Raw genomic sequence first — 72,089 nt, 5'->3', positions numbered from 1 at the left:
TATCGGCAACTGACAGGAGCCATATAGTTGGCGCTTTATTGTATGAAATGCAAACGCCATGTAATTGCTTTACTTTATCACTAAGCGGTAGCGATAGTCGTAGAAGCAATAGTTGGTGAGATGACAACGATGCTATGATGGAGATCAAGGTGTCGCGCCGGTGACGATGGTGATCATGACGGTGTTTTGGAGATGGAGATCAAAGGCACAAGATGATGATGGCCATATCATATCACTTATATTGATTGCATGTGATGTTTATCTTTTATGCATCTTATTTTGCTTAGATCGACGGTAGCATTATAAGATGATCTCTCACTATATTTCAAGGTATAAGTGTTCTCCCTGAGTATGCACCGTTGCGAAAGTTCGTCGTGCCGAGACACCACGTGATGATCGGGTGTGATAAGCTCTACGTTCACATACAACGGGTGCAAGCCAGTTTTGCACACGTAGAATACTCGGGTTAAACTTGACGAGCCTAGCATATGCAGATATGACGTCGGAACACTGGAGACCGAAAGGTCGAGCGTGAATCATATAGTAGATATGATTAACATAGTGATGTTCACCATTGAAAACTACTCCATCTCACGTGATGATCGGACATGGTTTAGTTGATTTGGATCACGTGATCACTTAGATGATTAGAGGGATATCTATCTAAGTGGGAGTTCTTAAGTAATTTGATTAATTGAACTTTAATTTATCATGAACTTAGTACCTGATAGTATTTTGCATGTCTATATTGTTGTAAATAGATGGCCTGTGCTGTTGTTCCGTTGAATTTTAATGCGTTCCTTGAGAAAGCAAAGTTGAAAGATGATGGTAGCAATTACACGGACTAGGTCCGTAACTTGAGGATTATCCTGATTGCTGCACAGAAGAATTACGTCCTGGAAGCACCGCTAGGTGTACCACCCGCACCAGCAACTGCGGACATTGTGAATGCCTGGCAGTCACGTGTTGATGACTACTCAATAGTTCAGTGTGCCATGCTTTACGGCTTAGAACCGGGACTTCAACGACGTTTTGAACGTCATGGAGCATATGAGATGTTCCAGGAGTTGAAGTTAATATTTCAAGCAAATGTCCGGATTGAGAGATATGAGGTCTCCAATAAGTTCTACAGCTGCAAAATGGAGGAGAATGGTTCTGTCAGTGAGCATATACTCAGAATGTCTGGGTACTACAATCACTTGATTCAACTGGGAGTTAATCTTCCGGATGATAGTGTCATTGACAGAATTCTTCAATCATTGCCACCAAGCTACAAGAGCTTCGTGATGAACTATAACATGCAAGGGATGGATAAGACAATTCCCGAGCTCTTCGCAATGCTAAAGGCTGCGGAGGTAGAAATCAAGAAGGAGCATCAAGTGTTGATGGTCAACAAGACCACCAGTTTCAAGAAAAAGGGTAAAGGGAAGAAGAAGGGGAACTTCAAAAAGAACGGCAAACAAGTTGCTGATCAGGAGAAGAAACCCAAGTCTGGACCTAAGCCTGAGACTGAGTGCTTCTACTGCAAAGGGACTGGTCACTGGAAGCGGAACTGCCCCAAGTATTTAGCGGATAAGAAGGATGGCAAGGTGAACAAAGGTATATGTGATATACATGTTATTGATGTGTACCTTACTAATGCTCGCAGTAGTGCCTGTGTATTTGATACTGGTTCTGTTGCTAATATTTGCAACTCGAAACAGGGACTACGGATTAAGCGAAGATTGGCTAAGGACGAGGTGACGATGCGCGTGGGAAATGCTTCCAAAGTCGATGTGATCGCGGTCGGCACGCTACCTCTACATCTACCTTCGGGATTAGTTTTAGACCTGAATAATTGTTATTTGGTGTCAGCGTTGAGCATGAACATTATATCTGGATCTTGTTTGATGCGAGACAGTTATTCATTTAAATCGGAGAATAATGGTTGTTCTATTTATATGAGTAATATCTTTTATGGTCATGCACCCTTGAAGAGTGGTCTATTCTTTTGGAATCTCGATAGTAGTGATACACATATTCATAGTATTGAAGCCAAAAGATGCAAAGTTGATAATGATAGTGCAACTTATTTATGGCACTGCCGTCTAGGTCATATTGGTGTAAAGCGCATGAAGAAACTCCACTCTAATGGACTTTTGGAATCACTTGGTACTTGCGAACCATGCCTCATGGGCAAGATGACTAAAACTACGTTCTCCGGAACTATGGAGCGAGCAACAGACTTGTTGGAGATCATACATACTGATGTATGTGGTCTATTGAATGTTGAGGCTCGTGGCGGGTATCGTTATTTTGTCACCTTCACAGATGATTTGAGCAGATATGGGTATATCTACTTAATGAAACATAAGTCTGAAACATTTGAAAAGTTCAAAGAATTTCAGAGTGAAGTGCAAAATCATCATAACAAGAAAATAAAGTTTCTACGATCTGATCATGGAGGAGAATATTTGAGTTACGAGTTTGGTCTTCATTTGAAACAATGCGGAATAGTTTCGCAACTCATGCCACCCGGAACACCACAGCGTAATGGTGTGTCCGAACGTCGTAATCGTACTTTACTAGAAATGGTGCGATCTATGATGTCTCTTACTGATTTACCGCTATCGTTTTGGGGTTATGCTTTAGAGACGGCTGCATTCACGTTAAATAGGGCACCATCTAAATCCGTTGAGACGACGCCTTATGAACTGTGGTTTGGCAAGAAACCAAAGTTGTCGTTTCTTAAAGTTTGGGGCTGCGATGCTTATGTGAAAAAGCTTCAACCTGATAAGCTCGAACCTAAATCGGAGAAATGTGTCTTCATAGGATACCCAAAGGAGACTGTTGGGTACACCTTCTATCAAAGATCCGAAGGCAAGACATTCATTGCTAAGAATGGATCCTTTCTAGAGAAGGAGTTTCTCTCGAAAGAAGTGAGTGGGAGGAAAGTAGAACTTGATGAGGTAATTGTACCTACTCCCTTATTGGAAAATAGTTCGTCACAGAAATCTGTTCCTGTGATTCCTACACCAATTAGTGAGGAAGCTAATGATGATGATCATGTCACTTCAGATCAAGTTACTACCGAACCTCGTAACTCAACCAGAGTAAGATCCGCACCAGAGTGGTACGGCAATCCTGTTCTAGAGGTCATGTTACTTGACCATGACGAACCTACGAACTATGAGGAAGCGATGATGAGCCTAGATTCCGCAAAATGGCTTGAGGCCATGAAATCTGAGATGGGATCCATGTATGAGAACAAAGTGTGGACTTTGGTTGACTTGCCCGATAATCGGCAAGCCATCGAGAATAAATGGATCTTCAAGAAGAAGACTGACGCTGACGGTAATGTTACTGTCTACAAAGCTCGACTTGTTGCGAAAGGTTTTCGACAAGTTCAAGGAGTTGACTACGATGAGACTTTCTCACCCGTAGAGATGCTTAAGTCCGTCCGAATCATGTTAGCAATTGTTGCATTTTATGATTATGAAATTTGGCAAATGGATGTAAAGACTGCATTCCTGAATGGATTTCTGAAAGAAGAGTTGTATATGATGCAACCTGAAGGTTTTATTGATCCAAAAGATGCTAACAAAGTGTGCAAGCTCCAGCGATCCATCTATGGACTGGTGTAAGCATCTCGGAGATGGAATAAACGTTTTGATAGTATGATCAAAGCATATGGTTTTATACAAACTTTTGGAGAAGCCTGTATTTACAAGAAAGTGAGTGGGAGCTCTGTAGCATTTCTAATATTATATGTGGATGACATATTGTTGATTGGAAATGATATAGAATCTCTGAATAGCATAAAAGGATACTTGAATAAGAGTTTTTTAATGTTTACGGTCCGTGCCAAGGGGAACAACGTGACAAGTTTACTCAATGGCTCTTTGACATTGATATCCCACCTTCTAAGGGCTGGCTCATCCTTGGTGATTTCAATTACATCAGATCACCTGACAATCGTAGCAAACCTGGTGGTAACGTGCATGATATGTTTGTTTTTAACGATTTCATCCGACAACAGATGCTCACAGAAATTCCTATCAAAGGAAGAAGTTATACATGGTCAAACATGCAACAAAACCCACTACTTGAACAACTTGACTGGGTTTTCACTTCTCTAAATTGGACTGCCTCCTTCCCCAATACGATTGTTAACCCGCTGGGTAGACCGGTTTCAGATCATATCCCTTGCTCGGTGGTTATTCAGACCACCATTCCTAAAAGCAAAATCTTTAGGTTCGAAACCTACTGGATCGCGCACCCTGGGTTCATGGACATCGTTGAGCAGGCTTGGAACAAACCTATTCGCCATGGAAAAACCTCGAATGCTGCATCCAGACTATGCCAAAAACTTAAGTCTGTTCGCCATGCGCTCTCTCAGTGGAGTAAAAAGATTTCCCGCCTCAAAGTCGCCATTGACAACACCAACAAAGCAATCCTTGAAATGGACTCTATTGCGGACCGCCGCAGTCTCACACTGCCTGAAATGAATTTCTTGGCCATTCTCAAGAAACACCTTCTTCGACTATTGCAATACCAGAAGGAATATTGGAAAAAACGATGCACTATCAGATGGATTCAGTTTGGCGATGAAAACTCGAAGTTTTTTCAGGCGGTGGCAACGGAAAGCTACAGGAGAAACTGTATTTCAACCCTAAAAACACCGGATGGCACGACAGTTGATGATCATGTGGGCAAGGAGTCAATTCTTTTTGAGGCCTTCAAAGATCGCCTTGGGAAATCTAACCCTCAACCCATGCGTTTCAACCTTTCCAAGCTATTTAGATCACAGGTGGACTTTGACAGCCTCACCACTCCTTTCACACATGCAGAAATAGATGATGTTGTCAAGGAAATGCCGGCGGATCGCGCCCCTGGGCCTGACGGTTTCAATGGAGCCTTTTTAAAAGCGTGCTGGCCGATCATCAAAACGGATTTTTACTAGCTATGTGAAGAATTTCACTCGGGCAAACTGAATTTGGAAAGCCTCAACTATGGATTCATCACTCTCATACCCAAGAAAAATGCCCCAAAGACAGTTAATGATTATCGCCCCATCACGCTCCTTAACTGCTGCCTCAAGATGGTCACCAAAATTCTTGCAAATAGGCTCCAGAAAATCATCCTTCAAATTGTCCATCGTAACCAATACGGCTTCCTACGTGGTAGATCGATACATGATTGCCTGGCCCGGGCTTTCGAATACATACACCAATGTCAGGCCTCCAAACGGGAAATTATCTTATTGAAGTTGGATTTTGCCAAGGCATTCGACACTATAGAACACCCGGCTATGCTGCAAATTATGAAGGAAATGGGATTTAATAAGAAATGGCTCCAATGGATAGAATGCATCTTTGCTTCTGGGAAATCCTCAGTCCTTCTCAACGGGACCCCGGGCCACCAATTTCTTTGCAGGTGTGGAGTCCGACAAGGTGATCCTTTGTCGCCCTTGATTTTTGTGTTGGCTGCTGACCTCCTTCAAATGGCCATAAATGATGCTCTGGCTAACAATCTCTTGCAACACCCGATCCCACCATCATTTGACGACAACTATCCGGTAATTCAATACGCGGACGACACCATTATTGTCATGCCGGCCTGCCAAGAACAGATCATCCACATGAAGCAAATTCTGACAAATTATGCTGCCTCGATCGGACTCAAACTCAACTTTCATAAGTCAACCATGATTCCGATCAACACACCTCACAACAAGTGCAAAACCCTCGCTGACCTTTTTGGTTGTTCCATTGCTAGCATGCCATTCACCTATCTAGGCCTGCCACTTGGCACGACCAAACCGACGGTCCTTGATATGGCCCCCATGGTTTGCAAAGCTGAACGCAGAATCACTGCAGCTATGTCATTAATGTCATATGCCGGCAAATTGGCCCTTGTGAACTCCCTCATCACGGCACTTGCTATCTATCCCATGGGGACCCTCATTAAACTCATGCCTACATATCGTGGGGTTACAACTGTACAAGTCAACTCTGGTGATACGGCCCTATTCTGGAAAGACATGTGGAATAACTCCATCTACACCACGTCCTTCCCTCGAGCGTTCTCCTTTGCTGCCAATGAAGATATTTCAGTTCAACAGTTTCTGGCAACCACGGATCTGGCTGCAACCTTTCGCCTACCGCTATCCATGCAAGCCCACAACGAGCTACGACAAATTCAGCGGGAGGTCTCTCATTTCAATCTGGACGGCTCAAAAGATCAGTGGATTTGTACTTGGGGAGCCCAAACATTCAAGACCTCTGCCTATTACACCTTTGTCTTCCGGGATGTACAGGCCCATGAGGGGTTCAAATGGCTTTGGAAGGCCAAATCCATCCCAAAAATCAAAGTGTTTGGCTGGTTTCTGCTCTCTGTCAGACTCAATACCCGTAACATGCTGAACAGACGACACTACAATATTGGCAACAATCTAGACTGTCTTCTTTGCAACCAACACGTTGAGGAGACGGTGGAACATCTGTTGTTTCGTTGCACCTTTAGTCGAACATGCTGGCACCTCTTGGGGATCCATTGGCCGCCGCAGGGCAATAGGTTGGATATGATTTCACACCTAAAAATGAGGCATGGGCGCAAGATGATCATGGATATCTTCCTAGTGGCTGCCTGGAGCCTCTGGAAGGAACGAAACAACAACTACTTTCGACATGTGACCCCCACAGTCACCTCCTGGAGGACACGCTTCAAAAAGGATTTCTCTGATATTAGCCATAGAATACCACAGCATAAGAAACATTTAGTGGCCACAGTTCTTGCTGCTTTCCTCTAGCCACCCCCACCCCATTGTAACCCCCCATGCAAACCCCCCCTTCCCCCTCTCATGTAAATACCATGTAACACCACCCTTTTATATATATATGCAGTAGGAAACTCTCCTACTGTCTAAATTTTCAAAAAAAATATTGGGCATTAAGATCTATAGAGATAGATCAAGACGCTTAATTGGACTTTCACAAAGCACATACCTTGATAAAGTTTTGAAGAAGTTCAAAATGGATCAAGCAAAGAAAGTGTTCTTGCCTGTTTTACAAGGTGTGAAGTTGAGTCAGACTCAATGCCCGACCACTGCAGAAGATAGAGAGAAAATGAAAGATGTTCCCTATGCTTCAGCCACAGGCTCTATCATGTATGCAATGCTGTGTACCAGACCTGATGTGTGCCTTGCTATTAGTTTAGCAGGGAGGTACCAAAGTAATCCAGGAGTGGATCACTGGACAGCGGTCAAGAACATCCTAAAATACCTGAAAAGGACTAAGGATATGTTTCTCATTTATGGAGGTGACAAAGAGCTCGTCATAGATGGTTACGTCGATGCAAGCTTTGACACTGATCCGGATGACCCTAAGTCACAAACCGGATACGTATTTATATTGAACGGTGGAGCTATCAGTTGGTGCAGTTCTAAGCAAAGCGTCGTGGCGGGATCTACGTGTGAAGCGAAGTACATAGCTGCTTCAGAAGCAGCAAATGAAGGAGTCTGGATGAAGGAGTTCATATTCGATCTAGGTGTCATACCTAGTGCATCGGGTCCAATGAAAATCTTTTGTGACAATACTGGTGCAATTGCCTTGGCAAAAGAATCCAGATTTCACAAGAGAACCAAGCACATCAAGAGACGCTTCAATTCCATCCACGACCAAGTTAAGGAGGGAGACATAGAGATTTGAGATTTGCAAGATACATACGGATCTAAATGTTGCAGACCCATTGACTAAGCCTCTCTCATGAGAAAAACATGATCAGCACCAAGACTCCATGGGTGTTAGAATCATTACTGTGTAATCTAGATTATTGACTCTAGTGCAAGTGGGAGACTGAAGGAAATATGCCCTAGAGGCAATAAGAAAGTTGTTATTTATATTTCCTTATATCATGATAAATGTTTATTATTCATGCTAGAATTGTATTAACTAGAAACTTAGTACATGTGTGAATACATAGACAAACAGAGTGTCACTAGTATGCCTCTACTTGACTAGCTCGTTGAATCGAAGATGGTTAAGTTTCCTAGCCATAGACATGAGTTGTCATTTGATTGATGGGATCACATCATTAGAGAATGATGATGTGATTGACTTGACCCATTCCGTTAGCTTAGCATTCGATCGTTTAGTATATTGCTATTGCTTTCTTCATGACTTATACATGTTCCTATGACTATGAGATTATGCAACTCCCAAATACCGGAGGAACACTTTGTGTGCTACCAAACGTCACAACGTAACTGGGTGATTATAAAGGTGCTCTACAGGTGTCTCCGATGATACTTGTTGAGTTGGCATAGATCGAGATTAGGATTTGTCACTCGATTGTCGGAGAGGTATCTCTGGGCCCTCTCGGTAATGCACATGACTATAAGCCTTGCAAGCAATGTAGCTAATGAGTTAGTTGTGGGATGATGCATTACGGAACGAGTAAAGAGACTTGTCGGTAACGAGATTGAACTAGGTATTGAGATACCGACGATCGAATCTTGGGCAAGTAACATACCGATGACAAAGGGAACAACGTATGTTGTTGTGCGGTTTGACCGATAAAGATCTTCGTAGAATATGTGGGAGCCAATATGAGCATCCAGGTTCCGCTATTGGTTATTGACCGGAGATGAGTCTCGATCATGTCTACATAGTTATCGAACCCGTAGGGTCCGCACGCTTAACGTTCGGTGACGATCAGTATTATGAGTTTATGTGTTTTGATGTACCGAAGGTAGTTCGGAGTCCCGGATGTGATCACAGACATGACGAGGAGTCTCGAAATGGTCGAGACATAAAGATTGATATATTGGACGACTATATTCGGACACCGGAAGTGTTCCGGGTGATTTCGGAGAAAACCGGAGTGCTGGAGGGTTACCGGAACCCCCACGGGAGAACTAATGGGCCACATGGGCCTTAGTGGAGAGAGAGAGAGGATCGGCCAGGGCAGGCCGCGCGCCCCTCCCCCTCTGGTCCGAATTGGACTAGGGAAGGGGGCGGCGCCCCCCTTTCCTTCTCCCTCTCCTCCTTCCTTTCCTCCTCCTAGTAGGAGTAGGAAAGGGGAGTCCTACTCCTACTAGGAGGAGGACTCCTCCTCTCCTGGCGTGCCACAAGGGCCGGCCGGCCTCCCCCTTGCTCCTTTATATACGGGGGCAGGGGGCACCCTAGAACACACAGGTTGATTGTTCCAAGCTGTGTGCGGTGCCCCCCTCCACCTCGGTCATATCGTAGCGGTGGTTAGGCAAAGCCCTGCGTCGGTAGCATCATCATCACCGTCATCACGCCATCGTGCTGACGGAACTCTCCCGCGAAGCTCTGTTGGATCGTGAGTTCGTGGGCGCCTGCGTGGGCAGGCACCTGCGTGGCAACATGAAGCTTCCAGGCCAACTCAGCAGGCGCCTGCGTGGCGGCATGCTGATCTTCGTGAAGACCCTACCATCGCGCCACCTCAGCTGCCTGCCTACCTACATGGTGTCGCATGCATCGCTGGCCAGGGCGCGTGTCGAAGCGAGGAGGAGCGGCAACGGACAGGACAGGCCTCACCCTCGTCCCCGATAAAGCTAGGGGACACCTCAGCGGCGCATTAAATGCGACTTGTCCTATAATACGAGTGATAAGCTCGCAATACTGTATGCCTTTCCACCTCCTGTGTGCCACTGTGGCAGCCCCTTTCGACTATAAAAGGAGGCCCATGGCATACTGGAGAAGGATTCGACTCTTTCGAACCACACGCTCACCACAGCTAGTTCGAGAGCTCAACAACTCTCTGAAATACACCCACCAAAGAAGGACTAGGGTTTTACGCATCCTCGCGGCCCGAACCTGGGTAAACGATCCTTGTGCTGACTACTGATCCTGCTCTTCTTGTAACCCTGTGCCCCGGCAACCGTAGTAGGGATTCTTGTGATCCCATAGGTGTTGTTCCACACCGACAACTTTGGCACACCAGGTAGGGGTTGCAATTGTGAGAATCTGGTCTAGTAGTTAGCCTAGCAGCTCTTCGTCGCCATGGATCCCAAGAAGAAGAAGGCCACGGTGATCGGCTCGGTCGGAGCCGAACGGCCCGTGCCGGTGCGGATGAGCAGTGGACCGGTCGCGGACAGGACCACGGTCCGCGAGCACCAGCATCGCCCTGGCAGTCAGAGCCTGGTGAGCGGCATCGTTCGCACGCCAGACGACCGGCCACACATCGCCAGATCCAAAGACGGAGCTGGCCCCCCCGCAGGCGGCGCGGGGCCCTCCAGGGGTGTCGTTGTGCCACCTCCGGGCGGCGCAGCGACCTCCAAGACGCCCACACCGGCAACCACTGCGCGCTCTTCCCATGGTGTGCGCGCCGAGCAGCGTCACCGCGCTAGTGACCCTGGGCACCGCCGTGGGAAGAGCCCTGTGCGTCATCCGCGGGATGAAGGGGTTCAGCATGCCCGCCGAAGTGCTGGCGAAAATGGCACGCAGCCGCTGGGTCGTAATGGAGCTCCTTCTAACGCAGTTAGAAGTCAAAGCGCGCCGCGATCCACGCAGCTGTCGCCGCCGCCCACGCCAGCAGAAGCTTTGGCGCGCGCGCAGCTGCTCCTCGACTTCCCTCCTGCTGCAGAGAAGCTCGACGAGTGGAGGGCCACCATCCGGAGCCTCTTCGCCATCGCCAACAAAGACGATCCGTGACCGGCGGGGCCCTTGGGTCGGCACTCCACCGAGCCACCACGTGCTGGCGCCGGGAGGACCGGGGGAGCTGCGGCCACGGTGCACTCTCCTCCTCCTCGCCAGCCGCCGCAGGCGTCGGCCCGTCGTGATGACGCTTGTGATAACATCTCCATAGCGTCGTCTGACCCGCGGACCCTCCGCGACCAGCGCCAAGTTCTTCGAGAACGAGCTCACGAAGATGCTCGGACCACCATCGCGCGCCGGCGTGATACACGCCACCAGTCGGACAAGCGGGCGGGACCCGCTATGGACTGCCCAGCACCGGGGGGCTCCGACGGCCTACCTTAGAGGTGGGCTGCCTGGCCTTTACCCGTGAGCTGCGGCAGTTCCAGTGGCCGTCCCACCGCACGTTCAAGCCTGACGTCAGCGAGAAGTACACTGGCAAGACCCATCCGTCCGAGTTCCTCAGCATCTACACCATTGCGATGCAGGCTGCCGGAGCTCGCGACGACAAGGTGCTTGCCAATTATTTCCTGCTGGCACTGAAGCCCAATGTTATGTCTTGGTTGATGCACTTGCCGGCGGATTCCATTTCTTCTTGGTCGGATCTGTGCCATGAGTTCGTTGGCGCCTTCACAGGAGGCCACCAAGCTCATGGCCAGGCCAGTGATCTGCATATCATTCCCCATAATGAAGGGGAAACCCTGCGCAAGTACATCCAGAGATTCAGCCGGGTGCAGTACAACATCCCCGACGTTCATCCCGCCGCTGTGATCAGCGCGTTCCATCAGAACGTGCGCAACCGCAAGATGCGCAAAGAGCTGGCGATGACCAAGGTTAAGGATGTGGCCGAGCTCTACGTTCTGGTCGATAGATGCGCCCGGGCTGAAGAGGGAAGGAAGTACCCCGGCGAAGATGCCAGTGCGGAAACCGACTCTACCGACGAAGACGCCGCCACCCCGACGAAGAAGGGCCAGCGTCGCAACAGGAAACGCAAGGGCAAGGCCGTACTTGCCGTCGAGGGGCTGACGACACCGGCGCTGCCAAAAAGGTCAAGGCAGACGGCCCCGACAAGGAGATTGCCGGGTGCGCCGCTTGCCGGGCCTTAGCAGCTGCCGACAAACCAGGGGGCTCTGGCAAGCAGTACTGCAAGATTCACCGCACCAAGGGCCACGACCTCCAGAACTGCCGACAAGTCGAGCTGCTTGCTGAAAAGCAAATGGCCGAGTATGAAAGGCGGGACAAGGAGAAAGGTCAGGACGGTGCCGAGGGATCCGGCAAGAAGCGTGGCGGCCAAGGAAGCCGCCCCGGCAAGGACAACCAACAAGAGAGGCCTGCCCGGGGCCGTGACAAGAAACAAGAAGACAATGATCACGACGAGGACGACGAGTCTCCAGAAGGCTACGGAGGCCATGTGCGTCGATGGTGGTGCCTCGCTGCATACTTCTCACCGCCAGCTCAAGCAGTGGGCACGTGAGATTACGGCAGCGGAGCCGTCGTTCGACGCTCAGAAGCCGCTAAGGTGGTCCAGCACGCCCCTCATCTTTGACGCCGAGGACCACCCTGACTGCACGGGTGTTTGCCATTGTTGGTCTCACCAACGATACGCAACCTCAAGGTGAACAAGATGTTGGTTGACGGCGGGGCCGCCCTGAACTTGATCTCGCCTGTCGTGATCAAAAGGCTGCAAATTCCTGATGGAGACCTCGAGGAAACGGGCACGTTTCAAGGGGTCAATCCGGGGAGGAGCCAGCCGAAGGGGAAGGTCACACTGCCCGTGACATTTGGAGGAGAGTTGAACTACAGGACAGAGAGGATCACCTTCGACGTGGCCGAGATCCCCTGCCCTACAACGGGATCCTCGGCCGCCCGGCACTACCCAAGTTCATGGCAGCATCACACTACGCCTACAACATGCTAAAGATGCCCGTGCCGTTGACCATCATCTCCGTCCCCTCCGACAAGAAGGACGCGCTAATCTGCGCCGACCAACTCTACCGGGAAGCAGTTGCAGCAGCTGCCATCAAGGCACCTGCTCCTGCCGCTGAAGGCCCGGAAGGGAAGAGAAAGCCCGGCAAGACCTCTCGCACCCACTCCGGCAAGCACGCCTCTTCAGAGTGCTATGCTACCGTCGAGGACGTGCTAGAGAGCTCTACCGGCAAGAGCAAGAAATCCAAAGCCGAGCCACCGCAGACCAAGAAGGTGTCCGCCAGGGAGTATGGCACGGGAGGGGCCTTCACCATAGGCTCCACCCTTGATAGCAAATAGGAAGACGTGCTTGTCACCTTCCTGCGGGTGAATGTCGATGTGTTTGCGTGGCAAGCATCCGACATCCCTGGTGTTCCCAGGGAGGTGATTGAGCACCACCTAGCTGTCTGTCCTCATGCACGGCCCGTCAAGCAGAAGGTCAGAAAGCAGGCTCTGGAGAGGCAGGAGTTCATCACAAAGGAGATCAGGAAGTTGGAAGCGGCAGGTTTGGTGAGAGGAGTGCTCCACCCGACGTGGTTGGCCAATCCGGTAGTGGTGCGCAAGGCAAATGGGAAGTGGAGGCTGTGTATTGACTACACGGATATCAATAAGGCTTGTCCTAAGGACCCCTTCCCGTTGCCGCGCATCGACCAGATTGTCGACTCCACGGCCGGGTGTGATTTGTTGTCATTCCTCGACGCCTACTCGGGCTACCACCAAATCTTCATGACAAGAGAAGATGAAGAGAAGACAGCATTCATCACCCCATGTGGTACGTATTGCTTTTTACAGATGCCTTTCGGGTTGAAGAGTGCTGGCTCGACGTTTGCAAGAGCAGTCCAAATTGGTTTTGAACCCCAGCTCCATAGAAATATGGAGGCATACATGGATGACATAGTGGTCAAAACCAAAGACAGGGCAACTCTTGTGCAAGATCTGGAAGAGACATTTGCCAACCTGTGCAAGATCAACCTCAAGCTGAACCCTGAGAAGTGTGTCTTCGGCGTTCCGTCCAGCAAGCTTCTCGGGTTCTTTGTGTCGCAGTGCGGGATCGAGGCAAACCCAGACAAAATCAAGGCTATTGAGCATATTGAGGCGCCCAAGCAGATCAAGGATGTGCGTCGGCTCACCGGCTGCGTCGCCGCCATGAGCCGATTCATCTCCAAGTCCGCCGAGCGCGCCCTTCCTTTCTTCAAAATCTTGAAGAAGGAAGGCCCAATGGAGTGGACCCTAGAAGCCGAGGCAGCATTGCAGGATCTGAAGAAATACCTTTCCTCCACGCCAATACTGGTTGCGCCTAAAGCACAAGAGTCGTTGCTGCTGTATCTGGCGGTGACAAATCAAGTGGTCAGCGCCGCACTGGTGGCACAGAGGGAGGTCAACGAGGAGGCAGTGACGGCGGCAGAACCAGCGAATGGCGAACCAAAGATTCCCCCGGCAGGGCCTGGTGCTGGCAAGGCGAGGCCCCCGGCGGAGTCTGATGCCACCAAGGCAGTGCCTGCGCGGTCGAGTGAGGTGGTGTAGAAGAAGAAGATGATGCAGCACCTGGTTTACTTTGTCAGCTCCCTCTTGCAGGGAGCTAGATCGAGGTACTCCGGTGTGCAGAAATTGCTCTTCGGCCTCCTTATGGCCTCGAGGAAGCTGCATCATTACTTCCAAGCCCACGAGATCACTGTCGTCACCCGCCTCCCGTTGCAACGGATACTGCATAACCCAGATGCAACCGGAAGGATTGTGGAATGGGCCTTGGAGTTATCAAGTTTCGGTTTGAAGTTTGAAAGTACCTCGACAATCCAGAGCAGAGTCTTGGCGGAGTTCATTGTAGAATGGACCTCAACGCCTGACGAAGAAATCCAGGAGACCACTCTCCCCGGCAAGGAAGCAGACCGCGACTGGATCATGTACTTTGATGGGGCTTTCTCGCTGCAAGGCGCCGGTGCCGGTGTGCTGCTCGTCTCGCCCACCGGAGAGCACCTCAAGTACGTGATCCAGATGCACTTCCCCAGGGAGATGTCCACCAACAACACTGCTGAGTACGAGGGATTGCTCGCCGGTCTCAGGATCGCGGCTGACCTCGGGGTTAAGAAGCTCATCGTCAGGGGTGACTCGCAGCTTGTTGTTAGGCAGGTCAACAAGGATTACCAGAGCCCATTGATGGAGGCCTACATAGATGAGGTGAGGAAGCTGGAGGAACGCTTTGATGGTATCCAAGCGGAGCACGTCCCCCGAATGGAGAACGACATCTCCGAGTACCTGTCAAAGCGTGCTGCACTCAAGCTACCTGTGGAACCTGGTACCTTTTTGCTCCGGTTAACTCAACCATCCGTCGAGCCATCAACGGGGCAGAACAAGCGGAGGAAGTCAGGTCCCGGCAAGTACTTTCCTACCGAGCCCCCTGGGGCTGCCGGCAAGGGTGCTGCCGCGGACGCTGGGCCTGCCCAAGAGCAACTGGCTCCGGCAGGGCGTCAAGCCCTGGCCGTAGAGACAGTCGCTCCCATGGCGGAAGAGATGCCTTTGGTCCTTGCCATCGAGCCCCAGGCTCCGGCATGGGCGCAGCATACCGTCCAATTGCTCCAAACAGGGGAGCTTCCTGAGGAGCAGGAAGAAGCGGAGAAAGTAGCCCGTCGGTCCGCCCTGTACTAGTTCATCGATGACGTCCTGTACAGGAGAAGGCCGAACGGTGTGAAACTGAAGTGCATCCCCTGGGAGGAAGGGCTGGAGTTGTTGGCAGAGATACATGGAGGCATATGTGGCTCCCACATAGGGTCGAGGGCCCTTGCTGGAAAGGCGTTCCGGCAAGGTTTCTTCTGGCCCACCGCCCTCCAGGATGCGACGGCACTAGTAACCAAGTGTGAAGCGTGTCAGTTCCATTCAAAGAAGCTTCATCAACCAGCTCAAGCCCTTCAAACAATCCCTCTCCTGGCCATTCTTGGTCTGGGGGCTCGATATACTGGGCCCTTTCCCCGCGCTGTCGGGGGCTTTGAGTACTTGTACGTCGCAATCGACAAGTTCACAAAGTGGCCGGAAGTGGAAGCAGTGAGAAAGGTGACTGCTCAATCAGCCGTCAAGTTCTTCAAGGGACTGGTCTGCCGTTTTGGTGTGCCAAACAGAGTCATCACCGACAACGGCATGCAGTTCACAAGCCACACCTTCATGCAATACATTCAAGACCTCGGTAGCAAGGTCTGTTTTGCTTCCGTGGCACACCCACGGAGCAACGGCCAAGCGGAGAGGGCAAATGGTGAAGTGTTGTGAAGCCTAAGAACGAAGACCTTTGACAAGCTGCACAAGAGTGGAAGGCGCTGGATTGATAAGTTGCCGGCGGTTCTTTGGTCGATCAGGACGACACCAAATCGAGCCACCAGCCAGACACCTTTTGCCCTGGTATACGGGGCAGAAGCAGTTCTCCCCATGGAACTCATATACGGGTCACCTCGAGTGCTCGCTTATGATGAGCTTGAGCAAGAGCAGTTGCGCCAAGATGACGCGACGCTCCTTGAGGAAGATCGTCTTCGGGCGGCTGTGAGAGCAGCACGCTACCAGCAAGCCTTGCGCCGCTACCATAGCCGCAAGGTTCATGCCCGAAGCTTTGAGGAAGGCGACCTTGTTCTTCGGCGCGTTCAGTCGGCCAAGAATTCCAACAAGTGACGCCAAAGTGGGAAGGCCCTTATCGGGTAATGCGAGTCACCAGGCCCGGCACAGTCTGCCTGGAGACCGAAGATGTTGTCCCAGTGAGCAACTCCTGGAACATCGAGCATCTTCGCAAGTTTTACCCATAAGGCGCGGCTTGCCGGGCCTCCCGGCAAGCCACCTTTTGTACAAGCTTTGCCGGCAAGGCATGTAACCCTTCGTACTCTGAGCATAAATAAATGAAGCGCTAGCGCCCTAAGTTATAGCATGCATGCTAGGTCGAGTCTCTTCCTTGGTTAGGGTTGATAGTGCTTAGCGGCGACTAACCCCTAGCCTAGAGGTCGAGTGCGCGTCTATCTGTTTCTTTTCTGTCCTCCTTTGGTTCGCAGGGCACATGAGCACTTCTGCTGAGCTACTTGGAAGAAAGGAAACAGACCGACGTCCCGACCCCGGCAAACCAGAGTTGCCAGGGGCTACAAGCACAAGGATCCAACCGCGGCAAGACAATGTTGCCGAGGGCTGCAGATCCAGATAAGTCTTTCATCCTCTATCATGCATTTCGGAACGGAACTGGGATATGTGAAACCTCGTTTTATTTCTAGGCCACCGTGCTCCCCTTTTCTATACCCAAGGATTATCTCTTGGGCCCGGATTTGGTTGTAGTCACGGTGGCAAGGAAGTAGAACGAGGAGCCTAAGCCCGCTTCATCCCTGCCTCCGCCAAGGGCGCGAGAATGGTCGAGCGAAGTGGGGGACGGCAAGGCCTGTTGCCGGGTGAAAACGATTGTAACAAGGATTCGCTCCTTGTCGCGGGCTCTACCCACGAACGAAAAACCCGGCAAACATCCCTTTTTCATTAAAAACATCCCACACAGGTACAGTCCGTACGGAATGAAAAACATGAACAAGGGGGATTACAAGCTTTAAATTTAACAAGGCCCGAAGGCTTACAGATTAAAAAAGAGATGAGATGCCCGTGATCCCTTTCTTGTCCCTCTCCTCAGGAGGCAGGTCAAGGAGGCGAAAGGGCAAAAGGGGTGCCTAGGCGAGCTACGAGCAGCAGAAAGCACCAAGAGAACACCTCGGTTGCTGCCCACGGGTGGGCCGGTGATGACGGTGCCGGGAAAGGAGCTGGAAGACGAGGCGGCAGGACCGGCAATACGCGATGAAGGCGTCGGTGCCCGCGTACTCCGAGTTGACGGCCTTGCCGCCCGCCCTCTTCCTCTTCCGCAGCCTCCCGACGCCAGCCGCCCAAGGAGACGGCCCCGAGAAGTTCAAGGAGCTGGCCCCACCCCAGCAAAACTCTGTCGGAGGAGCGGCCAGGTGCGGATGCTGCTGCTGCCGCACCCGCCCAGGCGCGGGGCGTCCGGCGCCTAGTCGGACTCATCCCTGTCATCTGCCCCGCTGTCCTCCTCGTCACTTTCGCTCGAGGAAGAGCTTCCATCGTCGGAATCTCCGTCGGAGGAGCTCTCCACGCAGCACTTCAGGCGAGTCCCAAAGTCTCCGAAGACCTTGACGGAGAGCAGGCCGTCCTCCATTAATTTGAAGTAGAGGACGAGCCCCGCCGTCAGGCTGTGGATGCGAGCGAACATCTTCCATCCGCAATGGAGGTACATGACCCGAGGAGCCGGGAAGTCGACATCGACCCGCGTGCCCCCATTCCCACAGCCCCTCATGTGCAATCTGAGGGATTGGGGCGGGTCACACTCCATCTCCCGAGCAAACGGGGCGGGAAGACGAAGACGGCGATGCGGAGGCCGGCGCAGCCTGATGAAGAACTCGCAGGGCTGGTCCCCGACATGGCCTTCCATCGGAAAAGGCACTATGACCTCTGCCCGGCCTCGCCCACGGCCTCGCCCCCTCCCCCTTCCCCTCGCGGCCGGCTCCACCACCGCGGGCTCAGGAGGGGGAGGGACGCGCCGTCGAGCAGCGACCCTCGCCGCCACCGACGAAGGACCAAGATTCGCTTTCTCCATGGCGAGTGAAAGGACGAAGCGGAAGCAGGAGGAGATAGATGACAGAAGAGTGCGGGATGCCATCCCCCCTTCCCCCTCCTTATAAAGGGGTGGGGTCGGGGCTCGGCCGCCCGCTCGGCCAATCCAGCCACCAGAGGCGCAGGGAATCGGGACCGACCCGCTGCCCCAACCAGCAACGGCCCAGTTTCCCGCCTCCACCGCCTGCCACCCCAAGCGCATGGAGGAAAAGTGGCGAACGTGCAGAATCGAGGGGACGGGTGAGGCGACCTCTCCCCACCCCATGATCATGGGGTGTGGACGCCTTGAAGACCGTGACCCGGCCCCGCGCGGTAAAAGAGCCGCGCCTCCACGCCTTCCTCTTTTTATGGGGAAGGCGCGAGCCGCCTCTTTACTATGATGTGACGCATGCATGCGGGAACTGCCCCACGCATGCCGCCCATGTCACGCGCACCCCGCCACGCCGGGCCACGCCGTGCGCAGGTCGTGGGAAGCGAAGCGCGCGAAAAGTTTTACCGCGGTAAAAACCGCCCCGCCTGCCCACGCACCATTTTGGGCCTGGCCCAACAACGTGTCGCGCTTATGTGTGGCCCAGGCCCGGGGGCTCCTGTCGGTGTATAAAAGAAGGGGCACACCTTTGTACCCCTTTACCTGTGCACGGGCAGTCGGAGCCGCGCCCACGGTCGCACCAAGTAGAACAGGGGAGGTGAACCAAGGTAAAACAAAAGCCCAAGACAGCCAGAGCAACGCCAAGACCAAGGACGCAAAGAAGTAGAGGGGCGGAGCAGTTTCCCCCGGCAAGACCCTTGCCGGGGGCGGCCTCAGCGGCCCCGGCAAGACCCTTGGCGGGGCAGCACGCCCCACACACCAACAGAGTGAGCCACCCTTGAGCCCACGGTCCCCAACACCATCGTCCACGTGGGGCCAGGGCTCGGGAGGCACCTCTGTGGTGGCATGCAAATCTTTGTGAAGACATATTCAAGATCAGATGAGGATTAGAAGACAACGATCCTTGGCAAGATCCTTACCGAGGAGAGCCACAAGACCCCCGGCAAGATTCTTGCCGGGGACGACAGCACGACACGGCAAGACCCTTGCCGGGGCCCCCGGCAAGGCTCTCGCCGAAGACGCCAACAGGGCCACTGCCAGGCCCGCACCAGCCAAGTCTCCACCGCCGTTCGCATGCAGCTGCCGGCCCAAACCAGCTGGGCAGGCACCTGCGTGGCAACATGCAGCTTCCAGGCCAACTCAGCAGGCGCCTGCATGGTGGCATGCAGATCTTCGTGAAGACCCTACCACCGCGCCACCTCAGCTGCCTGCCTACCTACATGGTGTTGCACACATCGCTGGCCAGGGTGCGTGTCGAAGCGAGGAGGAGCGGCAACGGACAGGACAGGCCTCACCCTCGTCCCCGATAAAGCTAGGGGACACCTCAGCGGCGCATTAAATGCGACTTGTCCTGTAATACGAGTGATAAGCTCGCAATACTGTATGCCTTTCCACCTCCTGTGTGCCACTGTGGCAGCCCCTTTCGACTATAAAAGGAGGCCCATGGCATACTGGAGAAGGATTCGGCTCTTTCGAACCACACGCTCACCACAGCTAGTTCGAGAGCTCAAGAACTCTCTGAAATACACCCACCAAAGCAGGACTAGGGTTTTACGCATCCTCGCGGCCCGAACATGGGTAAACGATCCTTGTGCTGACTACTGATCCTGATCTTCTTGCAACCCTGCGCCCTGGCAACCGTAGTAGGGATTCTTGTGATCCCATAGGTGTCGTTCCACACCGACATGGACCATATGAGATGTTCCAGGAGTTGAAGTTAATATTTCAAGCAAATACCCGAGTTGAGAGATATGAAGTCTCCAACAAGTTCTATAGCTAAAAGATGGAGGAGAATAGCTCAAGCAGTGAGCATGTGCTCAGATTGTCTGGGTACTACAATCGCTTGAATCAAGTGGGAGTTAGTCTTCCAGATAAAATAGTGATTGACAGAACTCTCTAGTCACCATCACCAAGTTAGTAGAACTTCGTGATGAACAATAGTATGCAAGGGATGACGAAAATGATTCCCGAGTTTTTCATGATGATGAAATCGATGAAGGTAGAAATCAATAAAGAGCATCAAGTGTTGATGGTTAACAAGACCACTAGTTTCAAGGAAAAGGGCAAAGGGAAGAAGGGGAACTTCAAGAAGAACGGCAAGCAAGTTGCAGCTCAAGTGAAGAAGCCCAAGTCTGGACCTAAGCCTGAGACTAAGTGCTTTTACTTCAAAGGGACTGGTCACTGGAAGCGGAACTGCCCCAAGTATTTGGCGGATAAGAAGGATGGCAAAGTGAACAAAGGTATATTTGATATACATGTTATTGATGTGTACCTTACTAGTGTTTATAGCAACCCCTCAATATTTGATACTAGTTCAGTTGCTAAGATTAGTAACTCGAAACGGGAGTTGCAGAATGAACAGAAACTAGTTAAGGGCGAGGTGACGATGTGTGTTGGAAGTAGTTCCAAGATTGATATGATCATCATCGCACACTCCCTATACTTTCAGGATTAGTGTTGAACCTAAATAAGTGTTATTTAGTGTTTGCGTTGAGCATGAATATGATTTGATCATGTTTATTGCAATACGGTTATTCATTTAAGTTAGAGAATAATTGTTGTTCTGTCTACATGAATAAAACCTTCTATGGTCATACACCCAATGAAAATGGTTTGTTGGATCTCGATCGTGGTGATACACATTTTCATAATATCGAAGCCAAAAGATGCAAAGTTAATAATGATAGTGCAACTTATTTGTGGCACTGCCATTTAGGTCATATTGGTGTAAAGTGCATGAAGAAACTCCATGCTAATGGACTTTTGGAATCACTTGATGCTTGCGAACCATGCCTCATGGGCAAGATGACTAAGACTCCGTTCTCCGGAACAATGGAGCGAGCAACAGATTTGTTGGAAATCATACATGTTGATGTATGTGGTCCGATGAATATTGAGGCTCGCGGTGGGTATCATTATTTTCTGACCTTCACAGATGATTTGAGCAGATATGGGTATATCTACTTGATGAAACATAAATCTGAAATAGTTGAAAAGTTCAAAGAATTTCAGAGTGAAGTGGAGAATCATTGTAACAAGAAAATAAAGTTTTTCTGCGATTTGATCGCGGAGACGAATATTTGAGTTACAAGTTTGGCCTTCAATTAAAACAATGTGGAATAGTTTCACAAACTCATGCCACCTGGAACACCACAGCATAATGGTGTGTCCGAACGTCATAACCGTACTTTATTGGATATAGTACAATCTATGATGTCTCTTACCGATTTACCACTATCGTTTTGGGGTTATGCATTAGAGACAGCTGCATTCACGTTAAATAGGGCACCATCTAAATCCGTTGATACGACGCCTTACGAACTATGGTTTGGCAAGAAACCAAAGTTGTCGTTTCTTAAAGTTTGGGGTTGCGATGCTTATGTGAAAAGTTTCATCCTGATAAGCTCAAACCCAAATCGGTGAAATGTGTCTTCATAGGATACCCAAAGGAGACAGTTGGGTACACCTTCTATCACAGATCCAAAGGCAATACATTCATTGCTAAGAATGGATCCTTTCTAGAGAAGGAGTTTCTCTCGAAAGAAGTGAGTGGGAGGAAAGTAGAACTTGATGAGGTAATTGTACCTTCTCTCGAATTAAAAAGTAGCTCATCACTGAAATCAGTTCCAGCGATACCTACACGAATTAGTGAGGAAGTTAATGATGATGATCATGAAACTTCAGATCAAGTTTCTACCAAACCTCGTAGGTCAACCAGAGTGAGATCCGCACTAGAGTGATACGGTAATCTTGTTCTGGAGGTCATGTTACTTGACCATAACAAACCTACGAACTATGAGGAAGCGATGATGAGCCCAGATTCCGCAAAATGGCTTGAGGCCATTAAATCTGAGATGGGATCCATGTATGAGAACAAAGTACGGACTTTGATTGAATTGCCCAATGATCGGAGAGCCATTGAGATTAAATGGATCTTCAAGAGGAATACGGACGCTGATAGTAGTGTTACTATCTACAAAGCTAGAATTGTCGCAAAAGGTTTTCGACAAGTTCACGGTGTTGACTACGATGAGAGTTTCTCACTCGTATCTATGCTTAAGTCTGTCCGAATCATGTTAGCAATTGCCGCATTTTATGAAATCTGGCAAATGGATAAACAAAACTGCATTCCTTAATGGATTTATTAAAGAAGAGTTGTATATGATGCAACCAGAAGGTTTTGTCAATCCTAAAGGTGCTAACAAAATATGCAAGCTCCAGCAATCCATCTATGGATTGGTGCAATCATCTCGGAGTTGGAATATACGCTTTGATAAGTTGATCAAAGCATATAATTTTATACAGACTTGCGGTGAAGCCTGTATTTACAAGAAAGTGAGTGGGAGCACTACAGTATTTTTGATAACTAAATGTGAATGACATATTGTTGATCGGAAATAATGTAGAATTATTCTGCAAAGCATAAAGGAGTGTTTAAAAAGGAGTTTTTCAAAGAAAGACCTCGGTGAAGCTGCTTACATATTGAGCATCAAGATCTATAGAGATAGATCAAGACGCTTGATAAGTTTTTTCAATGAGTACATACCTTGACAAGATTTTGAAGTAGTTCAAAATGGAACAGTCAAAGAAAGAGTTCTTGCCTGTGTTACAAGGTGTGAATTAGTAAGACTCAAAGCCCGACCACGGCAGAAGATAGAAAGAGAATGAAAGTCATTCCCTATGCCTCAGCCATAGGTTTCTATAAAGTATGCCATGCTGTGTACCAGATCTATTGTATACCCTACACTGAGTTTAGCAAGGGAGTACAATAGTGATCTAGGAGTAGATCATTGGACAGCGGTCAAAATTATCCTTAGTGGAATAAGGATATGTTTCTCGATTATGAAGGTGACAAAAGGTTCGTCGTAAAGGGTTACGTCGATGCAAGTTTTGACTCTGATCCAGATAACTCAAAGTCTCAATCTGGATACATATTGAAAGACGGAGCAATTAGCTAGAGTAGCTCCGTGCAGAGCATTGTTGACATAGAAAATTGCAAAATACATACGGATCTGAATATTGCAGACTCGTTGACTAAACTTCTCTCACAAGCAAAACATGATCACACCTTAGTACTCTTTGGGGGTTAATCACATAGCGATGTGAACTAGATTATTGACTCTAGTAAACCCTTTGGGTGTTGGTCACATGACGATATGAACTATGGGTGTTAATCACATGGTGATGTGAACTATTGGTGTTAAATCACATGGCGATGTGAACTAGATTATTGACTCTAGTGCAAGTGGGAGACTGAAGGAAATATGCCCTAGAGGCAATAATAAAGTTATTATTTATTTCCTTATATCATGATAAATGTTTATTATTCATGCTATAGTTGTATTAACCGGAAACATGATACATGTGTGAATACATAGACAAACAGAGTGTCACTAGTATGCCTCTACTTGACTAGCTCGTTGATCAAAGATGGTTATGTTTCCTAGCCATAGACATGAGTTGTCATTTGATTAACGGGATCACATCATTAGGAGAATGATGTGATTGACTTGACCCATTCCGTTAGCTTAGCACTCGGTCGTTTAACTCCCGTTTACCGGAGGAACACTTTGTGTGCTACCAAACGTCACAACGTAACTGGGTGATTATAAAGGTGCTCTACACATGTCTCCAAAGGTACTTGTTGGGTTGGCGTATTTCGAGATTAGGATTTGTCACTCCGATTGTCGGAGAGGTATCTCGGGGCCCACTCGGTAATGCACATCACTATAAGCCTTGCAAGCATTGTAACTAATGAGTTAGTTGCGGGATGATGTATTACGGAACGAGTAAAGAGACTTGCCGGTAACGAGATTGAACTAGGTATTGAGATACCGACGATCGAATCTCGGGCAAGTAACATACCAATGACAAAGGGAACAACGTATGTTGTTATGCGGTCTGACCGATAAAGATCTTCGTAGAATATGTAGGAGCCAATATGGGCATCCAAGTTCCGCTATTGGTTATAGACCAGAGAGGTGTCTCGGTCATGTCTACACAGTTCTCAAACCCGTAGGGTCCGCACGCTTAACGTTCGTTGACGATATAGTATTTATGAGTTATGTATGTTGGTGACCGAATGTTGTTCGGAGTTTTGGATGAGATCACGGATATGACGAGGAACTCCGGAATGGTCCGGAAGTAAAGATTGATATGTGGATAGTAGTGTTTGATCTCTGGAAGGGTTCCGGAATCCATCGGAAGAGGTTCCGGATGTTTCCCGAAATGTTTGGGCACGAGAACAGTTTATCTGGGCCAAAGGGGAAAGCCCACGTGGTTTTTGGAAAGCGCAAACGGAAGTTTTGCGGAGTCCAGGGGCCAGACGCCAGGGTCCCTGGCGTCGTCGGGAACCGTGCCGTCTGGCCCTGGAGTCCGAGAAGGACTCTTGCCTTTCGGGTGAAACCGACTTTGTGGAGGCTTTTACTCCAAGTTTCGACCCCAAGGCTCAACATATAAATAGAGGGGTAGGGCTAGCACCCAAGACACATCAAGGAACACCAAGCCGTGTGCCGGCTACCCCGTCCCCTCTAGTTTATCCTCCGTCAAAGTTTTTGTAGTGCTTAGGCGAAGCCCTACGGAGATTGTTCTTCACCAACACCGACACCACGCCGTCGTGCTGCCGGAACTCATCTACTATTTCGCCCCTCTTGCTGGATCGAGAAGGCGAGGACGTCATTGAGCTGAACGTGTGCTGAACGCGGAGGTGCCGTACGTTCGGTACTTGATCGGGACGGATCGTGAAGGTGTACGACTACATCAACCGCGTTGATAAACGCTTCCGCTTATGGCCTATGAGGGTACGTAGACAACACTCTCCCCTCTCGTTGCTATGCATCACCATGATCCTGCGTGTGCGTAGGATTTTTTTTTGAAATTACTACGTTCCCCAACAGAAACACCGCCGCCACGAGGCGGAACCTTGGCGGAACCAATCTACGGCTCCGGCGGAGCTGTTCTGCCGGGGAAACATCCGTCCGGGAGGGGGAAATCATCACCATCGTCATCACCAACGATCCTCTCAACGGGAGGGGGTCAACCTTCATCAACATCTTCACCAGCACCATCTCCTCTCAAACCCTAGTTCATCTCTTGTATCCAATCTTTGTATCAAAACCTCAGATTGGTACCTGTGGGTTGCTAGTAGTGTTGATTACTCCTTGTAGTTGATGCTAGTTGGTTTACTTGGTGGAAGATCATACGTTCAGATCTATTATGCATATTAATACCCCTCTAATTATGAACATGAATATGCTTTGTGAGTAGTTACGTTTGTTCCTGAGGACATGGGAGAAGTCTTGCTATAAGTAGTCATGTGAATTTGGTGTTCGTTCGATATTTTGATGAGATATATGTTGTCTCTCCTCTAGTGGTGTTATGTGAACGTCGACTACATGACACTTCACCATTGTTTGGGCCTAGAGGAAGGCATTGGGAAGTAATAAGTAGATGATGGGTTGCTAGAGTGACAGAAGCTTAAACCCTAGTTTATGCGTTGCTTCGTAAGGGGCTGATTTGGATCCATATGTTTCGTGCTATGGTACCTTAATACTTATTCTGTAGTTGCGGATGCTTGCAATAGGAGTTAATCATAAGTGGGATGCTTGTCCAAGTAAGGACAGCGCCCAAGCACCGGTCCACCCACATATCAAATTATCAAAGTACCAAACGCGAATCATATGTGCGTGATGAAAACTAGCTTGACGATAATTCCCATGTGTCCTCGGGAGCGTTTTCCTTCATATAAGAAATTTTTCAGGCTTGTCCTTTGCTACAAAAAGGATTGGGCCACCTTGCTGCACTTTATTTACACTTGCTACTTGTTACCCGTTACAAATTATCTTATCACAAAACTATCTGTTACCGATAATTTCAGTGCTTGCAGAGAATACCTTACTGAAAACCGCTTGTCATTTTCTTCTGCTCCTCGTTGGGTTCGACACTCTTACTTATCGAAAGGACTATGATAGATCCCCTACACTTGTGGGTCAACAATGCCTACACCAATTAGTGAGGAAGATTAATGATGATGATCATGAAACTTCAGATCAAGTTACTACCGAACCTCATAGGTCAACCAGAGTACGGTCCGCACCAGAGTGGTACAGTAATCCTGTTCTGGAGGTCATGTCACTTGACCATGACGAACCTACGAACTATGAGGAAGCGATGATGAGCCCAGATTCTGCGAAATGGCTTGAGGCCATGAAATCTGAGATGGGATCCATGTATGAGAACAAAGTGTGGACTTTGGTTGACTTGCCCGATGATCGGCAAGCCATAGAAAATAAATGGATCTTCAAGAGGAAGACGGACGCTGATAGTAGTGTTACTATCTACGAAGCTAGACTTGTCGAAAAAGGTTTTTGACAAGTTCAAGGTGTTGAGTACAATGAGATTTTCTCACTTATATCGGTGCTTAAAAGTCTGTCCGAATCATGTTAGCAATTGCCACATTTTTATGAAATTTGGCAAATGGATGTCAAACCTGCATTCCTTAAATGGATTTCTTAAAGAAGAGTTGGATATGATGCAACCAGAAGGTTTTGTCGATCCTAAAGGTGCTAACAAAGTGTGCAAAGCTCCAGTGATCCATTTATCGACTGGTGCAAGCATCTCGGAGTTGGAATGTACGCTTTGATAGTGTGATCAAAGCATACAATTTTATACAGACTTGCGGTGAAGCCTGTATTTACAAGAAAGTGAGTGGGAGCACTACAGCCTTTCTGATAAGTATATGTGAATGACATATTGTTGATCGGAAATGATGTAGAATTTTCTGAAAAGCATAAAGGAGTGTTTGAAAGGGGTTTTTCAAAGAGAGACCTCGGTGAAGCTGCTTACATATTGAGCATCAAAGATCTATAGAGATAGGTCAAGACGCTTGATAAGTTTTTTCAATGAGTACATACCTTGACATGTTTTTGAAGTAAGTTCAAAATGGAACAGTCAAAGAAGGAGTTCTTGCCTGTGTTGCAAGGTGTGAAGTTGAGTAAGACTCAAAGACCGACCACGGCAGAAGATAGAGAGAGAATGAAAGTCATTCCCTATGCCTCAGCCATAGGTTCTATAAAGTATGTCATGCCATGGACTAGACCTATTGTATACCATGCCCTGAGTTTGGCAAGGGAGTACAATAGTGATCTAGGAGTAGATCACTGGACATTGGTCAAAATTATCCTTAGAGGACTAAGGAAATATTTCTCGGTTATGGAGGTGATAAAGAGTTCGTCGTAAAGAGTTACCTCGATGCAAGCTTTGACACCGATCTGGATGACTCTGAGTCTCGATCTGGATACATATTGAAAGTGGGAGCATTTAGCTAGAGTAGCTCCGTGCAGAGCATTCTAGACATAGAAATTTGCAAAATACATACGGATCTGAATGTGGCAGACCCATTGACTAAACCTCTCTCACAAGCAAAACATGATCACACCTTAGTACTCTTTGAGTGTTAATCACATGGCGATGTGAACTAGATTATTGACTCTAGTAAACCCTTTGGGTATTGGTTACATGGCGATGTGAACTATAGAGTGTTAAATCACATGACGATGTGAACTATTGGTGTTAAATCACACGGCGATGTGAACTAGATTATTGACTCTAGTGCAAGTGGGAGACTGAAGGAAATATGCCCTAGAGGCAATAATAAAGTTGTTATTTATATTTTCTTATATCATGATAAATGTTTATTATTCATGCTAGAATTGTATTAACCGGAAACTTAGTACATGTGTCAATACATAGACAAACAGAGTGTCACTAGTATGCCTCTACTTGACTAGCTCGTTGAATCAAAGATGGTTAAGTTTCCTAGCCATAGACATGAGTTGTCATTTGATTAACGGGATCACATCATTAGAGAATGATGTGATTGACTTGACCCATTCCGTTAGCTTAGTACTTGATCATTTAGTATGTTGCTATTGCTTTCTTCATGACTTATACATGTTCCTATGCCTATGAGATTATGCAACTCCCGAATACCGGAGGAACACTTTGTGTGCTACCAAACGTCACAACATAACTGGGTGATTATAAAGGTGCTCTACAGGTGTCTCCGATGGTGTTTGTTGAGTTGGCATAAATCGAGATTAGGATTTGTCACTCCGATTGTTGGAGAGGTATCTCTGGGCCCTCTCGGTAATGCACATCACTATAAGCCTTGCAAGCAATGTGACTAATGAGTTAGTTGCGGGATGATGCATTACAGAACGAGTAAAGAGACTTGCCGGTAACGAGATTGAACTAGGTATGGTGATACCTGTTGGGGAACGTAGTAATTTCAAAAAAATTCCTACGCACACTCAAGATCATGGTGATGCATAGCAACGAGAGGGGAGAGTGTTGTCCACGTACCCTCGTAGACCGAAAGTGGAAGCGTTATGACAACGCGGTTGATGTAGTTGTACGTCTTCACGATCGACCGATCCTAGTACCGAACGTACGGTACCTCCGCGATCTGCACACGTTCAGCTCGGCGACGTCCCGCGAACTCACGATCCAGTAGAGCTTCGAGGGAGAGCTTCTTCAGCACGACGGCGTGATGACGGTGATGATGAAACTACAGGCGCAGGGCTTCGCCTAAGCACTACGACGATATGACCGAGGTGGATTATGGTGGAGGGGGGCACCGCACACGGCTAAGAGATCAATGATCAACTTGTGTGTCTATGGGGTGGCCCCCTCCCCCATATATAAAGGAGTGGAGGGGGGGGGAGGGCCGGCCTCTCTATGGCGCGCCCTAGAGGAGTCCTACTCCCACTGGGAGTAGGATTCCCCCCTTCCCTAGTTGGACTAGGAGAGAAGGAAGGGGAGAGAGGGAGGAAGGAAAGGGGGGCGCACGGCCTGCCCTGGCCTCCTCTCTCTCTCTCTCTCTCCACTATGGCCCAATAAGGCCGATATACCTACCGGGGGGTTCCGGTAACCTCCCGGTACTCCGGTAAATTCCTGAATTCACCCGGAACTATTCCGATGTCCAAATATAGGCTTCCAATATATCGATCTTTATGTCTCGACCATTTCGAGACTCCTCGTCATGTCCGTGATCATATCCGGGACTCCGAACTACCTTCGGTACATCAAAACACATAAACTCATAATACCGATCGTCACCGAACGTTAAGCGTGCGGACCCTACGGGTTCGAGAACTATGTAGACATGACCGAGACTCATCTCTGGTCAATAACCAATAGCGGAACCTGGATGCTCATATTGGTTCCTACATATTCTACGAAGATCTTTATCAGTCAAACCGCATAACAACATACGTTGTTCCCTTTGTCAACGGTATGTTACTTGCCCGAGATTCGATCGTCGGTATCTCAATACCTAGTTCAATCTTGTTACCGGCAAGTCTCTTTACTCGTTCCGTAATACATCATCCCGCAACTAACTCATTAGTTGCATTGCTTGCAAGGCTTATAGTCATGTGTATTACCAAGAGGGCCCAGAGATACCTCTCTGACAATCAGAGTGACAAATCCTAATCTTTATCTATGCCAACTCAACAAGTACCATCGGAGACACCTGTAGAGCACCTTTATAATCACCCAGTTACGTTGTGACGTTTGGTAGCACACAAAGTGTTCCTCCGGTATTCGGGAGTTGCATAATCTCATAGTCATAGGAACATGTATAAGTCATGAAGAAAGCAATAGCAACATACTAAACGATCAAATGCTAAGCTAACGGAATGGGTCAAGCCAAACACATCATTCTCTAATGATGTGATCCCGTTAATCAAATGACAACTCATGTCTATGGTTAGGAAACTTAACCATCTTTGATTCAACAAGCTAGTCAAGTAGAGGCATACTAGTGACACTCTGTTTGTCTATGTATTCACACCTGTACTAAGTTTCCGATTAATACAATTCTAGCATGAATAATAAACATTTATCATGATATAAGGAAATATAAATAATAACTTTATTATTGCCTCTAGGGCATATTTCCTTCAATACCGATGATCGAATCTCGGGCAAGTAACGTACCGATGACAAAGGGAACAACGTATGTTGTTATGCGGTTTGACCGATAAAGATCTTCGTAGAATATATAGGAGCCAATATGAGCATCCAGATTCTGCTACTGGTTATTGACCGGAGACGTGTCTCGGTGATGTCTACATAGTTCTCTAACCCGTAGGGTCCGCACGCTTAACGTTCGGTGACGATTTGTATTATGAATTTATGTGATTTGAAGTGCCACAAATAAGTTGCACTATCATTATTAAACTTATATCTTTTGGCTTCAATACTATGAATATGTGTATCACTACTATCGAGATTTAACAAAAATAGACCACTCATCAAGGGTGCATGACCATAAAAGATATTACTCATATAAATAGAACAACCATTATTCTCCGATTTAAATGAATAATCGTCTCGCATCAAACAAGATCCAGATATAATGTTCATGCTTAACGCTGGCACCAACTAACTATTATTCAGGTCTAAAACTAATCCCGAAGGTAGATGTAGAGGTAGCATGCCGACGGCGATCGCATCGACTTTGGAACCATTTCCCACGCGCATCGTCACCTCGTCCTTAGCCAATCTTCGCTTAACTCGTAGCCCCTGTTTCGAGTTGCAAATATGAGCAACAGAACCAGTATCAAATACCCAGGCGCTACTACGAGCATTAGTAAGGTACACATCAATAACATGTATATAAAATATACCTTTCACTTTGCCATCCTTCTTACCCGCCAAATACTTGGGGCAGTTCCACTTCCAGTGACCAGTCCCTTTGCAGTAGAAGCACTCTGTCTTAGACTTAGGTCCAGACTTGGGCTTCTTCACTTGAGCAACAACTTGCTTGCTGTTCTTCTTGAAGTTTCCCTTCTTTCCTTTGCCCTTTTTCTTGAAACTAGTGGTCTTGTTGACCATCAACACTTGATGATCCTTCTTGATTTCTACCTCCGCAGCCTTTAGCATCGCGAAGAGCTCGGGAATTGTCTTATCCATCCCTTCCATAGTATAGTTCATCACGAAGCTTTTGTAGCTTGGTGGCAGTGATTGAAGAACTCTGTCAATGACACTATCAACCGGAAGATTAACCCCCAGTTGAGTCAAGTGATTGTGGTACCTAGACATCTTGAGTATATGTTCACTGACAGAACTATTCTCCTCCATTTTGCAGCTGTAGAACTTATTGGAGACTTCATATCTCTCAATCCGGGCATTTGCTTGAAATATTAACTTCAACTCCTGGAACATCTCATATGCTCCATGACGTTCAAAACGTCATTGAAGTCCCGGTTCTAAGCCATAAAGCATGGCACACTGAACTATCGAGTAGTCATCAGATTTGCTCTGCCAGGCGTTCATAACGTCCGGCGTTGCTCCTGCGGTGGGTCTTGAACCTAGTGGTGCTTCCAGAACGTAATTCTTCTGTGCAGCAATGAGGATAATCCTCAAGTTACGGACCCAGTCCGTGTAGTTGCTAACATCATCTTTCAACTTAGCTTTCTCTTGGAACGCATTAAAATTCAAAGGAACAGTAGCACGGGCCATTGATCTACAACAACATAGACATGCAAAATACTATCAGGTACTAAGTTCATGATAAATTAAAGCTCAATTAATCATATTACTTAAGAACTCCCACTTAGATAGACATCCCTCTAAGTGATCACGTGATCCATATCAACTAAACCATGTCCGATCATCATCTGAGATGGAGTAGCTTTCAATGGTGAACATCACTATGTTGATCATATCTACTATATGATTCACGCTCGACCTTTCGGTCTCAGTGTTCCGAGGCCATATCTGCATATGCTAGGCTCATCAAGTTTAACCCGAGTATTCTGTGTGTGCAAAACTGGCTTGCACCCGTTGTATGTGAACGTAGAGCTTATCACACCCGATCATCACGTGGTGTCTTGGCACGACGAACTGTAGCAACGGTGCATACTCAGGGAGAACACTTGTACCTTGAAATTTAGTGAGAGATCATCTTATAGTGCTACTATCGTACTAAGCAAAATAAGATGCATAAAGGATAAACATCACATGCAATCAATATAAGTGATATGATATGGCCATCATCATCTTGTGCCTTTGATCTCCATCTCCAAAGCACCATCATGATCGCCATCCTCATCGGCTTGACACCTTGATCTCCATCGAAGCATCGTTGTCGTCTCGCCAACTATGCTTCTACGACTATCGCTACCGCTTAGTGATAAAGTAAAGCAATTACATGGCGATTGCATTTCATACAATAAAGTGACAACCATAAGGCTCCTGCCAATTGCCGATAACTTTTACAAAACATGATCATCTCATACAACAATTTATATATCATCACATCTTGACCATATCACATCACAGCAAGCCCTGCAAAAACAAGTCAGACGTCCTCTACTTTGTTGTTGCAAGTTTTACGTGGCTGCTACAGGCTTAGCAAGAACCGTTCTTACCTACGCATCAAAACCACAACGATTTTTTGTCAAGTGTGCTGTTTTAACCTTCAACAAGGACCGGGCGTAATCAAACTCGATTCAACTAAAGTTGGAGAAACAGACACCCACTAGCCACCTGTGTGCGAAGCACGACGGTAGAACCAGTCTCATGAACGTGGTCATGTAATGTAGGTCTGGGCCGCTTCATCAAACAATACTGCTGAATCAAAGTATGACATGCTGGTAAGCACTATGACTATTATCGCCCACAACTCTTTGTGTTCTACTCGTGCATATAACATCTACGCATAGACCTGGCTCGGATGCCACTGTTGGGAACGCAGTATTTCAAAAAAATTCCTACGATTACGCAAGATCTATCTAGGAGAAGCATAGCAACGAGTGGGGAGAGTGTGTCCATGTACCCTCGTAGACCGAAAGCGGAAGCGTTTTACAACGCGGTTGATGTAGTCGTACGTCTTCACGATCCGACCGATCCTAGCACCGAACGTACGGCACCTCCGTGTTCAGCACACGTTCAGCTCGATGACGTCCCTCGTACTCTTGATCCAGTTGAGGCCGAGGGATAGTTTCGTCAGCACGACGGCGTGGCGACAGTGATGATGAAGTTACCGGTGCAGGGCTTCGCCTAAGCACTACGATGATATGACCGAGGTGTGTAACTGTGGAGGGGGGCACCGCACACGGCTAAAAGATCAACTTGTGTGTTCTAGGGTGCCCCCTCCCCACGTATATAAAGGAGGTAGGGGAGGCCGGCCGGCCCTCCTAGGGCGCGCCAGGACAGGGGAATCCTACTAGGACTCCATGTCCTAGTAGGTTTCCACCTAAGGAATAGGGGGGAGAAGGAAGGAAGAGGGGGAAGGGAAGGAAAGGGGGGCGCCACCCCCTTCCCCTAGTCCAATTCAGACCCAAGGGGTGGGGGCGCGGCCAGCCCCTCCTGGCCCTTCCTCTCTTCCCACTAAGGCCCATAGAGGCCCATTAGTTCCCTCGGGGGGTTTCGGTAACCCTGTGGCACTCCGATATTTATCCGGTAACCCCCGGAACTCATCCGGTGTCCGAATAACATCGTCCAATATATGAATCTTTATGTCCCAACCATTTTGAGACTCCTCGTCATGTCTGTGATCTCATCCGGGACTCCAAACAAACTTCGGTCATCAAATCACATAACTCATAATACAAATCATCATCGAACGTTAAGTGTGCGGACCCTACGGGTTCGAGAACTATGTAGACATGACCGAGACACATCTCCGGTCAATAACCAATAGCGGAATCTGGATGCTCATATTGGCTCCTATGTATTCTACGAAGATCTTTATCGGTCAAACCGCATAACAACATACGTTGTTCCCTTTGTCATCGGTATGTTACTTGCCCGAGATTCGATCGTCGGTATCCTCATACCTAGTTCAATCTCGTTACCGGCAAGTCTCTTTACTCGTTCCGTAATGCATCATCCTACAACTAACTCATTAGTCACACTGCTTGAAAGGCTTATAGTGATGATCATTACCGAGAGGGCCCAGAGATACCTCTCTGATACACGGAGTGACAAATCCTAATCTTGATCTTGTTGGAAATATGCCCTAGAGGCAATAATAAATGGTTATTATTATATTTCTTTGTTCATGGTAATTGTCTATTATTCATGCTATAATTGTATTGTCCGGAAATCGTAATACATGTGTGAATACATAGACCACAACGTGTCCCTAGTAAGCCTCTAGTTGACTAGCTCGTTGATCAACAGATAGTCATGGTTTCCTGACTATGGACATTGGATGTCATTGATAACGGGATCACATCATTAGGAGAATGATGTGATGGACAAGACCCAATCCTAAGCATAGCATACAAGATCGTGTAGTTTCGTTTGCTAGAGCTTTTCCAATGTCAAGTATCTTTTCCTTAGACCAAGAGATCGTGCAACTCCCGGATAACGTAGGAGTGCTTTGGGTGTGCCAAACGTCACAACGTAACTGGGTGACTATAAAGGTGCACTACGGGTATCTCCGAAAGTGTCTGTTGGGTTGGCACGGATCGAGACTGGGATTTGTCACTCCGTGTGACGGAGAGGTATCTCTGGGCCCACTCGGTAATGCATCATCATAATGAGCTCAATGTGACTAAGGCGTTAGTCACGGGATCATGCATTGCGGTACGAGTAAAGAGACTTGCCGGTAACGAGATTGAACAAGGTATTGGGATACCGACGATTGAATCTCGGGCAAGTAACATACCGATTGACAAAGGGAATTGTATACGGGATTGATTGAATCCTCGACACCGTGGTTCATCCGATGAGATCATCGTGGAGCATGTGGGAGCCAACATGGGTATCCAGATCCCACTGTTGGTTATTGACCGGAGAGGCGTCTCGGTCATGTCTGCATGTCTCCCGAACCCGTAGGGTCTACACACTTAAGGTCCGGTGACGCTAGGGTTGTAGAGATATATGTATGCGGAAACCCGAAAGTTGTTCGGAGTCCCGGATGAGATCCCGGACGTCATGAGAGGTTCCGGAATGGTCCGGAGGTGAAGAATTATATATAGGAAGTCCAGTTTCGGCCACCAGGAAAGTTTTGGGGGTTACCGGTATTGTACCGGGACCACCGGAAGGGTCCCGGGGGTCCACCGGGTGGGGCCACCTATCCCGGAGGGCCCCGTGGGCTGAAAGTGGAAGGGAACCAGCCCTTAGTGGGCTGGGGCGCCCCCCTTGGGCCTCCCCCCATGCGCCTAGGGTTGGGAACCCTAGGGGGGTTCCCCCTTGCCTTGGGGGGCAAGGCAACCCCTTCCCCCCTTGTGGCCGCCGCCCCCCTTGAGATCCCATCTCTTGGGGCCGGCGCCCCCCCAGGGGGCCTATATAAAGGGGGGGAGGGAGGGCAGCAAGCTACAGCCTTGGGCGCCTCCCTCCTCCCCTGCAACACCTCTCTCTCTCTCTCTCTCGCAGAAGCTCGGCGAAGCTCTGCAGGAGACCCGCTACATCCACCACCACGCCGTCGTGCTGCTGGATCTCCATCAACCTCTCCTTCCCCCTTGCTGGATCAAGAAGGAGGAGACGTCGCTGCACCGTACGTGTGTTGAACGCGGAGGTGCCGTCCGTTCGGCACTCGGTCATCGGTGATTTGGATCACGGCGAGTACGACTCCATCATCCACGTTCATTGGAACGCTTCCGCTCGCGATCTACAAGGGTATGTAGATGCACTCCTTTCCCCTCGTTGCTAGTAGACTCCATAGATGCATCTTGGTGTGCGTAGGAAAATTTTAAATTATGCTACGATTCCCAACAGTGGCATCATGAGCCAGGCCTATGCGTAGTTACTATGCACGAGTAGAACACAAAGCAGTTGTGGGCGTTGAGTTTGCCAATTCTTCTTGCCGCTACTAGTCGTTTCTTGTTTCGGCGGCATTGTAGGATGAAGCGGCCCGGCCCGACCTTACACGTACGCTTACGTGAGACAGGTTCCACCGACTGACATGCACTAGTTGCATAAGGTGGCTAGCGGGTGTCTGTCTCTCCTACTTTAGTCAGAACGGATTCGATGAAAAGGGTCCTTATGAAGGGTAAATAGAAATTGGCAAATCACGTTGTGGTCATACGTAGGTAAGAAAACGTTCTTGCTAGAAACCTACAAACCACGTAAAAAAACTTGCAACAACAATTAGAGGACGTCTAACTTGTTTTTGCAGCAAGTGCTATGTGATGTGATATGGCCAGAAGATGTGATGAATGATATATGTGATGTATGAGATTGATCATATTCTTGTAATAGGAATCACGACTTGCATGTCGATGAGTATGACAACCGGCAGGAGCCATAGGAGTTGTCTTTATTATTTTGTATGACCTGCGTGTCATTGAATAATGCCATGTAAATTACTTTACTTTGTTGCTAAACGCGTTAGCCATAGAAGTAGAAGTAATCGTTGGCGTGACGACTTCATGAAGACACAATGATGGAGATCATGGTGTCATGCCAGTGACGAAGATGATCATGGTGCCCCGAAGATGGAGATCAAAGGAGCATAATGATATTGGCCATATCATGTCACTATTTGATAGCATGTGATGTTTATCATGTTTTTGCATCTTATTTGCTTAGAACGACGGTAGTAAGTAAGATGATCCCTTATAATAATTTCAAGAAAGTGTTCACCCTAACTGTGCACCGTTGCGAAGGTTCATTGTTTCGAAGCACCACGCGATGATCGGGTGTGATAGATTCTAACGTTCGAATACAACGGGTGTTGACGAGCCTAGCATGTACAGACATGGCCTCGGAACACACGCAATACACTTAGGTTGACTTGACGAGCCTAGCATGTACAGACATGGCCTCGGAACACGGAGGACCGAAAGGTCGAGCATGAGTCGTATAGAAGATACGATCAACATAGAGATGTTCACCGATCTTGACTAGTCCGTCTCACGTGATGATCGGACACGGCCTAGTTGAAGTCGGATCATGTATCACTTAGATGACCAGAGGGATGTCTATCTGAGTGGGAGTTCATTAAATAATTTGATTATATGAACTTAATTATCATGAACTTAGTCTAAAATCTTTACACTATGTATTGTAGATCAAATGGCCAACGTTGTCCTCAATTTCAACGCGTTCCTAGAGAAAACCAAGCTGAAAGATGATGGCAGCAACTATACGGACTGGGTCCGGAACCTGAGGATCATCCTCATAGTAGCCAAGAAAGATTATGTCTTAGAAGCACCGCTAGGTGAAGCACCAATCCCAGAGAACCAAGACGTTATGAACGCTTGGCAGCAGCGTGCTGATGATTACTCCCTCGTTCAGTGCGGCATGCTTTACAGCTTAGAACCGGGTCTCCAAAAGCGTTTTGAGAAACATGAAGCATATGAGATGTTCGAGGAGCTGAAACTGGTTTTTCAAGCTCATGCCCGGGTCGAGAGATATGATGTCTCCGACAAGTTCTTCAGCTGTAAAATGGAGGAGAACAGTTCTGTTAGTGAGCACATACTCAGAATGTCTGGGTTGCACAACCGCTTGTCTCAGCTGGGAGTTAATCTCCCGGATGACGCGGTCGTTGACAGAATCCTCCAGTCGCTTCCACCAAGCTACAAGAGCTTTGTGATGAACTTCAATATGCAGGGGATGGAAAAGACCATTCCTGAGGTATATTCAATGCTGAAATCAGCTGAGGTAGAGATCAGAAAAGAACATCAAGTGTTGATGGTGAATAAAACCACTAAGTTCAAGAAGGGCAAGGGTAAGAAGAACTTCAAGAAGGACGGCAAGGGAGTTGCCGCGCCCGGTAAGCCAGTTACCGGGAAGAAGTCAAAGAATGGACCCAAGCCCGAGACTGAGTGCTTTTATTGCAAGGGAAGTGGTCACTGGAAGCGGAACTGCCCCAAATATTTAGCGGACAAGAAGAAGGCCGGCAACACCCAAGGTATATGTGATATACAAGTAATTGATGTGTACCTTACCAGTACTCGTAGTAGCTCCTGGGTATTTGATACCGGTGCGGTTGCTCATATTTGTAACTCAAAGCAGGAACTACGGAATAAACGGAGACTGGCAAAGGACGAGGTGACGATGCGCGTCGGGAATGGTTCCAAGGTCGATGTGATCGCCGTTGGCACGCTACCTCTGCATCTACCCACGGGATTAGTTTTAAACCTCAATAATTGTTATTTAGTGCCAGCTTTGAGCATGAACATTGTATATGGATCTCGTTTAATTCGAGATGGCTACTCATTTAAATCTGAGAATAATGGTTGTTCTATTTATTTGAGAGATATGTTTTATGGTCATGCCCCGCTGGTCAATGGTTTATTTTTGATGAATCTCGAACGTGATGTTACACATGTTCATAGTGTGAATACCAAAAGATGTAAAGTTGATAACGATAGTCCCACATACTTGTGGCACTGCCGCCTTGGTCACATTGGTGTCAAGCGCATGAAGAAGCTCCATGCAGATGGACTTTTGGAGTCTCTTGATTACGAATCATTTGACACGTGCGAACCATGCCTCATGGGTAAGATGACCAAGACTCCGTTCTCCGGAACAATGGAGCGAGCAACCAACTTATTGGAAATCATACATACCGATGTGTGTGGTCCAATGAGTGTTGAGGCTCGCGGAGGATATCGTTATGTTCTCACTCTCACTGATGATTTAAGTAGATATGGGTATGTCTACCTGATGAAACACAAGTCTGAAACCTTTGAAAGGTTCAAGGAATTTCAGAGTGAAGTTGAGAATCAACGTGACAGGAGAATAAAATTCCTACGATCAGATCATGGTGGAGAATATTTAAGTCACGAGTTTGGTGCACACTTGAGGAAATGTGGAATAGTTTCACAACTCACGCCGCCTGGAACACCTCAGAGAAATGGTGTGTCCGAACGTCGTAATCGCACTCTATTGGATATGGTGCGATCTATGATGTCTCTTACCGATTTACCGCTCTCATTTTGGGGTTATGCTTTAGAGACTGCCGCATTCACTTTAAATAGGGCTCCGTCGAAATCCGTTGAGACGACACCGTATGAATTATGGTTTGGGAAGAAACCTAAGCTGTCGTTTCTAAAAGTTTGGGGATGCGATGCTTATGTCAAGAAACTTCAACCTGAAAAGCTCGAACCCAAATCGGAAAAATGCGTCTTCATAGGATACCCTAAGGAAACTATTGGGTATACCTTCTACCTCAGATCCGAGGGCAAGATCTTCGTTGCTAAGAACGGGTCCTTTCTAGAGAAGGAGTTTCTCTCAAAAGAATTGAGTGGGAGGAAAGTGGAACTTGATGAGGTGATAGTCACCCCTTCCGAACCGGAAAGTAGCGCAGCGCGGGAAAATGTTCATGTGGTGCCTACACCGACTGGGGAGGAAGTTAATGATGATGATCATGAAGCTTCAGGTCAAGTTACTGAACTTCGTAGGTCCACAAGGACACGTTCCGCACCAGAGTGGTACGGCAACCCTGTCCTGGAAATCATGTTGTTAGACAATGGTGAACCTTCAAACTATGAAGAAGCGATGGCGGGCCCGGATTCCGACAAATGGCTAGAAGCCATGAAATCCGAGATAGGATCCATGTATGAAAACGAAGTATGGACTTTGACTGACTTTCCCGATGATCGGCGAGCCATAGAAAACAAATGGATCTTTAAGAAGAAGACGGACGCGGATGGTAATGTGACCATCTACAAAGCTCGACTTGTCGCTAAGGGTTATCGACAAGTTCAAGGGGTTGACTACGATGAGACTTTCTCACCCGTAGCGAAGCTGAAGTCCATCCGAATCATGTTAGCAATTGCCGCATACTATGATTATGAGATATGGCAGATGGACGTCAAAACGGCATTCCTTAACGGCTTCCTTAAGGAAGAGTTGATATGATGCAGCCGGAAGGTTTTGTCGATCCTAAGAATGCTAACAAAGTATGCAAGCTCCAACGCTCAATCTATGGGCTGGTGCAAGCATCTCGGAGTTGGAACATTCGCTTTGATGAGATGATCAAAGCGTTTGGGTTTACACAGACTTATGGAGAAGCCTGTGTTTACAAGAAAGTGAGTGGGAGCTCTGTAGCATTTCTCATATTATATGTGGATGACATACTATTGATGGGAAATGATATAGAATTCTTGGAAAGTATAAAGGCCTATTTGAATAAGTGTTTTTCAATGAAGGACCTTGGAGAACCTGCTTATATATTAGGCATCAAGATCTATAGGGATAGATCAAGACGCCTCATTGGTCTTTCACAGAGTACATACCTTGACAAGATATTGAAGAAGTTCAATATGGATCAGTCCAAGAAGGGGTTCTTGCCTATATTGCAAGGTGTGCAGTTGAGCACGGCTCAATGCCCGACCACGACAGAAGATAGAGAAAAGATGAGTGTCATCCCCTATGCCTCGGCCATAGGGTCTATTATGTATGCCATGCTGTGTACCAGACCTGATGTAAACCTTGCCGTAAGTTTGGTAGGAAGATACCAAAGTAATCCCGGCATGGAACACTGGACAGCGGTCAAGAATATCCTGAAGTACCTGAAGAGGACTAAGGATATGTTTCTCGTTTATGGAGGTGACGAAGAGCTCGTGGTAAAGGGTTACGTCGACGCTAGCTTCGACACAGATCTGGATGACTCGAAGTCACAAACCGGATACGTGTATATTTTGAATGGAGGAGCAGTAAGCTGGTGCAGTTGCAAGCAAAGCGTCGTGGCGGGATCTACATGTGAAGCGGAGTACATGGCAGCCTCGGAGGCAGCACAGGAAGCAGTCTGGATGAAGGAGTTCAGTGCCGACCTAGGGGTGATTCCCAATGCGTCGGGCCCGATGACTCTCTTCTGTGACAACACTGGAGCTATTGCCCTTGCGAAGGAGCCCAGGTTTCACAGGAAGACCAGGCATATCAAGCGTCGCTTCAACTCCATTCGTGAAAGTGTTCAAAATGGAGACATAGATATTTGTAAAGTACATACGGACCTGAATGCAGATCCGTTGACTAAACCTCTCCCTAGGGCAAAACATGATCAACACCAGGACGCAATGGGTGTTCGATTCATCACAATGTAACTAGATTATTGACTCTAGTGCAAGTGGGAGACTGTTGGAAATATGCCCTAGAGGCAATAATAAATGGTTATTATTATATTTCTTTGTTCATGATAATTGTCTATTATTCATGCTATAATTGTATTGTCCGGAAATCGTAATACATGTGTGAATACATAGACCACAACGTGTCCCTAGTAAGCCTCTAGTTGACTAGCTCGTTGATCAACAGATAGTCATGGTTTCCTGACTATGGACATTGGATGTCATTGATAATGGGATCACATCATTAGGAGAATGATGTGATGGACAAGACCCAATCCTAAGCATAGCATAAAAGACCGTGTAGTTTCGTTTGCTAGAGCTTTTCCAATGTCAAGTATCTTTTCCTTAGACCATGAGATCGTGCAACTCCCGGATACCGTAGGAGTGCTTTGGGTGTGCCAAACGTCACAACGTAACTGGGTGACTATAAAGGTGCACTACGGGTATCTCCGAAAGTGTCTGTTGGGTTGGCACGGATCGAGACTGAGATTTGTCACTCCGTGTGACGGAGAGGTATCTCTGGGCCCACTCGGTAATGCATCATCATAATGAGCTCAATGTGACTAAGGCGTTAGTCATGGGATCATGCATTGCGGTACGAGTAAAGAGACTTGCCGGTAACGAGATTGAACAAGGTATTGGGATACCGACGATCGAATCTCGGGCAAGTAACATACCGATTGACAAAGGGAATTGTATACGGGATTGATTGAATCCTCGACACCGTGGTTCATCCGATGAGATCATCGTGGAGCATGTGGGAGCCAACATGGGTATCCAGATCCCGCTGTTGGTTATTGACCGGAGAGGCGTCTCGGTCATGTCTGCATGTCTCCCGAACCCGTAGGGTCTACACACTTAAGGTCCGGTGACGCTAGGGTTGTAGAGATATATGTATGCGGAAACCCGAAAGTTGTTCGGAGTCCCGGATGAGATCCCGGACGTCACGAGAGGTTCCGGAATGGTCCGGAGGTGAAGAATTATATATAGGAAGTCCAGTTTCGGCCACCGGGAAAGTTTCGGGGGTTACCGGTATTGTACCGGGACCACCGGAAGGGTCCCGGGGGTCCACCGGGTGGGGCCACCTATCCCGGAGGGCCCCGTGGGCTGAAAGTGGAAGGGAACCAGCCCTTAGTGGGCTGGGGCGCCCCCCTTGGGCCTCCCCCCATGCGCCTAGGGTTGGGAACCCTAGGGGGGAGTTCCCCCTTGCCTTGGGGGGCAAGGCAACCCCTTCCCCCCTTGTGGCCGCCGCCCCCCTTGAGATCCCATCTCTTGGGGCCGGCGCCCCCCCAGGGGGCCTATATAAAGGGGGGGGAGGGAGGGCAGCAAGCTACAGCCTTGGGCGCCTCCCTCCTCCCCTGCAACACCTCTCTCTCTCTCTCTCGCAGAAGCTTGGCGAAGCCCTGCAGGAGACCCGCTACATCCACCACCACGCCGTCGTGCTGCTGGATCTCCATCAACCTCTCCTTCCCCCTTGCTGGATCAAGAAGGAGGAGACGTCGCTGCACCGTACGTGTGTTGAACGCGGAGGTGCCGTCCGTTCGGCACTTGGTCATCGGTGATTTGGATCACGGCGAGTACGACTCCATCATCCACGTTCATTGGAACGCTTCCGCTCGCGATCTTCTAGAGTAATATTCTCTCATTGTTACCAGAATAACCTCTTGACAGACAAATCATATGGAGGATGCCCCCAGGCTGCCCTACGCCCAGTCTCTCCCCATCTAGTTCAAAACTAGACGATACGTTGCTAGGCTGCTTCTCTCTCTAGTTTCTCTCGACGATCTTTGTTCTAGACAACTATGTGCTGTTGAATCACTACTTTGGTATGTGTGGTTACCGCAGAGGAATTGTCTACTTTGACTCTCGATCGGTGAAGAGATTCTCGCGGCTAGGAGGTATAACCTAGCTACGGGAATCATCGGATTGTCACCAACACCTTCTTCCTCCTGCCCGCGTTGTTGGTGAGATTGGATCTATGATGTCATCTTCATAGCGTTCCTGGGTGTGATTGTATGGTAAATTTTGTTGTTTCATAGTACGTTCCTCCACAGTTTGCTACTCAAATAAGAAAGGTGTGTTACATATCAACTGAGGATGGGTGACCGACTTGAAAGTTATTCCCAGTGCGCATGAGTGAGGACAAAGTGTGCAGGAAAGACTAGTGTTAGCATGTGGGGCTAGTCTAGATCCTAATGGCCAAGAATCGACGTATTTGGTCGGGGCGTTACAATTGGTATTAGAGCCGACCCTCACGGTTACATAGACGTGTGCGGGGCAGTGATGCATACATGGGGCACATGTGGATGTTGGCACTAGTGCTCATAGATGTGTGCCAAGAGGGAACGTTCCCACTAGGTGACGGGGACGTTGATTCCTTTGTGTGTCTAGCGCTGCTTTGGTTTTTATTGACATGTGCCAAGATGTCTGCTCACAGATGTGTGCTCACAGATGTGTGCCAAGAGTTTGCACATAGGGGTTTACCCAGGTTTAGGTCCTCATGGCTCAGGTAATAAGCCTACGCGCTGCTTTTTTTATTGATGTGGGAGCACCTTGTGCGAGAGGATCATAAGAGGATCATCATGGTAGCTACACCTTATAAAATGGGACAAGAGTTAGGGTTTACAAAGTCCCTAACCGACCTCATCATAGAGGGCTTCTTGTCTTGCACGCCATGATTTATATGAAACCCTAGGCGGTTGGTGTTTCTTCAGAGCTTCTTAGTTGTGTGATTGTTTCATGGGGTCATATGTGAGGGCTTGGAGCTTCCCTCAAGAGCTACCATACCGAGAGAAAACTTATTCGTTGACCAATGTTCTCGAAGACAAAGGTGATGCATTCATTGTCGTGGGAGCAGTCGTTGTTCCCGACCTTTTCAGTGGAGATTAGTACCCCCAAAAGTGTGAACTTGAGTGTACATTTTTGTCACCATCACTTTCGGTTGTCTCTTAACACTAACTTTACCTTTTGTTATTACTTGCTTATTTGTTGCCTTTGTGCAGCTCTTTAGCTTGTTGTAACTCGTCATATATGGTGTATCACTTAACTGCATATCTAAATAACTTGCATTTCCGCGCTAGCCTCTAAAAGCAACTAAGAAAAGTATTAAATTTGGTAGTCGCCTATTGACTCTCCTCTAGTTGATATCTAGCGCATCTTTGATCCTTCAGATTTTCTTTCTCGCAAGGGCGGTGTTTGTGCGAATGGCAACGCTTTATCTTCGAGTTGGCCGTTCAGGCTCCAATCCTCCTCAAGGTCGTCCATCGGCACAGAGTCGGTGGAGCTCCGACGTAGATTCCTAGTGTCTTCTTAGGGCGCCGACGATGTTAGTGTTTCTCAAAGTGCGTGTGTGCGAGGAAAATTTTGGTGTTAGGTGTTTCACATGGGTTCAATGACAATGACTGCGTCTCTAGGACGCTTGTCCTCAGATGCACGTGTGCTAAGACTTCTCAACTGTCATCGACAAGATAAGATAATCAGATTTTTTGGAAGGATTTGAATCCTCTAATAAAATTGCAATAAAAATCGTTTCAAGCGAAGGGGCAGATTAACGATGAAACCAGAGACGATTTTCAAAATCCTGTCAGAGGAACAAGGTGGATTTAAAATAAACTTTATTTAAACCTAGATCTTGTCACATCCCACCCCCGCAGCGCCCCCTCCTCTGTCGTCTCCCTCGCGGTCTTCTCCTCTCCCCCCCCATGGCCTCCGCCGAAATCCCCAACGCCGACACCGCGGAACCCAACCCCGCCGCCCGTTCGCCGTCGCCTCCGCTCCCGCCGCGCAAGCGCCGCCTCTCCCTCTCCCCTTCACGGTCCGCCTCCCCCAGGCGCTCCGTGTCTCGCTCCCGCTCCCCCCGCGACCGTCGCAGCCGCAGCCGCAGCCGGAGCCGGAGCCGCAGCCGCAGCCGTAGCCGCAGTCGCAGTCGGAGCCGGAGTCCGCGCCAGCCCGAAGGCAAGCGGCGGCGGCAAAACGACCTCACCGTCGAGGCGTGCCGCGACTACCTGCGCGACAGGTGCACCCGCTCCGACCTCGAGTGCAAGTATGCGCACCCGCACCAATCCGTTTCCGTCGACAGGTAAAAGCGCGAGATCTTGCCTCCTCTGCCGATGTTAGCGGCATTTTTTTTTTCTGATTTGGGTTTTGTTGATTCGGGAATTCGGTAGGGACTCCAAGGTGACGGCATGCGCGGATTCGCTGAGGAACAACTGCTTCCGGGGCAGAACCTGCCGCTACTACCACCCGCCTCCTCATATACAGGAGTATGACCTGATATCCCCATGATTTTGTTCGATTCAATTTGCTTGATTTGCTTTAATTGTTCAGCTGTGGATGTCTGGCAATCTGGTTCCATGTTAAGATGCAGGCTGATGCAATTTATGCTAGTTTGAAGTATATATCTCTGAAAATTCCCTCAATAGTTCAGTTTCCAAGTATTAGCAGCAGTATAATCACACGAGATTTTTCTATTTAGATAAGAGGATCAGATTGCCTGCTTGACATCATGTATTGTAACAATGTGCCTCCATCTGATGCAAATTGCTAATAGCCCTGTTGTGTGAGCTAGTTCTAAAGTTACAGTATTGCAGTTTGGGCTTGCCAGCCCAATAAATTTTATCATTGTCCGCTCAGTTTTTCATATGGGTGATTACACGCGCTGTTGGATGCAACTTTCTAATTTCAGCCTTCTTTGGTCGATCCTCTATAGGTCGTTGCTGAGATCAATTGGTTTGGACGTCCCACAGGTGAAGACGGTAAGCTGTCCTTTCTGTCCTTCAATGCTTTCTCTAATACATCATTTATTATGAGCTCTCCAGGTTTTTCTGAGTATTTAGTGTGTACTGCTACGGAAGAGCTGTTTAGCTAATGTTGTGTCTAGTCTGCACGTAGGATGCTAGATGTGGCAGCATGGGCTGGTAGTCCAGATTGTGCGTTACGTCAGCTTGATGAGACCACAAATTTGGCTGAGGGGGAGATTGTTTGGAAATAATTCACAATATCCGTATTTTTGTCAGACTTGGAAACATGGTTTTCATATCGATGCTTTGTGTTGGTATGACCTTAAGGGATACGATAAAAAACCCCAAATCAACAGTTCCTTAGCTGTCTTGTCCAAAACTGTGAAATGATCCTCTTCACTTCATTATAGATGCATAGCGTTCTGTATAGTTTTGTACAAGTTAAGTTATTCTGATGTATTGATCTTATGTGATGATGATTTTTCTTATACATTTACCATTCAGGACTGCTAATTGAGCATACTTCTTTTGAACATTTATCAGGTTTGCAGAGATTTCGCACGTGGGCGATGTTCAAGATCAGCAAATGAGTGCCGCTTCTTGCACCATTCATCTGTTCAAGAGTGTGCAATTGTAATTTTTTCTGCCATTAAAGATTGTATTACTAACTTGCCTAGCATAAAAATAACAACCACATAAAACTGTCCACATGTGAAATGTTTTTTTTCTATTATTGTATACCTGGGTACCCCTTTGTGTACTGAACCCCCAAAGCAAGAATAGAATTTCCCCTATTTAGCATTTTGTATATTACTGTATGTCTGTATTTTAGCATATTGTATATTTTGTACACAGATTGCTGATTAGATAGTTTTTCTTGACAGGTTTGCCAAGATTTCTTGCGTGGGAGGTGTGAGCGTATAGCATGTAGGTACACTCATGTCATAGCACAACCAATGCTACCCCCACCAATGAGGGATGTTCCCATGCAAATGCCATATCCTGAGATGGTAAAGTGTTTCTATTGAAGATATAGTCTTACTCTTAAACAATACTCTGTTGACAAGAAATTACTCTTCCCTTCTCTCTCATAAAGAAATTATTTGGAATATATTATTTATCTGTTGACCAGTCAGCAGATCCTTTGTTCCCAGTTCATGTGCAGTAAGAAATGAGTTTGTAAATAAAGAACTGTTTAAAATTTTATATTATAGTTGCCTTTTGTAGTATATATTTTATAAGTTGATCATGGTTAGTATAATCCTATACTTTTTTTTTGGTCTTCAAGGTTTACATGCCACCACCACCACCACCACTGGGCGTACCTATGATGGCTCCTCCTCTCTCACCTCCTAGAGGTTTTGCTGGTAATTAACACATTGGCTATACCATTCACTATTGCTTTTTAGTTTTATTGGGAAAGAAAACACTGGTTTGCTCTCGTGGAATTTAATCTTGACTCCTGAGTGTTGAACCATATTTTGATCATAAGATGACTACATGACTTTTTGTAGTTCTCCTATTTTGACACAGAACATAATTTTGATACTTCTCTTGTAAAAATACAGATAACAAGAACACAGTGGAAGTTTGCAGGGACTACTTGAAGAAAATGTGCAATAGAGAATCATGTAGATTTGCACACCCTGATTCACAAACTGAGGTTTGTATGTTTTGTCATTTATTTATCTTAGTGTACGAGCTATCAGCCAATCCATTTTGCATCTTTTCTACTAGGTGGCACATGACAAGGTTGAAGTTTGCCGTGATTTTAAACGAGGAGAATGCACTCGACCTACATGCCGCTTTTACCACCCATCCTCAAGCTGAAGTTCTGTTAGATAAAGTAAAGTAACCTATATCCAGTGATTATTTTTTTCTTCTCCAAATCTGGAATCAGACTAGTAATATATAGCTGCTGAATACATAACACAAGAGGCCATATACCCCAGGATACTTTATCTCTAGTTAACCTTTAACATTAATTCTTTTGGATTTGTCCATTCAAAATAGCTGGAGCAATGCTAACTTTTTTTAGGATTGCCAATTTTTTTCTGTCAAATGTTCATGTCATATGAATAATCAAATGTGTGCCTAGAGAGGCACCATTTGATACATTTATATGTCCATGTGAATAGGGGTGGCCATGCTAGAAACGTTTTGGTCTAAGATTGCAATTTTTGTCCATCAGATGGTCATGCCATTTTTGCTGAGCTGACACCTGCTGTTCTAATGCTGTAATATGAGATTTTTTTTGTCGTCTTTGATTCCACATCAGATGTCACTCAGTTTTATATGATCAACTATGTTCCTTAGCCAGATAAGCTCTTCCTTTTATGTTTCTCTTAGATGCATGAACTCCACAACAGCGACAAGGTACCTGTTAGATAGGTTTAGTGTTCTGGAGTATCAAACAAGTTTGTGGTGTTGGGACTAGGTTTGTATATTTCTGATGAATTATAGTTTCATATGTCTGGTGAAATGGGTCTGTCATATGTTCAGCTAATGCATTTCCCCTCCATTCAATCAACTTTTTAAGTATTGTGATAAACAAGTTATTCATTTATGGCCAAGAATTCTTTCAAGTGTTACTATGGTTGTGCTTGTAATCTAAAGAGAAAAATAAGTTATGTTTTTTATTGTTCTTCCAGCGGTCCAGCCTTTTAATAAATAGTGCGCTCTAACAGCTTCAAAGTGATGCTCTGATAACCTAGTCATCTGGCATGAATCATGCCTAATTCAGTGTGTTTTAGTGTAAGATCTGGTGGAAGTTGACTACTATACTACATATCACTCCATTGGCTAATGAGTCAGTGTCTAGCTTTGCTGATTTCGCCTTTATTCAACAACTTGAATGCACAGAGTTATCATTATTTAGTTTTTAGATTTAATTTAGCTCTGCTTAACAAGTGGATACTCCTTGTTTCCTCAGTCTTGCGCGCCTCGCTCTGCTGCTGCTGCTGCTGCTGCTGCTAATCCTGCTACTGCTGCGAAAGAGCTGCCGCGCTGGCTGTTGTGCTGCTGCTAAGGTGCCATAGAGTATTGAGACCCTCACAAAGTGCTATGTCTCTCGAAGAAAAATAAACTTGTTACTATCGTGTGATGTTCAGATGGTTTGCTTGAACTTGACTCAGCTTCGGATCGCCTTCTTCACAATGGACTCTGCATGTGTGGTTGTGTATTTGCGTTCATAAAGATGTTTTTAGACTTTTAGCTGCGAGTTGCTTTGCAGTTTTGCATAATTGAATCTTGTTTACCATCAGTTGTAACTCTTCACACTTGGCTGGTTCATCTTCTGCGCCGCGATCTAGTTCAAATCTGAACCATCATTGGATTTCCTGGTTATCCTGGTGCCAAAAATACATCTGAACCATCCTTGAGCACACGCTGGTACTACCAATTATGTACCGAGTGAATGGAGGCTTTGAAATTGCCAACAAAGCCAAATGACATTGTTCACGAAAGAACATGCATCAAATTGCTTTAGCACCAGCGTGTGCATCCTGCAAGCTTGCGCTCGAACCCGTTGGCGGCCGTAGCTTTGTGCATCTACCATCGTTTGCCAACTATGGCATATGCATCAGTCTGTCGCTTGTATATACAGTAGTATCTTGTAAAGATGGTGGGTGACACGGGCTGGTGCGTTTTGCGCGTCACTTGTGAGGACCAGTCGACCAGATAGATTGTCTGGTTCGCCTGGCTTTGTCTCGTCGCGGGCGTCCGTTTTATCGCTCCAGTCTTCCCCTCTATTTGTTTTGGCATTTGTGTTCAGGCATCGACATCATCATGACTATAAATAAACAGTGGCGTGATTTATCATAACTCTTCTGTAAACTAATATAAAAGCGTTTAGATCACTATTTTAATGATCTAAACGCTCTTATATTAATTTACGGAGGGAGTACAGTATAAACTACTGTAAGTCGATCCTAAGCTTATCGCGATGCAGAACTACGACTGCTCTGTCTGCACAGATGAGGGGGAGAATTTTACCGCGTAGAATCGGAGTTTCCTACTATTGCTTAAACAAAGGGCGTGTTTAGCACCCAATAGGAGAGGATTGAGTGTACCTGCAGGGCTTCCTTGCCATTCTATTATTAGCTGTGCCAAAGTCTCGAGCTCTGCCACCGTCTCGTCTGGAGAGGAGTGGGCTGGTTGTTTTACAAAAAATTCCTTGTACTTTAAATAATTTTCACAAAAAGCTCCTGATATTTTATTTAAATATGTCAAACTGTATTGATCTCACCTGTCAAATTTAGGATCCGCATGTCAGCATGTGGGATAAAATAGAGTATAATAAAAAAAATAGCGCACCGGCAGGGTTTGAATTCATTACCTCACGCACAACGTTCACATGTGCTAACCAATAAGCCAAGAATAGTTATCTACGCAATATCCAGATACAGTACTATTTATTAGGGATATCAGACGAAATAATAAAGAGAAATAAAAAAGAAAAAGATTGACTTGCAGAAAATTTCGAAAATTATTAAGAAATTCTCACGTTTGAAAAAAAGAGAACAACTCAACATATTACCTGCCATCAACTTAAAAAAGTGTTAGTGCATTTTTCTAAAAAGCAAGATATTTTGGAAAATTCTCACTTGTATTAAGAAATTGTAAACATGTATTTGAAAAATGCCCGTCACGCATTCAAAAAAATTACAACATCTATTTCATAAAATGTTTGATATGTATTAAAATAATTATTGTGTAAAATTATTCTTACATTTCTACAAACACGTTTAATATGTTTTAACCCATTTATAGAATTTATTGTTTTTACACAATCATTTTTAATATGTATTGAACAATTTTCAAAATACAACTTTGTTGATTTTTTAATAATTATATATTCTAAAAATACAATGAAGATACAAAATAATTCTCCGTACTTGTGGTCCTGAATGAAGATACAAAAAAATTACGCAATATTTCATAATGTACGTTGAACTTTTTAAATCCACATAAATTTTACAAACAGTTCATGTTTACCTCTTTGAACTACAAATAATAAAAATAGAATAAATAATTTAATAGACAATAGTCGCATATTTGTATATTGGACATTTAAAATATATTGTAAAAACCAAACAGTAACTTGAAAAATTATAATGGAAATTGCAGTGTCTTGGCGTCTAGCGTGCGTGCTATTTAACGTGGAGGTCCCAGGGTCAAAACCAATTCGATGATGCAGTATATTTTTTAATGGCTTATTTCTGACTTTAATTAAATCTCACGAGATTTTCTGCAAAAAAAAACTCGTACGCATTTCACCCAGCGCAGGCAACGCTCACCCACTGATCTGTGGGCCAGCCGCCAGCTGTCACACCACAGCGAGAGCAAATACGGTGGCATACGGACATACGGATGGAGGCACCGTATATGTACCATGCGACAAGTTGTAGCACCATTTTTATGTATTTTATAAATTTAGGCATTAAACGGACCGCAACGAATAAGTTTAGGCTATTTAACTCTTTTCTACTATTGCTTAAACAAAGGGTGTGCTTAGCACCCAATAGGAGAGGATTGAGTGTACCTGCAGGGCTTAGCTCTGCCAAAGTCTCGAGCTCTGCCACCGTCTCGTCTGGAGCGGATTGGGCAGCCACGGTGGTGTTTGACTTCGACCCTTTCTCATCTCTCCTCTCCTCTCTTTCTCTCTCTGAAGTCTTAACCAGAGCAAGAAGTAGGCTTCTCCATGGCTTGCTGTTAGTTTGGACCGGCACTGGGCTTTGATGATGGTGGAGAGGGAGAGAGATGAGGGAGAAGCAATGGCCGTGAACAGGCCACGGCAGGAAGGAGAAGGAGCAGAAGCCGCAGCGGCACCGGCACCGGGACCAGCAGGCACAGGGGAGAAGGTTGAGGGGCAGAGGGATGACGGAGAAAGAGACGACGGCGAGGAGCGGAAGGAGAAGAGCGAGGAGGAAGACGAGGCGGAGGAAAAGAAAGACAAGGTGGAGCTGGAAGAGTGGTCCGAGATAAGGCTGGCCATCGCGGAGCTGTCCCCGATCAGCCGGCGCGGCGGCAAGCTGTGCACCTCGCCTCCCACGCTGCCCTTCCTCGGCCTCTCCCACCTCCTCCTCCAGCTCCTCGGTGAGTACAAACTCCATCTGATCCTGCGTGCTCTAGGCTGAAAACTCTTATTTTTTGATTTGTTTTGGTGTTCATTCCACGTCCGTTGAAACCATCTCCTGGTTCATTTGATGGATTTCTTGGCGTGCCTCTGTGCATATATCTTTGGCCGGTTGCTCTTCCGTCCATGTGGACGTGGTCCTTGCTTGATACTACGTCGCCTGCACGGGCTTGCAGATAAGATTGGTCCGACAATGGCAGTGCTGCGGCTCGACGTCCAACGGAACATCGAGGTAAATAAACTACTACTCTCTTCCTCTCTCTCTCTCTCCCGGGGTTTTAGTAAGTTCAGCGATCTAGCTGTAAAACTAAGCACGAACCAGTAGGCAGGGCGTCTGGATCACACCCCTACCTGAGACCAAAAATCCAAAAGACGATGGCAAGTCGAGTCCAAATCGCATCAAGATTTCTCGACTAAAAACTGTTTGGTGCGTGTGTGGTCCACGTAATACCCTGCCTTTTCCCATCCATGTCGTCCCGTGCCGGCCACACGGCTAGGCGCCAAAAGTGATGGGTTCATCCTGTGGCCTGCTTATTTTACTTGGTAGTATTATCTGAGCTAAGCCTGGTTACTAGCACCACTTTGAATCCATTGGTGGAACCAAAAGAGTACGCGTCTGCATCCTCCGCTGCATCACCCGATCCTTCCCTGTCACCGTCGTCTTACTGGGCATGAATGCTCTGGTCGAATCGACGCCGATCATTCGGACCGCGATAGTCTGATCGGATCATGGGATGGATCAGGACTTTAGGAGGCGCTGATCGATCAGATGGATCCGATTCCGTTGCGTCCACCATTGTACATACGATGATGAACCGCTCCCAAGTTGCATGCAGCACGGCACGGCAGGAGCGCGATAGGATTAGGCAAATACTATCTCTGAGAAGACAACTTTTGCTTTCGCAAGGGGTGACGAATGACCCATGGATTAGGGGGTCGTGTGCCGCACACAGGCCGCCGGCCTTCAACTGCCCCGGTCACATCCGTCCTCCTTCACACGCTAGCTCTCTTGTCCGTTCCTCGTTGATGTTTCTCCTCCTTTGCTAGAAGCTACGGGTTTTGTTTCTAAACAATCCCAAGAAGATAAGAGATGGTTTCTTCTTCTTCTAAAGCTAATGATGGCGATGGCAGGGCAACAGTTTTATCTGGGCATGAATTATTTGGATTGCACGGCTGCATAGAGAGTCCCTATAATTGCTGACGACACGAACTTACTGTAGTATTTTACTTTATTAGGCTGAAACTTCGGGATTATTCTTGTGTTTTTGGGGTTTTGCTGTACCACTACCACTAGCGATGCAGACAGATGGCTATGCAACACCTAATTCAGCATTTGACTCATCTATGTTTTGTCTCCCCCTTTTGAAATGTTTTGATTCTTGTACTCGTATCATATTCCTATATCTGTAAATAGATGGATCACTTCTTGTTTCCCTCAAGGAATATACGTATAATTCTTGTTGCAGAGGCTGCAGGAGCTATACTTGCAGGACCCATCTAAATACTCCACTCTGACGGCGATGGTCGAGAAAGAGGCCGACGACGGCACCGTGAGGAAGGCCGATAGCTGTGCAAGAGCTATTCTATGGCTCACTAGGTGAACCAACAAGCAGATTCAAAGATTATGCTTATGTTTGATGTTCTATATATTACTGTGCTATACTTGATTAACGCACCACTTCTCATGTATTCATCTTCTTACTGCAATATCACCAGATCCATGGATTTCACTGTTGCACTGTTACAGAGACTGGAGAAGGAGGAGGAGGAGGAGGAGGAGGAGGAGGGTTCTGATCAGCAGAGCCTTGCACAGCTCGTAGAAGATGCGTACAAGGTCTCTCTCAAGCCATGGCATGGCTGGATTTCTTCCGCGGCATGCAAGGTTAGGGGTTGATCACTTTCATCTTTTCAGCTAGCAATTTTGTCGACAGATACTTGTCCTGATAACACCTGGTTGACTTGCACAATTGGTACAAACTTTGTTGAAACAGATCGCGTTGAAGCTCATCCCTGAGAGGGCGATCTTCGTCGGCTGGCTCATGGGGGAAAACCAGAGTTACAGTCTCCTCAAGGTCGAGATCGAGAAGCTCGTCCAGCTGCTCCAGCCCTTTCTCGACGACATCCATGCCATGCTGGTCAGCACCCCTTGTGGATATCGATCCCCGATTAATCCTTCCCCAGTGTTGCTACTGCTTAAATGGTAGCAGTATGAGTTATGCGATAACCGTGATTAAGCATTGCTGTGTGATGGTTTACAGGCCAAGTTCAAACTGGACAGGCTGAAGTCGACCTGAGGGCGAATGCTAAGATGGTCTCCATTATCAAATTCCACTTCTGTGAATACCGCCTTGGTTTGTACTTTGTAGTGTACATGTTTCTCTTTTTTGAGCTGTCCGTGATCGTGCGCCTCACTCTGTAAATAGGTCTTCATGTAGGGTAGGACTAGATTTGTAGCGCTCCTTGCGGGTACGAGTTCTGCCTAGTCAATGTACTTGTCCATCTTTCTAGCAGTAAATTGCATTTTCCACCGTGCATCTCGACACTAACTGCCCAGAAGTTGGCTTTGTTTGTAGAGGCTTGCTTCAGTACATTGACATGCTCTGAACTAAGGGAGGTTTAGACATGAATCAAATTCAGAGATCACAATGAATTAGCCCCGAATTCAGAGGGGATTTGCTAGGGTTTCTATTGCTCAAAGCGAAAAAGGAAAGCTCGACCCACATCAGTGGCGGCTTAGAGTTTATCCCTACTACAATTTACAACTCGATGCCTCTCTCGGCTGAGATCCAAAGACTTTATAGCTGGCGTCATTTTGACGTTCCCTGTTTTGTTTTGCTATGCTAGTATTTGACTCCTTCTCTGTGTCATATAGAACATCCAAAATGAGAAGCTAAAGGTAGAGACCAAATTTAATGAGTTGGGAGACGTGTGCAAGAGGGAGGGGGGGTGAGCTTTGGGCTCATGAGCTATTCAAATAGTCTAAGGAAAGGTAAAAGTAAAAGAGACAAAGCTGGAAACGACATGAGAGATACAGTAAATGGTGTGAGAGGTAAATAATTGCCCGTTGTTGGATGAAGATCCTACGCTGTCCACGTCCTCACTTAAGTGGCTTGCGTACTGGTTCGCCCGCTTCATCCTAGCCGTCGAACATGGAAATGGATGATCTTGTAGCTCCCAACCTTGTTCGGATTGTAATTGAAGGTGTCGATGATTAAGGATTTAGTTAGGTATTGACATGCCCCCCCCCCCCCCCCCCCCCAATAAGATCAGTCTTGTACTCGAGGCTGAAAGGAGGGAAAACCCTTCTACCCTTCTAAATAAATGTCGAGTCCTCCCATTTAGCATCCTCAATAGAAATATTGAGCCATTTGATGAGCATTCGACTATTGGAACAAAAATATCCAATTTGTGTGATAAATGGCTTTATATGTTAGCGCTCCACACATTGAGTCCATAGGTGTGCCGATACTATCAAAAGTGACATCCTTTATATGTTAGCGCTCCACACATTGAGTCCATAGGTGTGCCGATACTATCAAAAGGGGAATGGGGAATGAGGTCGCTAAGCTAAGTTTCTTTCTCCATGTGATTAAAGGTCAAACTCCTAAGTGATGAGGACACGAAAGAGTGAGATGCTAAATTTGCATGTAGGTGGGCCGATTTTCAGACAAGAATATTTCTACTATTAAAGGGAGTTGGTACGTTCGCTTCCTCGCCTCCCCCCCGACATTGTGAATATGTGCGGCCAACACGGAAAAGAGCCCCCACGCATCAAGAGTGCTTGTTCCTATTGTCGTTTATAGATTGTTTGCCCTCTTGGCTGCAATTGGTCTCTGTGTCAGGGTCTCAACGGGTCATACATGTATTTCAAGCTGAGCCATTTGGCAACCTTTCGAGCTTAACGCTGACATGTCGTACGTGGAAACCCGACGAATGGAAGTTCCACCGAACAATATTCGGCCGACTCAAATAATCAATGGATGCTTGCTATGCACATCACTTTCTAACCGACGTGTGCTCCGTTGGTGACGATTGTGATCGTGCGTGCGATGTATGTTCGTCCGTCCTTTTTGAGCGCGACATGCCCGGATGCTCTGGCTCGCAGCCATGCACGGTGTGTGTGTGTGTGTGTGGGGGGGGGGTGAGAGTATTGCTAGCAGTTGGTTTTTTCAGTGAAGAAGTCAAAGGGGTCTCCATTGTAAAGGCAAGGCACCGGGCTATTGCACAGTGCCTGGGCTAGCTGGTTGGTGTGCCTTTCAATACCCGTCCTCTTGTCGTCATGACCCCTAGCCGGATAACCCTCGTTGTCGGCTTGTGTGTGTTGGTCCCTGCAAGGAGGTGCTTTGGCTATCTTGTCTGTTGTCGTTGTGCCCCTGATTAGATATCGTGTTTTTGAATGCATGCCCGTCTTTTGGACTTTGTAGTCTGTCCGACTATCATTTTTCCTGTGTGAGTAGCCAAAGAGTGCTCTTGCCTTGGACCGACTGATCATTTCCATTGGCTTTCTTTTGCTTGTGTTCTGCCAGGTGGGTTTCGGGTTGTGGCACGAACTCTTGCCATCACGTCCCCTTGGGCGGATGCCGTGCTTTGGGATGTATGTTTGGTATTTAGACTCTATGGTCTATTCAGATGGCCCCGAGTCGCCTCAGTTGTTCCGAATAACAGTCCCCTATTCCGATGGTATAGGCCATGTGTCGTGGGGGGCGGGTGCGGTTGGCCTTTCTATTGACCTGACTGTGATGATTTTTGTAGCAAATTTGGAATCTATACGTGCTTATGCAAGAAAGTCAAAACTAGCACCCCGTCGGCCTCCGGTTGGCCGAAGAGTGGCTCTTCGGCCAGCTGTTGACTGAAGAAGGCTCTTCAGCCTCGTGTTGGCCGAAGATTGCCCCAACTGGGCCGAAAAGGACTCTTCAGCCTCCCATAGGCCGAAGAGCACTCTTTTGTCAACCGTAGGCCGAAGAGTCCTTGGGCCCCACCATTTCGCGTGAACGGTTGACCGAAGTTGCATGGCTGCGCTCTTCTGCTTATGGTAGGCCGAAAATGTTTATTTTTTTAATTATGACTTACGAATGTTGCGTAACCATTTTCCATCTTAGACATTGAATTTTTTTTGCACAACCCTTTCCATCAATATTTTCCCGCCAACTCTTTCCCGCCAACCCTTTCACTCCATACCCCAGTCATTCTTTCCCGCCATTTTCTCCTCTCTACCTATAAACCCCCTTCACACGGAGGTGAATAAGCAGTCCAGTGTAGTGTAGTCGAGATGTCCCATTATCCTTTCAATCGTAGTTTTCACCCTGGGATGAGCAGATGTCTTCTGAGGCTAGCCACCGCTTTCAGGATGGACAATAGGATAGTTCCATGGGACGAACTCACCGGTAGTGACACCATAATGAATGAGTTGGCCCACGAATTACGTAGGCCTGGGTGGCCTGAAAGGACTTATGAGGAGGTACGTAAAGAACTTCTTAGGTTGCATGAAAGGTGGAAGAAGGTAGTGGAGCCCAAGAGTGAAACTTTCAGAAGGACTGCAACAAATCATCCATTTTTATGGACTGAAGAAAGCGAGGACGACGATGATATCTTCATGCTGCCGCTTCTGGGTTCTGCATCCTCGAAGGGCAAGAGTTCTGCATCGTTCAAGGGCAAGAGTTCTGCATCCTCGAAGGACAAGAGTTCTGCATCGTCCAAGGGCAAGAGTTCTGTGTCCTCGAAGGGCAAGAGTTGTGCATCGTCCAAGGGTAAGAGTTCTGCATCCTCGAAGGGCAAGAGTTCTGCATCGACGGAGGATGACGATGATGCCTTCATGTAGTTTTTAAGCTGCATTCCAGTTCTACCGTTTAATTCAGATGTACTTGCATTATTAGTTTGTACTATCTTATTGTAGGGCATTATGTTCTATCTTAATTTCATTTTGTAGTATGTAAGCTATATTTATTAAGTTCAACCGCATCGTTTAATTCAGATGTACTTGTATCTTAATTATCAGTTGTAGTCTCTTTGGAAATGTAACTGGAATAACAATGCGAATTAATAGTAATATGTCTCTCACATACATAAAACGATATATGTCTCCTGATCAGATAGAAGCAAGTGCGATAGTAACACATACATGAAGCGTGTCTCATACATAAATACTGACTCACATATGCGAATAGTCTGAAACTAACATAGATAATGACTCATACATAGATAACCATATCACTGCTGGGGACGACGACGAATCTGGGTCTTCCTCGTGCGAGGATCGGAAGGCGATAAGCGCTGAGGCGGTGGACGATGCTCACAATAACCACGACCATAGATAACCTCGTCTGTCACTGTCTGTGTCTCCTGCGACGGTGGTGGTGGTGGAGTGTGAAACACTGTGTGCGAGAAGTCATAAGTGTTTGCAGCTTGGTCATCGTCATCGCCATAGCCCTCTAATCCACATCCAGCACCACTAAGTATCGGTGACTGCACTGAATGCATGAACTGTTGCGACTGGTTGCCTACCGCAATATAATAAAACATGTAAAATTAATTTGCGAACCTACAATGTTGAAAAGAATGTACAAAGTAGTGTTACCTAGTTCCATTTGATGAGACCAGGAAGAGGTCCCTGGTTGAGAAGGCGATGGCTGATTCCAGGAAGAGCTCCCTGTTTGTGAAGGAGATGGCTGATGCACGGAGAGGCGTGGTTGCTGCATGGAGTGTCGTGGTTCAGAACGCTGTACAGAGTGTTGTGGTTCTGAACACTGGACAGAGGGACGTGGGGGAGGATGTGCCGGACGAGGAACGGCAACATCCGTAGATTGTCTACATGTAAGTGATACGTAAATCCCTCTTAACTTCTCATCCATACGCCTCAACCATGAGAGGTGCTCTGGTTGTGGGATAGTATCCCCCCTCTCAACCTACCGCATTAAAGCGGAAACCTCATCTCGTGCCTGGACTGTCAAGTCACTCTGCACATGAAGAGTTAACCCATTGTATATGATAAGGTTATGATAAAACTACATATATGAGAAGCATGACATGTACCGCGTGGTGTCTCGTTCCCACAACAGAGGTAGTTGGGTACATATCGTTGGTGAGAGGGGCTTCAATCTGATCAGGAGCAGCTGTTGGAACCAAGTAGATTCTCGTTGTATGCCGGTAAGTTTGTAAATACAACCCAAACTTGTCCCAGTCAAAGGGCCGAACCTCATTCCAGATATTTGTCGGCGCCGTAGTCCATTCTTGGACGTAAGGGCTAATGCTCTGAAGCCAAACAACCATGGACTTGTTTCCTCCTACGCGACTGTACCTGAGATTGACATGCGTGTTTCATGGTTAGATATATTCTGAATGTGGTGCTAACAACTTTAATATTATTACTTACTTGTGTACGTGGTCTGGTATCCGCGGAATATCTGGAATTGCAGGCTCTTGACATAGACCAAACTGTCTCATCACCCTATGAGAGCCATCTCCTCTACCATCACGTCGAACACCAACTTGGCCTTGGTCATCCAGTAGTGCCGATCTCTAGTGCATAAGGCAGATATCCCAACTGGATACCTGGATGTTATAGTCTGATACGAGTAGGGCTCCCAGATAACTTGATCCTCGTGCAAACTATCAAACTGCACCGTGAAGGACGGGTAGTAGCCCCTCACCTGGGTATGTGCAAACTGTCTCTGTACATGACAACAAATTTACATTAGTAATACTATTGCATGGCAAAAATAATTGAAAGAATTACATAATTTAAAAGTACCTCTCTCCGTGCCCAAACAAATACCATAGTAGGCAAGTCGCCGATAGCAGGCACGTAAGCCCCTGTTATCTCCTCCAACCCAAACGGTGTGTCAATGTAGACATAGGGTCATCCAATAGGGAATCTCTCGTATGACCAGAGCTGCAACAATAGTGGACATCCAACCAGACCTGACTTTCTAGACTTCAACAAGCAACCTTTGCACAAGCCTCTGTACGTAGCTGTTAACACGACAGAACCAAAACTCCTCTGCACAATATCCCCAGGGCAATGTGCGTCAGCTATATCTCGTGCAATACCGATGAGTCGTGCATCAACAATGGTCACGTGGTTCTCCGTGAACATCGTCTTGCCGACAACAAAGAATATATGCCTCTAGGGATCGATCAATCTGTGCGTCTGACAAATCTACTGCATCCTAATGAGCAATCTACATAGAAGACACACGATTGTGTGAACGATGTACTATTGGTAACTAAAAAAAAACATAGTCATGTGGCCATGAAGGTTACCTGAACTGGCTCAACCACCTAAAACGTGGCTCGTGAGGATCATCGTCTAAGCCCGTAGTAGTTGGCACCGCAGCTAGAAAACGGGCCTGCATATTTGCAAGCCAGCCAGGTTCTGCCTCTAAAGAACCTATGCCATCACCGGCCAAAGGTAATCCCAACAAGTAGGAGACATCCTGTAAAGTAGCCGCCATCTCTCCCTAGGGAAAGTGAAAGGTATGTGTCTTTGGTCTCCATCTATCTACTAACCAGGTAAGGAGTGACCTGTCGTAGGAGAATCATTTCACTTGCCTCTTTTTCAACTGCATTGGTTCACCTTCCTCATCCAAGTTCGGATGGTCAACCCACTCTTCCAACGTACCCTCAACCAGCCGTGCCAAGGGTAGAAGTCCAGCCCAACTTAACCTACAAAACAAACAAAATGTAGCATGAAAAGTAAGTCATTATATGTTTCAATACCTATGTCAAACATGTAAGGCATTATATGTATCAATACCTATCAACCCATGAAGGGTGTATCATCCAGTTAGTCTTTGGGGTGCGAGTGACCGAAACGTCTAAGTTCTTGTCCGCTTGCATAAGTGCAGCCCGGTGACCTCTATCAATTGTACCATTAAGCAACAGATACAAAGACATATCTGCAATCAAAACATAGTCCAGACGACATTACAAATTAATACATAGTTCAGACATACAAAGTAAAACATAGTCCAGACGACATTATAAATTAAAACATAGATCAGACATACAAAGTAAAACATAGTTCAGACATACAAAGTAAAACATAGTCTAGACGACATTATAAACTAAAACATAGTCCACCACATTATAAATTAATACATTGTCCGCCACATTATATAGCTTGTGAGTTATTTCTTCCTCGTCCTCCCCTTCGGCCTCAACTGCCACGTCCACGTCCGCCTCTTGCTCCTGTTGTTGCAGTCGTGGATGTGGAAGCACTTGTCGATGTGGAAGCACCGTCTTTGTTCAGGTCTGGACAATATTTCATCCTATGCCCATAAGCCGCGCATAGCAAACATTGTCTGATGGCTCCACCAGCTTCAGATTGGTCCATATCATTTCGGATTCGACGGGCCTTACGTCGACCCCTGCTTGTTTGCCGAAGTTCTGGATCCAGGATGTATACTCTCTCATCGTCGTTAACCTTGTTAAAATTGCCAACGACTCTAAACCCTGTCATCTCACTGGTCCATGTGTTGAGTACAACCTCTTTTGAGTAGTATGGGGACACAAATGAGATGGTGTCCAACTCAATCTGGCCACAGGCAGCCAACACATGTGAGCAAGGTAGGTGCAACAACTTTGGTTTGTTGCATGTACACTCACATGTTGGATAAAATTTTGTTCCAATTTTTACCTCATGCGTCTTCACCTCATTGGCAGAACCAAAACCATCGGTAGGTAGCTGAACCTCATACCTCCTTTCCTGATTACCTACTAGTCTCACAGTGTGCTTCTTTGCTTTCTCTATCTTCTTTGCCATGTACTCCATGACACGGCTACAGTAAGGTGTGTTCTGATTATCTATAATATGCTTCTTTGCTAACTCGTGCAGGTCTCTGAAATATCTCAAAAGTGCCATGGAATACAGCCTCCTCAATAGCTATGAGTGGCAATGCTCTATTCCCTCTGAGTACAAAGTTATACACCTCTGCAAGGTTGGTTGTCATGTGGCCATACCTAGCTCCATGGGTGTCATGCAGCAAAGACCAATTCACGGGAGGCTCTTTCTCTATCCACTCTGAAAAATCCTTTATTGCCCTCCCCTTCTTTATCATAGTATTAGGAGGGTCAATTGCTAGCAAGTCACAAAGACAAACTGGCTCCTCTAGCTCCGCCATGAGTGTTGCTAATTGTTGCTGATCTTTTTCCATTTCTGGCACGGACCTGCTTCTTAGTAAACTCATCAAGTTTTGACCAAATAAATTGGTATTTACGCTCCTGGTTCTGCTTGCATAATTTTTTAAACAAGTTCATCAACCGCTTGTTCTTGAACTGTGAGAAAAATTTAGCCCCAAGATGGCGCATGCACCACCGGCTCTGCAAATCCTTCCAAGGTGTTGGTTCATCTACTGTTGGATTCCTTAGTGTCTTCACAGCCTTTAATATACCAGCATGCCTATCAGGAATGACACACATGTTTGGTCGGTCCTTCACGATGGCAATTTTCACTTGCCGGAAGAACCATACCCAGCTCGGAAAGTTCTCACCCTCCACAAATGCCATGGCAAGTGGGATGATTTGATTGTTCCCATCCACACCAATGGCAGTCAGGATTTGCCCTTTGTACTGACCAGTCAAGAATGTACCATCCACAAACATCACAGGAGGACAATGCCGGAAAGCTTCGATGCACATAGCGAAAGAGAAGAATACCCGTTTCAGCACCTTGAAACCTGGTATACTCAGCAACCTTGTGTGTTGTACGTTAACATAAGTGCCGGGATTCCTCTCCTTCAGTACGTCCAGGAGACGGACAACATTATCATATGAGTCGAAGAAGGTCCCAAAACTTTCCTCCATAGCCTTCTGTTTAGCCCTCCAAGCCTTCCCATAAGGAATGTTATAATTCCATCTGACCTTCACTGCTGTCTGGATGTGTTTTGCTTCCATATCTTTCTTCTCCACTATGTCAATATACATGAGTTGCGCAATGAGAGTTGAAGTCAGGTTTGGACGATCCACCAGAAGGTTTTTCCTCACACAATTATGTGGGACGACATCAGTGACAACCCAGTGGATTTCATACTTCGGCACGTGCCCGTGGACCTTCCCAGGACAACCTTTTTCAACACACTTCACGGTGTAGTTTGTTGGACTTGATATGTGTGTCTGCAAAACCCTCTGCGTAGACATAGCCCACTTTATCACCGCATACTTCAATTTTTTCTTCGTATCATACATAGCCCCTATCTGGACTTGGTCCATATTATACTGCCATGGAGTCTCATGACCATCGTTGATCTTAAGGCCGGTTGATATGTCCTGATCCCATGCAGAAGGAATGGGTACCTCCACTTCATCCTCGGAATTTTCAGAATCCAGATCCTCCATAAATCCATCCTCGTCCTCTTCCTCTTCCTCCATCACCCTCTGCATTTCCTCTCCTTCCTCATCCCCATCAGCAAAACCAGAATCAATAATATTATTGACTGACTACTATGCCCAGTATCCTGACCACAAATGTTGTGTGGCACGTAGTCTGACTCTTTCTCGGGTTGGCTAGCATCCACATCTGGAGGCTGTGACCCGGATAAATCTATCTCGTTAGCCACTTGACTCCCCTGGCCAGGTTCATACCCCACGTGCAATTGTACGGTATTCTCCTCCTTCGGCACAGGCTGCACTAGGGCATATGGGTGGATTCTTCGGTCTCGACAACGACTTAACAGGGTCAACCAATGCTGGCTCCTATCTGTCGACATCAACTCCCACTTGACATTTTTATAGGATTTGGTCCACAATGCATGAATACTGACAGAACATACTTCAGGATCCAGCCCAAAACTAGTAGTCAACCAGTACTTCAACTGTCTAATGTCCAGTCTGCCCGGGTCTGAAAGTGTCATGACGCCATTTTTAAACTCGCTAAGATCAACCCCCAACTCATTATATCAAACATTACTAGGGCCATAGTAAACAGTCAAATTTACTGATTCAGACATTTTCACCTGTCAAACATTGCCATCTTCTCATTAATAAGAATGAATAAAATTATTACCCACTGCACTAACTATCAGCTCAAATGCCACGACAGACAATTTAACACTACAATTTTGCATACATGACTTATCTAAAATAACTAAACTGTACAACTCAATTTTTTTGTGAGGACATTGTTATACCTTCAACGCGCGTGTCCCCGCTTGCTCCTCTCTCTTCAACTAAGCAGCACCATCCAGCTCGCGGAGTACTTGCACCACCGGACAACGACAACGCCACCGCCGCCCCCTCGACAACCGGAGGTTCAACACCGAATAACCCCCAAGCCGCACCTCCTCCTCACCACCTCCTCCTACACAGCTACTGCTCCTCCTCACCATCACCTCCTCGCCAACCGCACCTTCTCCACCCCACCATGGCTGCTCCTCCCCACACGCACACAAAACTATCCCATAGCAAAAATGTTGACTGTAGGCTGCTGGAGAATGCTACGATCTACCAATTCTGCGGATTGGATGTGAAAATGGCTGGAAAACGAAGGAGATCAGCGCGGGGTGGGGAGGTATACAGAGAAACGAGAGAGAGAGAGAGAGAGAGAGAGAGAGGAAGAACAGGCGACCAGAGGAAGGAGACGATGCGGTCTGCCTTATACCGATCTCTTCGGTTAACCGATGGCCGAAGAGCTCTTCGGCCACGGGTAGGCCGAAAATGGCCCACTTCGGTCACTCCCACGCCGACAGCCCGTCTTCGGCCCGGACGAGGCACTCTTCGGTCAACAGCAGGCCGAAGAGCACTCTTCGGCTTAGCCTAGGCTGAAAAGCCCGTCTTCGGCCTGCGGAAGGCCGACGGGGTCATAGTATTGCCTTTTCCCCTTATGTGCTATAGTTTCCGAATTTTATAAAAAAAGTCACAGTTTTGAAAAAAAAATCAAAGTAAAAGAGACAAAGCTGGAAATGACATGAGAGACACAGAAAATGGTGTGAGAGGTAAATAAATGCCCGTTGTTGGATGAAGATCCTACGCTGTCCACGTCCTCACTTAAGTGGCTTGCGTACTAGTTCGCCCACTTCATCCTAGCCGCCGAACATGGAAATGGATGATCTTGTAGCTCCCAACCTTGTTTGGATTGTAATTGAAGGTGTCGATGACTAAGGATTTAGTCAGGTCTTGACAATGCCCCCCCAATAAGACCAGTCTTATACTCGAGGCTGAAAGGAGGGAAAACCCTTCTACCCTTCTAAATAAATGTCGAGTCCTCCCATTTAGCATCCTCAATAGAAATATTGAGCCATTTGATGAGCATTCGACTATTGGAACAAAAATATCCAATAGGTGTGCTAAATGGCTTTATATGTTAGCGCTCCACACATTGAGTCCATAGGTGTGCCGATACTATCAAAAGTGAAATCCTTTATATGTTAGCGCTCCACACATTGAGTCCATAGGTGTGCTGATACTATCAAAATGGGAATGGGGAATGAGGTCGCTAAGCTAAGTTTCTTTCTCCATGTGATTAAAGGTCAAACTCCTAAGTGATGAGGACACGAAAGAGTGAGATGCTAAATTTGCATGTAGGCGGGCCGATTTTCAGACAAGAATATTTCTACTATTAAAGGGAGTTGGTACATTCGCTTTCTCGCCTTCCTCTCCCCCCTCCCCCCCGACATTGTGAATATGTGCGGCCAACACGGAAAAGAGCCCCCACGCATCAAGAGTGCTTGTTCCTATTGTCGTTTATAGATTGTTTGCCCTCTTGGCTGCAATTGGTCTCAATGTCAGGGTCTCAATGGGTCATACATGTATTTTAAGCTGAGCCATTTGGCAACCTTTCGAGCTTAACACTGACATGTCGTACGTGGAAACCTGACGAATGGAAGTTCCGCCGAACAATATTCGGCCGGCTCAAATAATCAATCGATGCTTGCTATGCACATCACTTTCTAACTGACGCGTGCTCTATTGGTGACGATTGTGATTGAGCGTGCGATGTATGTTCGTCCGTCCTTTTTGAGCGCGACATGCCTGGATACTCTGGCTCGCAGCCATGCACGGTGTGTGTGTGTGGGGGTGATAGTATTGCTAGCAGTTGTTTTTTCAGTGAAGAAGTCAAAGGGGTCTCCATTGTAAAGGCAAGGCACCGGGCTATTGCATAGTGCCTGGGCTAGCTGGTTGGTGTGCCTTTCAATACCCGTCCTCTTGTCGTCATGACCCCTAGCCGGATGACCCTCGGTTTCGGCTTGTGTGTGTTGGTCCCTGCAAGGAGGTGCTTTGGCTATCTTGTCTGTCGTCGTTGCGCCCCTGATTAGATATCGTGTTTTTGAATGCATGCCCGTCTTTTGGACTTTGTAGTCTATTCGACTATCATTTTTCCCATGTGAGTAGCCAAAGAGTGCTCTTGCCTTGGACCGACTGATCATTTCCATTAGCTTTCTTTTGCTTGTGTTCTGACAGGTGGTTTTCGGGTTGTGGCACGAACTCTTGCCATCACGTCCCCTCGGGCGGATGCTGTGCTTTGGGATGTCTGTTCGGTATTTAGACTGTATGGTCTATTCAGATGGCCCCGAGTCGCCTCAGTTGTTCCGAATAACAGTCCCCTATCCCGATGGTATAGGCCATGTGTCGTGTGTGTGTGTGTGTGGGGGGGGGGGGTGCGACTGGCCTTTCTATCGACCCGACTGTTGGGTTGCCCTGGTCGGTCAAAGAAGGACATGGTCAATGATCATCATTGTCTATCATTGGTAAACATACATGGCAGATACAAACATAATACGAACATAATCACGTACAGACAATTCATGTGAAACATCCTTCAAATAGTTCACCCATTTTTTTCCAGTTGCTTTGCTTCTTGGTTGCAATTGGTCTTTGCTCCAATGAAGCAACAAGTCATCTACTCCAACAAAAGGTGAGCTAGTCCGAGACATTCTTAAAGAGGTTAAAAACAAGAAATGGAGGAGGTGCAATAGGGAGAGAGATGCCATAAGAGTATCTACAGCCAAACTTGGCAAATCCACCTCCTAAACATCTGCAGACACGTCGGGGCGCGAGCCTGGACAGTGGCAGACGCCCCCCCAAAAGTCCTATCGGACAACCACACCCCACATATCAAAACCCTCAAATTGATACAAATCCATGAACTTGGATCATATAGCACAAATTCATCACCAATTCAACAATGCATCAAAAAGCAAAATAAAGCACGATCTAAAGACGCCAAAATGAAATTCAACATCCCGGTCGTGTCTGGTTAATATGTTGGTTGCAATTGGTCTTTGCACCAATGACGTAACGAGTCAACTACTCCAACAAAAAGTGAGTCAGGCTGTGACGGTTCTTAAAGAGAACAGGTTAAAAAACAAGAAATGGAGGAGGTGTGATAGGGAGAGAGATGACATAAGAGTATCTACCACCAAACTTGGCAAATCCGCCCCCTAAACATCCGCAGACACACCCGGGCGCGACCCTGGATAGTGTGAGACACCTCCTCAAAAGTCATACTGGACAACCACACCCCTCATATCAAAACCCTCAAATTGATACAAATCCATGCATGTGGATCATATAGCACAAACTCATCACAAATTCAACAATGCAACAAAAAGCAAAATGAAGCACAATTCAAACATGCCAAAATGAAATTCAACGCCACGTCTGTGTCTGGTTAATATGATGAATCCGTCATCGGGCGCCATCCGGGACGCTTTCACTGCTACGGTGGCCACTCTCACCCCTTCATACTCCCTGATCAGGCTGATCTCCTTCTACCTCGTCACAAGCCCCTTCTTACTTACCAGATCCAAGCGACTTGCCTCGTCCAACCGTTAGGGCATATTTCTCCCTTGGTGGTTTTGGTGATTGATGTCAATACTTTTGTGGACCAATCGTGTGCACTGAGCATTTCAGAGAATCTATCATATGGCACAAGACGATTCGTGCCCCTCGGAGATATATAGTGAAGACGGTTGTTTTTCTTGCATTTCATTTTTGGCAGATTTGAGTCGTAGGATCACCATACTATTAAGAGGGGGTCCGCTTCGAAAAGGCTTGGGTGGAATCAACACGTACACAGTCTTTTTGCACCTACTTTCCTTCCCAGCATTGGAGCTTTTCCTATCTTATGCTTGGGTTTACTTGAGGCATGTAAGCGGTAGTACCGCTCCAGCGGTACTGCCGTAGTTCAATGCTACTGGCACTTCTGATTATTTTTAGTGCTCTATAAATGAGCACTAGTTGGGCGGTAGTTCAGGGCGGTAGTACCGCTCCTGCGGTACTGCGACTCTGACTAGTACCCCACTACCGCAGGTCTACTGAGCATCTGACTGTATAGCGAAAGTACCGCTCGTGCGGTGCGGTAGTACCGCTCCGGCGGTACTACCACTATTTTTCTACCGCTTGGAGTACCGCCTATCTTATGCCCTTTGTACTGCTCTGTCCTTCGAGTGGAAGTAGAGTGGCAGTATCTAGCGGTAGTACCACTCTGTGTGGCACTACCGCACTATCCTTTTGTACTACCGCAGTTTCACCTGCTCGCTCAACACTACGCGGTAGTACCGCTGGTGGGAGCGGTAGTACCGCTCCGGCGACATTACCGCCTCTCTGACTTGTTCAGTTGCACGTGCAGGCTAGAACTTTTGTTCCAGCAGAAGTACTGCTCACCCGAGCGGTACTACTGCTTATGCATGGGCCGGGAGTGCATAACGGTTGGATCTTTTCCCCCACTATATAAGTGAGTCTTCTCACCTCTTTTGCTCCAAAAAGCTCCATTGTTGCTTAAGCTCCATTTCCGCCTGATCTCTTTCCCTAGCCAACAACTCTTCCTGGCTTTCTAGGGTTTGCTTGAGAGGGCCCCGATCCACACTTCCACCAAGAGATATTTGATTCCCCGCACTAACCCCTAGTGGATCTTGTTACTCTTGGGTGTTTGAGCACCCTATATGGAGGAGGTCACCTCAGAGCCACAATCCATTGTGGTGAAGCTTCGTGGTGGTGTTAGGAGCCTCCAATTCGGTTGTGGAGATTGCCCCAACCTTGTTTGTAAAGGTTCGATCGTCGCCTATCACTAGTGGAATCACGACATATTGCATTGTCCAAGGGCGTGAGAAGAATACGGTGGCCCTAGTGTCTTCTTGGGGAGCATTGTGCCTCCACACCGCTCCAATGGAGACATGCTTCCCTTCAAAGGGAAGGAACTTCGGTAACACATCCTCGTCTTCACCGTCTCCACTTGTGGTTACTTCTTACTTTTACTTTGTGCAAGTTTTACTGTTAGCATATAGCCCATTTACAGCCCGCTAACCCAAGGCCCGTTACGCCCTATCCGAATTAGGCCCAGTAGCGTCATCTGGGCCACCCAATATGATTCCAGCCCATTTTCACTTCCGGCCCATGTATGGCCCATGACGTCTTTCGGCCCATATGAGGCCCTATGTAACTCTTGGCCTATTAACGGCCCACGGTGAAACTGGCCCGTAATGAACAGTGTATCACTTTACACCCATTAACGGCCCGTGGTGAAACTGGCCCGTAATGAACAGTGTATCATTTTATACCCATTAACGGCCCGTTATTCCGTTGGGCCGTTTCCAGCCCATGTTATCTTTCGGCCTTCTCAGAGCCCATTTATTCTTGGGCTTATTTCCAGCATTCGTTTACTTACGGCTCGTTACTGTCATTTTCTGCTTGTGGGCCAAATTCAGCCCGTGGTTACAGTCGGCCCGTTTGTGGTCCGTTAATACGTTGGGCCGTTTTCATAGCGTCATCAAATACGACCTATTAACAATGGCCCGTTATGGTCGGCCCATGAACGGACGATTCCAACTCTAGCCCGTTTACGGCCATAATGCGGCCTGTTATTGTCCCATGTTTGGCCAATCGATCATACTGCCCGTATAAGGCCCATTGATGATACGACCCGTAGAAGGCCCATTGTTTCTACGGCCCGTAGAAGGCCCACTGTTTCTACGACCCGTAGAAGGCCCACTGTTTCTACGGCCCGTAGGAGGCCTAGTGTCACTACAGTAAATATTAGCCCATGGTTATTGTGGCCTAGTTTTAAAAAATAGGTTATTGCAGCCACTAGCAAACCGCGGAAAAAGAACTGCAATGACTACAAGCAAACAAATAAACAAGACAACAAGGAAATAAATAAGCAAGCAACTTACGCTAGGCTATCACGGCTATCACACATATTACATCCACTGGGCATCAAAGTTCGCCACCAGTGCAAATAAACGCACCGACAAAAGAATATACAAAACCGAGAGCACTTCAGAAGGCACTAGGCCTGGCCAAGTCGGGCCCCCCAAATAGCTGAAGAAGCTGAGTAGACCTCAGTTGTGTCAACGATAGATGCATCAACACTAGATTTAAGGCATGATGGTGCGCACGGCTGTCCTCTGACATCTTCATTGCATCTTTGACTTCAAGTCGGACCTGAGCTGAAGCAAGCCTTTCCGCTTTATGTTGAGACTGAAGAAGTTGAACTGATTGAGGCAGTGACTGCACAGAGGTTGTCTCACACCTGCTGGTGAGTAGCTTCAACTCACAGTCTTCATCAAGACAGGACCTTGGGGTCATCTCGCTGTCCTCAAGATGGTTTGGCTCACTATCTTCCGTAAAGTTCTGCCTGGCGTAAGAGATACGAGTCTGAAAGAGAAACAAGGAGACACGTAACAGATTTCACAATTATATAAGCAAATAAATGGATCTGTTCTGCATAAGGAACATGTTTTTACAACTACAATTTGAAACTGGTAGTTGTTGCAAACATCCAATCAGATGTAAACAGCAAGCAAACAATAGTGGAGGAAATGATGCCTATCCAAATCTATACTAGAACAAAGTTTGAAGGCTTGAGAAGGATGAACTTACATTACATGTTAACACGGGCTGGACAAAGCCCTTCTCCATGTTGATGGAAGGATAATTCAATAAATTCCCCAAAGAAAATTCTTTATAAGCATTGCCATTATTCTACATTTTGCAAGTAAATATAGATCAAATAATATTGGAAGAAACAGAGGATAATGAAGCTCAGGTGCAGACTGATGATACATAATCAAATAGCAATTAATTAAGTACAACGTTACAAGGCAAAAGGGAGAGAGGTACTGACAAGAGCAATGCAGAGCCCATTATTGTTTTGAGATCGTATGATCCTTTGAGCAAGGAGATTCATCTGAAATTAGTTTTCATACAAGAGAGAAGGTAAGGCACAAGCCGAAATTTAGGAGTTCAAATTTTGAATTGATATCATAGACAGTACCTGACGCTGGGCTCCCAGCAGTTCTAATAGGGGTTTGGCCACTGGAGTAGGGGTAAAGTGTGGTACAGTTGGGCCTGTGTTTTCTGTGGCTGCTGATCTATCTGATTTAACAGCTATCACTACCTTTTCCAAATACCTAGTTTGTACACCTTGAGGATCTGCACTCACCCTCTTCCTTTTGGACATCTATTACGAAAGAACAACATTTGACTGGAAAAACATAGTGTGACGACACATGGAATAGGTACATAAAATGGATAGGTATGACATATACTCATATATGATGCTTAAACTAAGCAGATGGTGTAACAAAGTAGAAGTAATGCAAGAGGTCAGATGCAAAATATGTGCGACCAATACAACTTTGCAAAGTTAGAGCAAGCACCTTGATGGGTGAATAAGATAGGCCATCCTCCACCATGCCAAGTTTGTTAGCCAGTGGATCGTTCCGCAATATTCCTCTCGTGCGCCCATTCTCATATTCATTTTGCTAATGTTCAATATCTGACATGCATGAAAACATAAAAACAAGTGAGACTTTCTTTGTAATGCAGAAGTGATTCTAATCCAATACTGCCTCCCTGTAAACCCCTTTGTGCTATCTCTGCAATTCTTTTAAAAGATGCCATGCATGCTGTAATTTGTTGTGTGCATTAATA

At 46.9% G+C, this 72,089-nt stretch overlaps 3 protein-coding genes across 3 annotated transcripts; 2 read left to right on the top strand and 1 right to left on the bottom strand.

The window, feature by feature from the left end:
- The first annotated feature begins 44,955 nt into the window (after nt 1–44,955).
- On the top strand, nt 44,956–49,435 carry LOC109750722 (zinc finger CCCH domain-containing protein 28). Its single transcript, XM_020309670.4, has 9 exons — nt 44,956–45,429; nt 45,518–45,613; nt 46,060–46,105; nt 46,634–46,723; nt 46,975–47,100; nt 47,379–47,457; nt 47,659–47,753; nt 47,828–47,936; nt 49,023–49,435. Exons 1-8 carry the CDS (start codon nt 45,053–45,055, stop codon nt 47,918–47,920), a joined length of 1,002 nt encoding a protein of 333 aa, XP_020165259.3. The 5' UTR covers nt 44,956–45,052; the 3' UTR covers nt 47,921–47,936; nt 49,023–49,435.
- Nucleotides 49,436–51,590: 2,155 nt separating this feature from the next.
- On the top strand, nt 51,591–54,760 carry LOC109750723 (glycolipid transfer protein 3). Its single transcript, XM_020309671.4, has 6 exons — nt 51,591–52,186; nt 52,403–52,458; nt 53,693–53,823; nt 53,943–54,108; nt 54,218–54,361; nt 54,485–54,760. The coding sequence occupies exons 1-6, from the start codon at nt 51,829–51,831 to the stop codon at nt 54,518–54,520; spliced, it is 891 nt and encodes a 296-aa protein (XP_020165260.1). The 5' UTR covers nt 51,591–51,828; the 3' UTR covers nt 54,521–54,760.
- A 7,549-nt stretch (nt 54,761–62,309) lies between these two features.
- On the bottom strand, nt 62,310–63,602 carry LOC109750743 (uncharacterized). Its single transcript, XM_020309692.1, has one exon. It carries the CDS (start codon nt 63,600–63,602, stop codon nt 62,310–62,312), a length of 1,293 nt encoding a protein of 430 aa, XP_020165281.1.
- Nucleotides 63,603–72,089: the final 8,487 nt, after the last annotated feature.

Source organism: Aegilops tauschii, chromosome 2, assembly GCF_002575655.3.
Source record: "Aegilops tauschii subsp. strangulata cultivar AL8/78 chromosome 2, Aet v6.0, whole genome shotgun sequence".
NCBI classification, from domain to species: Eukaryota; Viridiplantae; Streptophyta; class Magnoliopsida; order Poales; family Poaceae; genus Aegilops; species Aegilops tauschii.
This window is presented reverse-complemented; position numbering and strand designations above follow the sequence as displayed.

Coding starts and splice junctions, on each gene's coding strand:
- LOC109750722 (XM_020309670.4), top strand. CDS start 45,053: ATGGCCTCCGCCGAAATCCCCAACGCCGACACCGCGGAACCCAACCCC. Junction 45,614..46,059: donor CCGCCTCCTCATATACAGGA/GTATGACCTGAT, acceptor GATCCTCTATAG/GTCGTTGCTGAGATCAATTG. Junction 46,106..46,633: donor ACGTCCCACAGGTGAAGACG/GTAAGCTGTCCT, acceptor AACATTTATCAG/GTTTGCAGAGATTTCGCACG.
- LOC109750723 (XM_020309671.4), top strand. CDS start 51,829: ATGATGGTGGAGAGGGAGAGAGATGAGGGAGAAGCAATGGCCGTGAAC. Junction 52,187..52,402: donor CCTCCTCCTCCAGCTCCTCG/GTGAGTACAAAC, acceptor ACGGGCTTGCAG/ATAAGATTGGTCCGACAATG. Junction 53,824..53,942: donor GCTATTCTATGGCTCACTAG/GTGAACCAACAA, acceptor CAATATCACCAG/ATCCATGGATTTCACTGTTG.
- LOC109750743 (XM_020309692.1), bottom strand. CDS start 63,602: ATGCAGAGGGTGATGGAGGAAGAGGAAGAGGACGAGGATGGATTTATG.